Genomic DNA, 72,089 nt, shown 5'->3' on the forward strand with positions numbered 1-72,089 from the left:
AGAAAGGTTCTTTCCCCTTGTGGGAGAGTCTAGGACCAGATGGCATAATGTCAGAGTAAAGGGTCGCACATTTAAGGCAGACATGAGGAGGAATTCTTTCTCTGAAGGTAGTGAATCTGTGTAATTCTCGACCCCAGAGGGCTGTTGAGGCTGTGTCACTAAGTATATTCAAAGCTAAGATAGGCAGATTGTTTTTTATACCTGAAAGGAAATTGGGGGTTATGGGGAAAAGACAGAAAGATGGAGTGGAGGATTATCAGATCGGGCGTGACCATATGGAATGGTGGAGCAGACTCAAATAGCTGAACAGCCTATTTCTGTTTCTGTGTCGCATGGTCTTAAAGGTAAATTGATGTTTCGCCGTTCCTTCACTGACACTGGGTCAAAATCCTGGAATTCCCACCCTCTTGGCATTGTGGGTCAACACACAGCAGGCAGACTGCAGTGGTGCAAGAAAACAGCTCACCACCACCTTCTCAAGGGCAACTAGGGATAGGCTAAAATGCTGGCAGTCACAGCCCACAAATTAGTTAAAGAACTGCTATAACTGAAATCCATGAACGTTTTGCAACTTAAATATTAAGTGCTGCATATTGTTTGAGTTGCACAATGCAGTTGTTACTTTTTGAAACATTATGAGGGAGAATTTGAGATTTTGTAACACTGAGAGGCTTTTGATTTTAGGCAATTCTGCCTTACAACAATCTCTGATTGATCTACACACTGTTAAAAAGCTGAAAGTGTCAGGGAGGCAGAAAGGAACGTCCAGAGCCAGGAATACCTGTTTTCTTTGACCCATCCAGCATTCGGTAATATAAGCAGAGGTTACAGCTTCAGATATTATTTGTTCCCATGTGTTTATATTTTGAGTGTGTGTAAAGTTGGAGGTGTTACAATTACATTTCAGATGTTGTGATAAATAAATGATGTTTCTAACTAAAAAAAAGTTTCATGTACATCCTTTCACGTTGCACCTCTCACAGAGATGAAACACTATTTCTCTAAAGTTGTAATCAGCCAAGAGATGAGAAGAGGGAGGAATTACCCTACATTTCTCCCCATCTGTAAACTAAACACAATTATTCCAAAGGACTCCTATCATCCCCGACTTCCTAACTCATCCACAATAGCTTTACTTTTATTCTTCCATTAATTCCATTTGCACATCTCTTTCATTTGCATTGGTCTGTATTGGCTCCTTTTGTTCTTTCTGGGCACTTCTAAGCACCCTGAGTTCCACCAGTACCCCACTTGCATTCCTTTGCTTTTGTTTGCAAAGCAGGAGGGCTCATATTATCCATTGGAGCTTTGGTTGCAGTCTCTGACATTTTAGTGTATCATCACTTGATTCTATTGTGGCTGGTGGTCATCAGTGACATTTCAGCTGGATCAGCCAGTCAGAACTCCCCCTCCACCACCACCCCGCCATGCTCCTCTTCACTTTTCTCCCCTTATACATTTCCTCACTATCTCACTGACCAGACTCTCAACCATTGAAACAAGAATCAAAGAATTGAGGATGCTGGAAGTCTGAAACAAAAATAGAAATTGCTGGAAATCCTCAGCAGGTCTTGCAGCATCTGTGGAAAGAGAAACAACGTTAAGATTTCAGGTCCAGCAACCCTTCTTCAGGTTCCGAAACATGAACTCATGTTTATCTGCTGAAGTTCTCCAGCAATTTCTCTTTTAGTCTCAATCATCTAATCCCTCCATCCATCATTGTGTTTCCCTTTCGATGCATATTTCCATTTGTGATCCTTATTGATGTATATATTAAATAAGGCAGTTAGATGCACATTGTTGTTATTGGTGATAGTAGTATGGAAACTACTACTAGTTTTCAGAAAACTTTCTCTGTGAGAATCTACTTCAAATGGTAATGTTGCTGTAAGGCCATTTTTCAAGAGTTTCTTATTAATGGTGTCAGCCTCTCTGAGAAAACAGCATTCTGATTGCAAGAGATATTGTTTATTAAAGGAAAGAACAAAAATAATATTTTTAAAAATCAATTATACAGAACGGAAGAGCACGTAGAATTGCCTAAGTTCCAAAAAAATAAGATACAAAGATGGGTGATAGGCAAAGCTTATGTCCCCTGGGCTGTGTCTGTCATACCCTTTCAGTTTAAACAGAGAAACACAGAAAATAGCAGAAATTGAATATTCATCCCTTCCAGCGTACTCCACCATTCAATTTGATCACAGCTAAACATCCCACTCATTACCTGTTCCCACTTTGCCCCTATACTCTCTAGCCATGAGAACTCTATCTAACTCCCTGAAAACATTCAATGTTTTGATCAAAACCGCTTTGTTTAATAGAGAATTCCACAGGCTGACCATACTCTGGGTGAAGGAATTTCTCTTTATTCCCGTCTTAAATGGCCTACTCTGTATCTCTGGACTGTGACCCTGGTTCTGGACTCCCTAGTTGTCAGGAACATCCTTCCTGCATTTACCCAGGTAGCTTCTAATCTCTTCCAAGCCAATAATGAGGAAAGGTGCACCACAACATTGGTAGGAAAGCTGTGAAATCCCTGGAAAATAGCAAGAATATTGGAGATATACCATGGACATTCATGGACTACAACCCCTCAGCACCAAATCTTTATAACATACAGTGTAATCTGATTAAGTGTTTGAATAATTAGACCAATTAATTGCATGCTCCCTGCTCATTCCTCCAGCAAGGATATTAAACGACTGCAAAAGTTCTCCCCTTGCATTTTTTCTGAACCAGGTAATTGACAATCCCAATGATCAAACACACCAGAATTGCAACAACAATCGCAATCCAAATCACCTTCCATACACTACTGCCTTTTGGGTGCTCAACCAGAGGTGACGGTACAAAGACATAAACCTTGGCCACATTAGACATTTCAGATGACTGTTCCTGTTTATCGTAGGCGCAGAGAGCGAAGTAGAGCGTTGTCCCGTTTTGCAGTTCTGTGTTTTCGGGAACAAATGTGAATGTTTCCCTTGAGCCAAATGGACGTGGATTCAAGTTGGTGAGGTTAACCAGGGCAGCTGCTGTGAAGTTGTCCCGTAGCTGGAGGAGGTGGTCACTCATTCTCATCTCATAGCGGGACGCTATCAAAAGGAGAAATGAAAGAAGAGAGAGAAGAAATTAATGTGTTCACATCTAAACTAAACAAGGGTGACTTCCTAAACCGAGGTAAAGGGTGGAACCTGGCTTAAACAACAGGGTCTTGGTATGTGGTAGGAGAGCAGGCCACACTCTTAAGCTACTCAGGCATGTGACAGGCCTATGGTGAGCCTGGATTGGGGAATGGTTTTTAGGATGATGGGGTGCGGTGAGCTGGAAAAGATCCATCTACCAACAGCTCCCGTCCAATTCATCCTTGTCCCTCAGTGCCATTGGGGAACCATTGGCTGCTGCTGGCACTGCATACGCCTGAGGGCCAATGAAGGACCCAGGTAAGTGATGGCAGGAAGTGGGTTGCTGGATGTTGGGTTGTTGGGTGGGGGAGCTGAGGGATTCAACATCAAGCTGGGGGAGTGTGGGGTGCAATGGGAGGGGTGGCTGCCAGTGGACAGCACCCCCTCCATCATAACCCCTTAATGCTGTGTCATTTCAGTATCATTGAAATACAAAAATTCTCTAGAAAGCTCCAAGCATGTACGCTAGGCTTTGCTTCTTGTGCCCTCTGCAATGGGGTCCCTCCTCCACCACTGGATTAATACAGCAGCAGCAGAATGTAGTTGTAGATGGGTATTGCCCATTTAAGGGACTCAAACAGTAGCATACCATCCATGGGGAGCTTTACCATTCATGGGAAAACAGCAAATTGTTACATCACAACACAAACATCACAATTTATTGATCAAAGCAGAACACAAGCAGCCAATGTCACATACTAATTCCACCATTTCACCAAGACTTGACTTAGTTCCTCTCTTCTTCTGGTGAGTGCATTTCATCTGTATAGAATATCTCCACTGTTTATCAGCATTCACCAATAATCTGCTCAAATCAGTCCCACAAAGGAAATATCTATATAAGTAGGGTCAAATTTAAATGCAGATTATAGGGCTTAAAGCAGGATTCTTGGCAGTGTGGAGGAGCAGAGAGGCCTTGGGATCCATGTCCACAAATCTCTCAAAGTTGCCAACCAAGTTGATAGGGTTGTTAAGAAAGTGTATGGGGTATTGGTTTTCATTAGCAGGGAGAATGAGTTTAACAGCCTTGAGGTTATGCTGCAGTTCTATAAAGCCCTGGTTAGACCACACTTGGAATATTGTGTTCAGTTCTGTTCGCCTCATTATAGGAAGAATGTGGAAGCTTTAGAGAGAGTGCAAAGGAGATTTACCAGGATGCTGTCTGGACTGGAGGGCATGTCCTATGAAAAAAGGTTGAGGGATATAAGGTTTTTCTCATCAGAGCAAAGAACAATGAGAGGTGTTCAAGATGATGACAGGCATAGATAAAGTGGATAGTCAGAGATTTTTTCCCAGGGTGGATATGGCTACCACATGGGGACATAATTTTAAGGTGATTGGAGGAAAGTTTAGGAGAGATGTCAGAGGTAGGTTCTTCACACAGAGAGTGGTGGGTGCATGGAATGTACTGTCAGCAGTGGTAGTAGAGTCAGATATATTTAGGGACATTTAAATGACTTTTGGATAGGCAAATGGTTGATAGTAAAATGTAGGGTATATTGGTTAGTTTGATCTTAGCATTGGATAAAAGGTCAGCACATCAAGGGTCAAAGGGTCTGTAGTGTGCTGTATTGTTCTATGTTCTAAGCGGCCAATGTTTAACAACAATTACCTGCTCCCTCATCATAGTCCTCTCCTGGTGCAGTCCATTCCAATACAACTTTATTTTGAGCTAATGTTGCTTGAAGGTCTGTGATTTTACACGGTGGAATGTCAACATTGAGTGTCCCTTCGGTAACTGAAATGGATCCTCCTGACTTGACCCTGTTGAAATCTCCTATGTCAGCCTCAAGATCATCCACATTGACTGAAGGTTTTGGTGGACTTATTTGAATAATTCCTACGTGAAAAGGAAGACATTTATATCCTAATTAGACCGAGACCACAAAGTCTGAATTAGCACAAGTCCTTTTAGGATATCCTTCATGAAACATTAACTCTGTTTCTCTCTACGCAGATATGACCAGCGCAGCTGTATTTCACTTGCACCATCGCTTTTTATTCCAAAGATTCAACACCTTCTCACTGATGAAATTTGGCTTCATCTCAATCCGAAATGGTCAACAACACATCATCAATGATCCATACTTTTAGATTTCCTGAGCAGGGGAACTATGTCCCCAGCACTAATACTCTCAAGCAGCGTGATTTGATGAATAGTAATCCCCTTAACAATTAAGCTTACATTTTAAACATTCAACCCCTCATTCAGGCTCTGAGTGGCTTTGAGGCAGTTTCTGCACCCAAATGCCTGCAAGTAAACCTACCAGTGTTTGCAAGATAGCCTGCCCATATGGTGGGGTGTTCTGCCTACTTTTGGGTTAACACCAGTAGTGGTGGGGCATGGATTTTCCAGGCTGGAGGTAGGAAGATGGTAATAGTAAGCCCAATTGGCTCTCTCCCACCTGTGTAGATACCCTTCTGGCATTTTGGCTATTAAATTAAAAAACTGTTTAAAAGATATGCAACAATAGAAGGCAATATTATCACAGCAAGGCAGGAGTCAATAAACTATCAGTTGTATCTCCCCTCACCTCTTGTCCATCATAAGAGGTATGGACAGGGTGAATGCACCCAGTCTTTTTCCCAGAGTTGGGAAATCAAGGACTGGAGGGCATCAGTTAAGGTTAGAGGGGAAAGAATAAAAGGGAACGTGAGGGGCAACTTTTTTACACAGAGGTTGGTACCCATATGGAATAAGCTGCCAGTGGAAATGGTTACAGTGGGTACATTAACAACATTTAAAAGGCTTTTTAAAAATTTATTGGATGAGGGCATCACTGGCCAGGGCAGCACTTATTATCCATCCCTAATTTCGCAGAGGGCAGTTAAGAGTCAACCCCATTGCCGTTGGTCTGGAGTCACATGTAGGCCAGACAAGAATGGCAGCTCCCTTCCCTGAAAGACATTAGTGAACCAGATGGGGTTTTCCAACAATGGACAATGAATGCACAGTTGCCATTAGATCCTTACTTCCAGATTTTACTGAGCTTAGATTACATCATCTGAACATTAACTGAGTCTCTGGATGAACAATCCAATGATAAAACCACTGTGCCATTGCCTCCCCATGCCATTTGGCCAAATACATGGATTGGAAAGGAAAGGGCCAAGTGCAGGAAATTAGCTTGGATGGACATTTTGGTCGGCATGGATAGTTTGGGATGAAAGGCCTATCTCTGCGTTGTAGGACTCTATGACTCTGTAACATTTCACTTTTCTTGGGCTGTAAAGGCTGGGAGAACCTCCTGCAATGAATGCTACAAAACTTTAAGCATTATGTGAAGTACCTTTCCAATCATAGGTAGCATTCAAAGGGTATGGAGAGCTCACAACTCAATGGTTTACCACGACATAAAGCATACACCATTGCCATGGCACCCCTGCACATTCTGCTTTGCTGTTGCCAAATGTTATTACCATTTTCTGTGTATCCCGGTATGTAAAAGGAATGTCCTCCTGTTCGGATCGCTGTCTTTGTCTTCCCTTCCTTTCCCTGCACACGTACTTTAAAGTTGTATCTTCCATATCCAGAATACTTAGAGAAATATTTTGTGTAAATACCATCATTTTTGACAATGTCAGCACCTAAAGGCAAGGAAAGGGTAAGTAGCTGCAGACTGAGTGAAGCATGGAATAATTGACTGTATTTGGATTGGCACTGATATCACTGATGACAAGTGCAAAGTCAAATTGATCCGGGAATTCTAAGTTCAAATGCTTTGTGAATTGTTATAAATGTAACATATTGTTTTTTTTACATTGTTTATTGTTTAAAAAGAAACTTTGGGGGTTAAAAATTGATTTTGTGCTGCTTCTCAGGCACTGTGATTCATGAGCTGCTTATTCCGATTCTGGTGTAGATAGGAAACATTAACTTTCCGCTGCCATCACATGTACATGGTAGAAACTAATGTTCCCTGCGTTGCTGACTGCCATTGCGTTCAAGAGTGTACTGAGCAGGGAAAAGGTGCTGAAGCCAGCCTTCTGTGGTGGAGGTGCAGAGGAGGACAGACACCATGGATCTTGAGGGAATGGAGCCATGAGACCCTCAAGACCCATCCTCAGACAGGAGTAGGAGCAGGTGGCCAAGAAAGTCAATGCTTATTGTCTGAATCTGAAGAACAGGCAGCAGTTCTTTTTTTTAATATATTCACTGCTAGGATGTGGGTGTCACTAGCTAGGCCAGCATTTATTGCCTGTCCCTAGTTTCACATGAGAAGATGACGGTGAGCTGCCTTCTTCAATTACTCGACATCCATGTGCTGAAGATAGACCTGCAATGTCATTAGGGAGGGAATTCCAGGATTTTGACCCAGTGACAGTGAAGGAATGATGATATATTTCCAAGTCAGGATGATGAGTGGCTTGGAGGGGAACTTGCAGGAGGTGGTGTTCCCATGTATCTGCTGCCCTTGTCCTTCTTGATGGAAGTGACCATAGTTTGGAAGGTGCTGTCTCTTGGAAGGATCTTTGGTAAATATTTGCAATGTATCTTGTAGATAGTTCACACTGCTTTTATTAATTGCCAGTGGTGGAGGGAATGGATGTTTGTGGACAAGATGCCAATCAAGTAGGGATTGTTTTGTTCTGAATGGTGTTGAGTGTTGTTTAACATGGAGGAGCATTGAGCCATCAGTGGAGGGCTGGGGGTTGGGGGGTTGGTATGTAGCAAATCGGAAGGAGCTTTTCTTGCCCATGTTTTACCTGTGTCATGAGCACTGATGGGGTCCGGAGTCAATGTGCTTAATGCCCATATTCCCTGTGACCACTGCTGTTGAGCGCAGGAACAGTCAACAGGTCCATCAGAGGTTACTTTGCAATATATTCTATGCTCTCAAAGTTATAATTACATACATCTAAATTTCAGGTACTGACAGTTGTAAATATATATTCTACTTTATTGAGTCACATCATCAATCTTACTCAGGCCATTATCACAAAGTTGTTGTTCGATTGGAGGGCCAGTGGGTCGTTCAATAATAACTGTCACATTTGCGAACAGGACAGGTGAGAATCCTTGACTGACTTGTGCGTAAATTGTCCTATGATCCTTCAAATCCTTTTCACTGATGTGCACATGGACCGTCACCAGGGGAGTTTTCTCATCTGCTGCTCGGGATGTCACTGAGATAGTTATAACCTGTTCAATGCCAGAATTCCGGATACCATAATTCCAATGTCCTGTCTGGAATTCAAATATTTATTTTCAATGGCTGGATAAATAAGACCTCTTGCAAGATTTCAGAGCTTTCTCTAACTTTGTCTTTAGAATATCTGCTCAAATTTATCTGAGACAGTTTTTCTTTGAGTATAAATGATACAGGTTGATTTAATGGTGTGTTTATGCCGAGTAAAGGATTTTGTTGCCTCAATTGGAAACATCCAGACAAGGGGCATAACTCTAAGATTGGCAATTCTGGCCTATCAGAAAGATTTTGTGAAACTTGAAAGGGTTCAGGAAAATGTTGCCAGGGTTGGAGGGGTTGAGCTATAGGAACAGGCTGAATAGGATGGGGCCAATTTCCCTGGAGCATGGGAAGCTGAGGGGTGACCTTATAGAGGTCTATGAAATCATGAGGGCCATGGATTGGGTAAATAGATAAGGTCTTTTTCCTGGAGTGGGGAAGTCCAGAATAGAGGGCATAGGTTTAAGGTGAGAGGGGAAAAATGTAAAAGCAACCTAAGGTGCAACTTTTTCACTCAGAGAGCAGTGTGTAAGGAATGAGCTGCCAGAGGAAGTAATGTAGGCTGAATCAATTACAACATTTAAAAGGGTATATGAATAGGAAGGGTTTAGAGGGATATGGGCCAACCGTTGACAAAGGGGACGAGATTCGTTTAGGATATCTGGTTGGCATGGATGAGTTGGACTGAAGGGTCTGTTTCCGTGCTGTACATCTCTATGGCTCTATGACTCTGTTATGGATCAATTGTAAAGGGCTGGAGCTAGGAAGCACACAAGGACAAACTGAAATTTAGGATTTTGATTTGCTGCTTAAATATTAAATATATCCACATTGAGAACAATGACTATTGAAAGGCAAAAATGTCAAGGGGTTTGGTAGCAAACTGAGTACATCGATTTAAGATACAAATCAGCCATGGTCTCACTGAATGACAGAAGTCATTTAAGGGACTGACTTGTCTTTCTTACATGACATTGAGGCACCATTGATCAAACTGTGCAAACTCAGGAACAGAAGAAATAAGAACATCAATCCTACCCTGTCATTTGACCAGACCACGGATGATCTTCTACCTCAATGCCATTGATCTGCACTACCTCCATATCTCTTAATGTCTTCAACATCTGGAAATTTACCAATCTCTGTCTTTAGCATACCCTATAGCACTTTAGAGTGTTTAATACTCTTTACTTGAAAATGTGTCAGCAATATTGAGGTGAACTCAGGATTACCCTCGCTTATGATGCCTCCATGGGTTCCCAAGGCTCTCAATGACATTGAATGACCCTAATGCCCATGTCCTCACCAATGCATTGGCAGCTGTACCATGCAGGAGTGACATATTGTAACATAGTGATGAATTGTAACATAGCCATTTTGTTTCATTCCATTTGTACTGTGTACTCAACCAGCTAATGGCAGAGATCGTGTAAAAGACTGCTCTGTATAATGGACTTTTGTTGAAATAGAGGATGTATAATAGTAAACAAGCTGCTTTCTAATAACTCTACTGAAAAACATGATTAAAATGATACCATGTACACTGCAGACAATAAAGAATTGAAGGAGATGTTTTGATCCCTACCTGTGCAGTTCCAGGAATGCTCAGACGGGCCGTATGTGTTGTACTATCAATCTTAAAATCATTGCTGTTATACATCTTTCCACTGGGGTCATATACAAACATATTTGGTGTCTGCTTCTGCCATGTAATGACAAAAAATGTGTCATTCCCAACTGTCTTGTCGACGAAAACTGTTCCGTTCAACCAAGTGTCTTCTTCAACCTTCGTTCCAAAATTTTCAAGCTGGGACCAAAGAAATGGATCTATTGAATCTAACATTAAGTTAACACACGGATAATGAGAAAGCCACTATCTGAGGGAAAACTGACCTGAATTGACTGTTGACTAATATCACCATTTCCTGATACCATTGAAGAGAAGACATTGGTTAATCCATTTGCATCCACTTTATCAGTGGCTGCAAACTGTCGACCCCCTAGAGAATGCAGAGGGTAAGAAAGTTATAAACATGGATCAAATACATGGTCAATGGGCAATGCCAATTGAGACTGAAATGAAGAAGGAGGCATCAGGGCTTTCTGCAATGTGACAGGAACTGCCCAAATTGTTTGGAATAAAACTATTGAACATGTGTACATTGATATTCATCCTGTCAGATTAGCAGCTGTAATGAGCGTGGGGTTGAGAGAGAAAGAATTAAAATGCCAGTGGTAGGCACCATGTTCCCATTGCCTGCAATATTAGTAAGTAGCTTGGAGAATCAAGTATAGGAAAAAGTGTGGACTGCAAATGCTGGAGAGTCAGAGTCGAGAGTGTGGTGCTGGAAAAGCACAGCAGATCAGGCAGAATCCATGGAGCAGGAGGGTTGATGTTTCAGGCATAAGCCCTTCATCAGCTTATGCTTGAAATGTTGACTCTCCTGCTCTTCGGATGCTGCCTGACCAGCTGTGCTTTTCCAGTGTCACACATAATTTCCTGTTAGCTGTGCTTGTGGATACCACCAGGAATGAAGTACAACAACTTCCTGTCGGAGTCTGACCAGTAATTGGAATGCTCTCACTCGAAATTCCTTTGTCCAGTATTTTCACTGAGGGGTCACCCAATTCATTTTAAACCTGTTAACACTTCCACCACAATAAAAGTTGGGAACAGAACTCAAAACAACAAGGCTTGAAGTTGCATTTGTCTCCCAAGAATTCATGAGAAACTCTTTGTGTCCTTATTACCTGTCAATATTGACATCTGTTCCAGCTCTGCGGCTGCATCTGGTCCTAATGCTATCGTGTGGATAACTGCACCACTTTGTTCCACCTCCGAGAAACAACTGCTTATCCCACTGTCCTCCCCATCAGTCAGCAAAACAACTTCATCACCATTTGTAGCACCGTCATCATCACCAAGTACCTGCAAAGCCGTTAAATTATTGTCAACATGGGAAAACTGAAAATTAAATGAGTTACGAAAGTTTGCTAAAGCATTTCAGTTTCTACCTGAAAACCAGCCTGGACTCCTGCGCAGATATTTGTCCCTCCATTAGCTGTTGTAGGTAGCAATTGGACAAGTTGATTCCTCACACCTTCATTATCAATCACTTTCAAATGTGATTGAATAGTTGCAGCACTGTTAAAAGTGACAATTCCAACTTGAGATTTTGCTTCAATGATCTGAAGTAAGAATATCTCCGCTGCTTGTCGGAGTCTGTTAATACGATTCTCCTATCGAATTAAAAAAAGACAATGTAATATGCAGCTCACTGCCTTTTACCTGATTTATTTATAAATTAATTTTCATAAATCTTACTTTAAATGTAATTTAAAGTTAGTATTAAGCAGTCTGCTTTGCCCGAGATAGTTTCAAGGTTTTTTTTCTGTTGATTGTTTTGGCTGCATTAATTCAAGCAAATGTTTCCTTTTTACGCATGGGATGTGGGTGTCATTGGCAACAGCAGTATTTATTGCCCATCTCTAATTGCCTTTGAACTGAACGACTTGCTGGGCATGTCAAGGGTAGTTAAAGTCAACTACAGTCTCTGAGAATGGAGTTACATGTACGTCAGTGAACATTGACAGATTTCCTTCTCTCAAGGGTATAAGTGAATCCACTGCTTATTTATGACAATGATTGACATTTGACTGGCTCTTAAGTCCCTATTTTTTCATCAAATTTAAATTTCTTCCAAAGCAGGATTTTTTAAAGAATTCATTTTTGTGGGATGTTAGCGTTGTTGGCTGGGCTAGCATTTACTGCCCCTTCCCAGTTGCCTTTGAGAAGATGGTGATGGTGAGTTGCCTTCTTGAACCACTGTGGGTTAACCCACAGTGCCTTGAGTGAGGGAATTCCAGGATTTTGACCCAGTCACACTGAAGGAATTGCAATATATTTCCAAGTCAGGTGAGTGGCTTGGAGAGGAATTTGAAGGTGGTGCTATTTCCATATACCTGCTGCCATTATCCTTCCAAATGGAAGTGGGTGTGGGTTTGGAAGGTACTGTCTGAGGATCTTTGGTGAATTTTTGCAATGCATCTTGCTACTTCGCGTCAGTGGTGGAGGGAGTGGATGCTTATGGATGTAGTGGCAATCAAGCATCCTGTATTATCCCGAATGGTGTAGAGCTTCTTGAGTGTTGTTGGGGCTGCACTCTTCCAGGCAAGTGGGGAGTATTACATCACACTCCTGACTTGTGCCTTGTAGGTGATGGACAGGCTTTGGGCGGGGAGTGGGGGGGTGGCGAGGAGGGTGAGTTACTCATCACATATTCCTAGCTTCTGACCTGCTTTTATAGTCACTGTGTTTATATAGTAAGTCCAGTGAGTTTCTCATCAGTGGTAGCCCCTAGGATATTGTCAGTGGGGGATTCAGCAATGGTAACAACATTGAATGTCATGGGGAAATGTTTAGATTGTGTCTTATTGGTGTTGGTCACAGTCTGGCATTTGCGTGGTCCGAATGTTACTTGCCATTTGGCAGCCTAAGCCTGGACGTTGTTCAGATCTTGTTGCATTTCAACGTGGACTGCTTCTGTATCTGAAAAGTCGCAAATGGTGCTGAGCATATGGTGAACATTGTGCAATCATTGGCGAACATCCCCACCTTCTGACCTTATGATGGAAGCAAGACCATTGATGAAGCAACTGATGATGGTTGGGCCTGGGTCACCAATTTGAGGAACTCCTGGAGAGATGTCCTGGAGCTGAGACGACTGACTTCCAACAACACCAACAACCTTCCTATAAGCCAGGTATGACTTCAACTGCCACAGAGTTTGCCTCCATATTCCAGTTGATTTCAGTTTAATGAGAGCTTCTTGATGCCACACTAGTTCAAATACAGCTTTGATGTCAAAACTTGCCACTCTCACCTCACCCCTAGATTTCAGCTCTTTTGTCCATGTTTGAACCAAACCTGTAAGGAGGTCAGGAGCTGAGTGACACTGTTGGAACAGAAACTGGGCATCACTAAGCAGGTTATTGCTGAGCAAGTGCTGCTTGTTAGCACTATTGATGACCCTTTCTATCACTTGACTGATGATTGAGAGTAGACCGATGGGGCGGTAATTGGTGAGGTTGGAATTTGTCTTGCTTTTTATGTGCAGGACATAACTGGAATATTTTTCACATTGTTAGATCAATGCCAGTGTTAGAACTGTGCTAGAAGAGCTTGGCTAAGGGAGCGGCAAGTTCTGGAGCACTAGAATTCAGTACTATTGCAGGAATGTTGTCAGGGCCCATAGCATTTGAAGTATCCAGTGTCTCCAACCATTTTTTTCAAATCATGTGGAGTGAATGGAATTGGCTGAACACTGCTATCTGTGATGCTGGGGACCACTGGAGGAGGCTGAGATGGATGATCCACTCGACTCTCTCGCGGAAGCTTGCTTTAATCTTACCTTTTGCACTGATGTGTTGGGGTCTTACATCATTAAGGATGGGGATATTTGTGGAGCCTCCTCACCCAATGAGTTGTTTAATTGCCCACTACCATTAATGACTGGTTGTGGCAGGACTGCAGAGCTTTGGTCTGATCCATTGGCTGTGGGATTATTGAGCTCTGTCTATCACTTGTTGCTCAATGTTTATGGTATACAAGTAGTCCTGTTTGATAGTTTAACCAGGTTGACACCGCTTTATATGCCTGGGGCTGCTCCTGGCATGCCCTCCTGCAAACTCCACTGAACCAGAGTTTATCACCTGGCTTGACGGCAATGGTTCAGTTGGGGATACAGATTTATAGAGTCATATAGCTGTACAGCATGGAAATAGACCCATCCACCCAACTTGTCCATGCTGACCCAGATCATCCCAAATTAATCTAATCCCATTTGCCAGGATTTGGCCCACATCCCTCTAAACTCTTCTTTATTTATATGCCTGTCCAAATGTCTTTTTAATGTTGCAATTGTACAAGCCTTCTCCACTTCTTTTGGCAGCTCATTCCATACAGGCAGCATCCTCTGCATGAAAACGTTGCCCCTTAGGTCCCTTATAAATCTTTCCTCTCTTACCTTAAACCTATGTCCTCTAGTTTTGGATTCCACTACCCCAGGGAAAAGACTTTGGTTATTCACTCAATTTCTGCCCCTCATGATTTTATAAACTTTTATAAGATCACCTCTGACACTCTAGGGAAAGCAGCCCCAGTCTATTCAGCCTCTCCCTATAGCTCAAACCATCCAATCTTGGCAACATCCTTGTAAATATTTTTTTAACTCTTTCAAGTTTTACAACGTCCTTTCTTTAGCACAAATCCAGAATTGCACACAATATTCCAAAAGTGACCTAACCAACATCCTGTCCAGCTACAACATGACCCCCCATCAGCTACAATCAATATACTGACCAATAAAGGCAAGCATACCATACACCTTCTTCACTATCCCATCTACCTGTGACTGTCACACTCCAAGGTCTCTTTGTTCAATCACACTCCTCAGGACCTTACCATTAAATGTACAAATCCTGCCCTTATTTGCTTTTTCAAAATGCAGCACCTCACATTAATCTCAATTAAATTCCATCTTCCACTCCTTGGCTTGTTGGTCAGTCTGATCAAGATCCCATTGTACTCTGAGGTAACCTTCTTTGCTGTCCATTACACCTCCAATTTTGCAAACGTACTAATCATCCTCCTATGTTCACATTCAAATCATTTCTAGAAATGACAAGAAGCAGTAGATCCAGCACTGATCCTTGTGGCACACTTCTGGGCACAGGCCTCAAGTCTGAAATGCAACCCTATCGCACAACCCTCTGTCTTCAACCTCTGAGCCAGTTCTTTATCCAAATGGTTAGTCCTCCCTCTATTCTGAGCGATCTAACCTTGCTAACCAGTCTACCATGAGAAACCTTGTCAAACGTCTTACTGAAGTCCATATAGATTACATCCACTGCTCTGCCCTTATCAATCCTCTTCGATGCATCTTCAAAAAAACTCAATCAAGTTAGTGACAGATGATTTCCGCTGCACAAAGCCATGTTGACTATCCCTAATCATTCCTTGACTTTCCAAATACATGGAAATCCTGCCCGTCAGGATGCCCTCCAACAACTTGCTCACCACTGATGTTAGGCTCACCAGCTCACAGTTCCCTGGTATTTCCTTACCACTTATCTTAAATAGTGGCACCTTGTTAGCCATCCTCTAATTTTGTGGCACCTCACCTATGCCGAGCCATGAGGTTGCGAGTTGTGCTGGAGACAATTCTGCTGCTATTGATGGTAACAGTGCCTCATGAATCCCTCGTCATGAGTTGGTAGACCTGTCCAAAATCTAGGAGAAAGTAAGGTCTGCATTCCTGATGCATTCATTCCTGATGAAGAGCCTATGCCCTGTCAATTCTCCTGCTCCTCGGATGCTGCCTGACCTGCTGTGCTTTTCTAGCACCACACTCTCTGTCTGAAATCTGTCTCATGTTGCACAGTGTTAGTGCCATGCATCATGATGGAGGTTATTCTCAATGTGAAGTCGGGACTTTTGTCTCCACAAGGATCATGAAGTGCTCACTCTTACTGATTCAGTAATGAACAGATGCACCTGCAGCCAGCAGATTGGTAAAATTGAGGTCAAGTAATGGTTTTTCCCTCTTGTTGGATCCCTCATCACTGCTGCTGACACAATCTAGCAGCTATGTCCTTTAAGATCCGACCAGTTCAAATCAGTACTGCTGCTGCCAAGCCACTCTTGGTGGTGGACAGAGAAATCCCTCATCCAGAGTACATTTTGTATCCTTGCCATTCCCAATGCTTCCTCCAATTGTTGTTCAACATGTAGGAGTATCAACTCATTAGCTGATGGAGGGTGGTATGTGGTGATCAGCAGAAGGTTTCCTTGCCTATGTTTAATCTGAAGCCATGAGACCTCATGGGGTCCGGAGTCTATTTAGATTAGATTAGATTAGATTAGATTAGATTACATTACAGTGTGGAAACAGGCCCTTCGGCCCAACAAGTCCACACCGACCCGCCGAAGCGAAACCCACCCATACCCCTACATTTACCCCTTACCTAACACTAGGGGCAATTTAGCATGGCCAATTCACCTGACCCTGCACATCTTTGGACTGTGGGAGGAAACCGGAGCACCCGGAGGAAACCCACGCAGACACGGGGAGAACGTGTAAACTCCACACAGTCAGTCGCCTGAGGCGGGAATTGAACCCGGGTCTCAGGCGCTGTGAGGCAGCAGTGCTAACCACTGTGCCACCGTGCCGCCCAGTCTATGTTGAGAACTCCCAAGGCAACCCTTTCTGGACTGTTTACCCACTATGCCACCACCGCTGCTGGGTCTGTCCTGTCAGTGATACAGGACACATCCAGGGAGGAGGATGGTGATGTCTGGGACATAGTCTGTAAGGTATGATTCCATGAGCATGACTATGTCAGGCTGTTGCTTGATTAACCTTCGAGATACGTCTCTCAATTTGGCACTAGCCCCAGATGTTAGTGAGGAGGACTTTGTAGGGTCAGCTGGGTTGTTTCTGCCATTGTCCTTTCCAGTGCCTAGGTCGATGCTTGGTGATCCATTTGGTTTTGTTTCTTTAAGACTTTATAGTGATTGATACAACTGAATTGCTCAGCCATTTCAGAGCACAATTGAGATTCAACATACCTCTGTGTATGACATCCGCCGACATTTCCGCCACCTCCAAACAGACCCCACCACCAGGGATATATTTCCCTCCCCACCCCTTTCCACCTTCCGCAAAGACCGTTTCCTCCATGACTACCTGGTCAGGTCCACGCCCCCCTACAACCCACCCTCCCATTCTGGCACTTTCCCCTGCCACCACAGGAACTGTAAAACCTGCGCCCACACCTCCTCCCTCACCTCTATCGAAGGCCCTAAAGGAGCCTTTCACATCCATCAAAGTTTTACTTGCACATCCACTAATATCCCCCTCCCACTCTGCCGAGGACATGGAGGTCCTGGGCCTCCTTCACCGCCGCTCCCTCACCACCAGACGCCTGGAGGAAGAACGCCTCATCTTCCGCCTCGGAACACTTCAACCCCAGGGCATCAATGTGGACTTCAACAGCTTCCTCATTTTCCCCTTCCCCCACCTCATCCTAGTTTCAAACCTCCAGCTCAGCACTGTCCCTTGTCTTGTCCGGACTTGTCCGACCTGCCTAGCTCCTTTTCCACCTATCCACTCCACCCTCTCCTCCCTGACCTATCGCCTTCATCTCCTCCCCCACTGGCCTGTTGTGCTCTGTGCTGCTCTCTCCCCACCCCACCCTCCTCGAGCTTATCTCTCCACGCTTCAGGCTCGCTGCCTTTATTCCTGATGAAGGGCTTTTGCCCGAAACGTCGATTTTGAAGCTCCTCGAATGCTGCCTGAACTGCTGTGCTCTTCCAGCACCACTGATCCAGAATCTGGTTTCCAGCATCTGCAGTTATTGTTTATACCTCTGTGTGTCTGACCAGTGATGATGGTAGATTTGCTTGCCTGAAGGACATTAGTGAACCAGATGGGTTTTTCAGACAATTGACAATGGCTTCATGGTCATCAGGAGATTTTTAATTCCAGATTTTATTTGCGAGTGTTTGCCCTGGTCCCCAGAACATTTGTTGAGTTTTTTGCATTAATAGTCTAATGAAACAGGAGCCATGCCATTGCCTTCCCCTTTGAAGGCATGTCTCCAGACGTTAGCATGGTTTTCTACATTAACACCCTGACATTGCCATTGTACCAATGCCTGCTCTAAAATGCAGTGTTCTATCAAACTCCTGATATGTGCTTTGTAGATGACAGAGAGGATCTGGGAGTAAGGAGATGAGCTACCCGTTTCAGAATATCCAGCTTCTGACCTCCTCAAGCTTGCTGTGCAAAGCCCCACAACAGCCCAGACCTGTGTATAAGTTAATACTTCCTGTGAAATAAATTTTATGAAAGGTCTTACCGAGTCCATGCTCCCAGAGACATCAAGGACTAAGCACACCACACGGTGTTTGGCCTGTAGCAGTGTAAAGGTCGGTATCACTGAACCACTGTAGGGTGAGGGGTTGTTTCTGAAATCCTCCGACTCTCTGATTACATCCCAAGTGCTCCTGAAGTTGCACATTTTGTTTTGCATGTTCGGTGCGTCAGGATTGTGAGTTTTATCGTCACAGAATTCAGTCACCTGGATATTTTAGAAAAAAAGATGCAACAGGTTAAAGGGGCTTCAGATAGATTGGGGGTTGGGATGGATTAGTTTTACCTTCCATTCCCAGGAAGAATACTGTTGGAGACAGTCACCTGCCCATTGTGAAGACCACAGGATTGATATTGCATTGATTGCCTCGGATATCACACAGATGTCTAACAAGAAGGTATCCACAATGTAAGTTTACAACTACCCTCAGTGTTAAAAATGTATCCCTCATTTGCTGATAACATTACAATACCTGTTTTAAACAAGAAAAGGACATAACTGTGAATTGCTTCAATATTGAATGTTGCATCCTGCTCTTCTCCAGTCAATGCAGTTAATGTATCTGATATGCTAAAGACACCAAACTATACATTATCATCAATCTCACAGGCTCGGCTCAGTGTAGCTTGCAGGAGGAGGCTGGAAATGTGGAAAATCCTGCTCACTGCTGTCACTCCAATGAAGAGTATATACTTCCATCTGTAGTAGAAAAGGGAGAGTGTTGCTCAGGAATTGAGGGGATGACACTGTGCCTCAGTGATTAACACAGCTGTCTCATACACCAGAGACCTGAGTTCAATTTCAGCCTTGGGTAACTGACTGTGTGAAGTTTGCATGTTATCCATGTATCTGTGTGGGTTTTGTCCAGGTGCTCTGGTTTTCTCCCACAGTCCAGAGGTGCACAGGCTGTCACAGGGTTAGGGTGGGATGCACTATGGAGGGTTTTTGCAAACTCGATGGGCTGAATGGTGTCTTTCCACACTGTCAGGATTCTATGAAATTGCAGGTTTTCATCAAAGTGAAATTCTCCCAGAGCACTGCTGCCAGTACAAAGACTTCAGTTGGCTGGACAGCAGATTTATGACACAGAGGTGATAGCAATAATGTTCGATTCCTGCACTGGTTGATGTTTCCATGAAGGACTGTCCTTGTCAACCTTTACCCTCACCTGAGCTGTGGTGTCTGTCTGGGTAAGGCATCACACGTTGCCTCAATCCAATGGGAGAGCAGTCTTGGCCTGGTAGAACGATGGAGACTTCATTTTACTTTTATATTAATTATTACAGTATAGATATCTCTGGCAGGATCGAATTAACTATGACAGGGACATGGTGATTCACCTTCTTGAATCACAGCAGTGTCAATTGTCTGTACCCTTTGTAACATTAGGGGATTGCAGTGATTAGATTCCCTACAGTATGGAAACAGGTCATTTGGCCCAACACGTCCACACCAACCCTCCGAAGAGTAACCCACCCAGATCCATTCCCCTGCCCTATATTTACCTTTGACTAATGCACCTAACACTATGACCAATTTAGCATGGCTAATTCACCTGACCTGCACATCTTTGGATTGTGGGAGGAAACTGGAGCACCCAGAGGAAACCCATGCAGATGCGGGGAGAATGTGCAAACTCCGTACTCTGAGACTATCCAGACTCTAACCAGCTTGTCCAGAATTAACGTGGCTTGTTCAATTCTGTAGAAGAGCCATATTGGATTGAAGCATGAACTCCATTTCTCTTTACAGATGCTGCCAGACCTGCTGAATCTCTCCAACACTTTCTGTTTTATTTATATGGCTAGTCTTCAGGAACATTCAGGAATTCAGCAATGGTAAGGAAAGGAGAGGTGGTTAGATTCTCTCTTATTGGAAATGATCATTAACTTTGGGGAGTCAAAATGTGAGACTATCCAACAAGAGGAAAATACCACTGATGCTGGAAATCTGAAAAACATGACAATCTGAAGCAAGGAATGAAGTTAATATCTCAGTTCAATGAAATTTTATCAGAAGCATTCTGAGACTATCCAGCCTCTAACTAGCTTGTCCAGAATTAATGTGGCTTGATCAGTTCTGTAGAAGAGTCATATTTGATCAAAGCATTAACTCCATTTCTCTTTACAGATGCTGCCAGGCATTTGAATCACAAAAATATGACTTGCTACATTTCAGGCCAATCGTGGATGCGATCCAGGGTTAACTGTCTGCATTACAGACTGCATAGTTAGCTAAGGAATAATGAATTGAGTGGAACACAGTACAATCATCCTCACTTCTGTCTTTATGGCTAAAGGAAGGTTATTGATGGGCAGCGAAGGATAATTGGTCCAAGAATACTATTCTGAGGAGATCTTGCAGGGGTGATCTGGGAAACAAGAGTGTGAGCAATATTAGAGAAACGTTACTCCCAGCAACTTTACTTACACTTGACAGTGCCTGGATGAACATTATTGATGAGGATACAATCTGGTTTATATCTGGATGAAATTTACAATCCCCTTTCGGCAGTCCTGACTTGGGATCTGTCTCACACGCTGAAAAGGAGCTGTTTTTGTGTTCAGCAGACCGTCCTCTAATCTCTTTTGAACATCTGGAGTAAAAATGATCCAAGATAATTCCTTGATTCCAAGTAACATTTCGACAATGCGAGATCACTGAATAAGGTTTAAACTTACAACATTTTGTCCATGCCATTACCATCTTTCACCCATCATTTCCATGCTGACTCAGAAAGGTTATAAACAACCACTTTCCTTAGGAAATCAATTCTTCCTTTTCACACTTAGTCCTTTAAAACTTTTTCCACCTCAATTCAAAGGCCCCTCAGTTCCCCCTTTGCAAGGAAAAGAACCCTAGTCTATCCAATCTTTACTCATTCTTCATTCTGCAGCCCTATTATCATTGGACTGTTTATCCAAGGATCCAAATAATGTTCTGTGGACCTGGGTTCAAATTCTGTCATGGCAGATGGTGGATTTTCAACTCAGTTAGAAAAAGTCTAATGCTGGCCATGAATGTACTGTCAGAAAAACCCCACCTGGTTCACTAATGCCCTTAGGGAAGGAAACTGCCATCCTCACTTTGTCTAATCAACATGTGACTCCAGACCCACAGCAATAAGGTTGAATCTTCACTGTCCTCTGGGCAATTAAGGATGGACAATAAATGCCAGTGACACCCACACTCCATGAATGAATTTAAAAACTCTCCTTTGTACCCCTTTTAGTGCATACCATACAGTTACCAGAACCATTTTGATACGTCCCACTGAGGTAACACACTGGAAACCAAGCTCCACTGTTACCAGAGTCATCTCAAAAGTTAAAGTTCAAGATTTTAAAAAGTAGTCAAAATTCCCCAATCTGCCTGTCTTTTAGATCCAGATTGACAAAAAGCATGGACCAGATATTTGAATTTAAAATGTAAGCCACCAATTTAAGAATTGCAACTTATTGCAAATAAATAGATTCAAACTACAGATAAACAATATAATTATTTGAACATAACTGTACCTATTAAAATTCTAACCTACTTATAAAATTCCCACCACACATACATACACAGATAGACACAAAGAAAACGGTATTATGGGTGGAGGGCAAGCCTAGGAAGGCCCACAGGCTTTGCTCAGGTGATCATTTTGCTGATCAGAACACTGCTTCTTTGTCTTCCTCCCCTTGGCATTTTCACAAATTTACTGTTTCACGTTTACAAAGTTCTCTTCCTTTTTAATTAAAAGTCACAGCTTACAGCGATTAATGAGGGGCAGTGAACTGGCTATCTTCAGGCTTGAGATGCTTTTTCCTGCAGATCAAAAATACAGCTCCTTTCCTCCCAGAGTACTGATTGTGTCTGACCAGAACATTCTCGTCCCTAAGTTGTGCAGCTATCTGGGAACTAGTCACATTGGTGTGGACAGGCAGATGGCCTTTATCATCAATACCTGGTCACTCATCCATGCAACAATCAGCTGAATCTTCACTCATACACAGCACCCCCCAGCTCAAGATCATCTGTAATTAGACTTGCCCTGCCACATGCACAAATGGTTGAGTAAATATTCCTTATAATGAGTGTCAGGTAATTTGCTTTAAGTACGCACAGCAATCCCTTCGATAATTTTGGTTTTTAAGCCAATCATTTTTCCATTTTCAATCACAATCAAAAATACGGAAAAATAAAAAGATGTGTTCTTTACTGTATACAATATATCAGCTGTTATCTAACTAGTATTTTGTGTGCTTCCAGCATAAACGTCTCTGCTGTCATAGTCCATGCTTGTGTTAATAAAGGAATGCCTCCTAAATCACCATATCCAACTGTACTTTTTTTATCTCATTGGAGTATGCGCTCTAATGCTACCCTTTTCTCCTACACTACTTAGTAATCTGCTAGTTAAATCTTCTTGTTTTCACCATGCTCAGCCCTGTAAATGCATTAGCTCTCTGCTCTCGGGATTGAATTTAATTTGTCACTTTTCAACCCACCTGATTAATCCATTTATATTTCCTGCTGTCTGCAGTTTTCTTGTTTGGCATTAAACATGTGGCCTTATTTTGATACCAAGTAGAAATATCTTAATAATAACCATTACATTTAAGTCTGAATCTTTTTTATATATTATACATATATCATCATATGTAGGAGACCCAGTACACACCATTGAAAACAGGCTTCCAGTCCCAAAGATATCCTTAGATCTTTATTCTTCATTACCTACCATAGAGCTAATTTTGCTTTCAACATTTTACTTGTTCGGAAATCCCACATACACTTTTAGTTTTCTAACAAGTCTTTCACGTGAGATTTTGCAAAAAGCCTTGCAAAAAGCCCATGGAGACCACAGCAAATGCTCCATAAACCCTCCATGTTAATTGTTCAACAATTGAACCAAGTTCATGAGACTCAGCCTTCCCTGAACAAATACCACCTGACCATCCTTGATTAATATGTGCCTTTTTAAATGATGATTTATGCTGTTCCTTGGAATGTGTTTCAATAATTTTCTCACCAACAAGATGAGACCCATTCAATTTGAAAAGCTAAGGCTGAAATTCCTTTAGTCGAGATTGTCATAGGGCATAATCTGAGAACTAGAACAAGACCATTCAGCAAAGATCTAAGGATATCTTTGGGACTGGAAGCCTGTTTTCAATGGTGTGTACTGGGTCTCCTACATATGATGATATATGTATAATATATAAAAAAGATTCAGACTTAAATGTAATGGTTATTATTAAGATATTTCTACTTGGTATCAAAATAAGGCCACATGTTTAATGCCAAACAAGAAAACTGCAGACAGCAGGAAATATAAATGGATTAATCAGGTGGGTTGAAAAGTGACAAATTAAATTCAATCCCGAGAGAACAAGACCATTCAGGAAGCATTTCTACACACAAAGGGTGGTGGATATTTGGAACTCTCTTCTGCAAACAGCAGTGCAAGCTGTATCAGTTGATAATTTAAAATTTGAGATTGTTAATTTTATATTAAACAAAGGTATCAACGGAGTTAGGCCAAAGGCAGGTATATGGAGTTAGGCCACCAATCAGTCATGATCTCATTGAATGGTGGAATAAGCTCAAGGGGCTGAATGGGTTTTTCCTGTTTCAATGTTTCTATGTTCCTATATTAGGTACATAGGCAGGTTTTTATCACTTTTGATGACAGATACACTGGTCTGATCCTGCTCATAACATTTACAAACTGTCTGGCAACTTGCTGATTTACATCTTATGGAACAGGTTACAAGAACAAGAAGTTATCCTATAGGCATTGTGAGCTATCTAGAAAACACAGGAGACATTTTTCAGTGAGCAGAATACTACAATCAGTGTTGTCCTACCTCGTTACTTCACTGGTTCCATTAAATAAATAGAAGGGCACCAGTTCATTATATTCATCGAAAACTCCCCACTGAAGATGAGCCCATTCATGAACAAATACTCTATCTGTAGAAACAAGAGCACTTTTTGTTAAAATAATGCAACCAATGTTACATTGTCTACAAAAAATAAATGAAATTGTCCTTCTGAAAGTTTGAACTTTGGCATTGTCCATTCATGGGGACACAATACACCCGGATGGCATCAAATTATTTTGTGACTTCACAAATCAATGTTTTGTTCCTCTGTGTTAGTGGTGCAGTGTTTCTGAGCATGGGATAGAATTGGTTCTCAGAGGATTCAGCTGAAATGTTCAGTGTTCCATTGTCTTGGGGAGAAAGGAGCTAAATAAAAAGGATATTGTCCTTTTTGTAGCATTTCTTTTAATTACTTCACCAAGATTCAATAAGCAAATTTTGTTTTTAAAAGCACCTTATGAATCAGCAATCACAATAAACTGGCGAGAAATTATATACCTCAAATACGGGAAATTTATTGTATTATCATAATCTCTGTGATGACCAAATGGTCAGTTGAGGGTTTGAGTGAGGGTTTTCATGGGAAAAGCTCTCTGCCGGGAAATTTTATTTAAGGCAAAGGTGCAGATAATAAAAGGATTTTTGTAATCCCAATTTTGCCTTTGTCATACCTCGTTGTCATAACAACTCTAGTGTTCATTTTTTCTGAAAGCTTGTGATTTCAAATAAACCTGTTGGACTATAACCTAGTGTTGTGTGACTTCTGACTTTGTCCACCCCAGTCCAACACTGGCACCCCCACCTCATGAGCATCAGCTAGGATCATGTTCACCAACTAAGCAGTCTTAATTTGATGCTTAAAGCATATGCTACTCCGTTCTAACTTAGTTCAGATAATTTACCTTTCGGTCCATAAAATGAAACCAGACTGCTGTCCAGTATGAAGTTTGGTGTGAAGTGAATGTACCGTCCCTTCTCTCCACATCCACCATACTGCAGGGTGTATGGTTCATCTCCATATTTATGGTATGGTTCCGCAATGATCACATCAGCCTAGGAAAAGTCAAATGGATACGACCGTGTAAGAATCTGTTGGTATCTGATATCGTTTGTCATAACTTTGGCTTGTATTATACAAATCTGAACTAAACTTTAACATCTAAAAGTATCATTGACAGTACGATCACAGCTCTTACCTAAGACTAACCTTCTCACTGACATTCAGTTTGGTTCCGCTAGGCCAACTCAGTTCCTAACCTCATTACAGCCTCTGTCCAAACATGGACAAAAGAGCTGAACTCCAGAGAGGAAGTGAAGTTGACTGCTCTTGACATAGAGATTAGTTCTGACCAATCGTATCTTTAAAATTCACTCGCGGGATATGGGTGCCACTGGCTGGCCAGCATTTATTCACTGTCCTTAGGTGCCCTTGAACTAAGTGACTTGTTATGCCATTTCAGAGGGCAGGTGAGGGTCAACCACATTGCTTTGGGGGTCTCGAGTCATATATTGGCCAGACCAGGTAAGGATGGCAGTTTTCCTTACTTTTCCTTTCCAGACAATCAACAATGGCTTCATGGTAATCAGTAGATTCTTAATTCCAATTTAAAAACAGCTAAACTCCATCATCTATCATAGCAGGATTTGAACCTGGGTCCCTTGAACATTAGCTAAGGTTCTGGATTACTAGCCCCACAATAATACCACAAGGCCATTGCTTCCCCATCAACTGGCCTCAAGGAGATTTAGTAGAACTAAGGTCAATGGGAATCAGGGTCAAACACTCCATTGTTTGGAGTTATACTTGGCAAAAAGGAGAAAGTGAGGACTGCAGATGCTGGAGATCAGAGCTGAAAAATGTGTTGCTGGAAAAGTGCAGCAGGTCAGGCAGCATCAAAGGAGCAGGAGAATCAATGTTTCGGGCAGAAAGGAAGATGGCTGTGATTGTTGATTGTCAATCATCTCAGCTCCAGGGTATCACCTCAGGAATTCCCAAGGGCAGTGACCTGAGCCCAACTATCTTCAGTTGCTTGATAAATGGCCTTCCTCCATCATCAGGGGTGATATTCACTGATGATTGCACAATGTTCAGCACCAGTCATAATTCCTCTGATACTGAAGTGTTCTATGTTCAAATGTCATGAGATCTGGACAATGTTCGGTGTTGGACCAATAAAGCGGTAAGTAACATTGATGTCAAATGATTGCCAGGCAATGACCATGCCCAACAATAGAGAATCCAAACATTGCTCTTTGACATTCAATGCTGAATCCCCAACTATGAACATCTTTTGAAGGGGGTAGCTGAACTGGACGAGCTATTCAAATATTGTTGTTCAAGAGTAGGTCTGAGACAGGGGGGCTATGCAAGAAGTAACTCATCTCTTGACTAGTTAGGATTTGGAGGTGCCAGTGTTAAAAATCACACAACACCAGGTTGCAGTCCATCAGGTTTATTCGGAAGCGTTAGCTTTTGGAGCAGTTCTCCTTCATCAGGTGATTGTGGGGTATAAGGTTGTACGACACAGAATTTATAGCAAAAGAATTTTGTGTGATGCCACCGATATGATATATTGAAAAAATCTGGATTGTTTCTTGACCAGTAATGGAAACATCTCTTGACTCATGATAGAATACTCCCCACTTGCCTGGATGAGTTCAACTCCACCAGCATTCAAGAAGCTTGACACTATCCAGGACAAAGCCTTCCACCATCTTTAATATTCACTGTCTTCGTCATTGATGCACAATGGCAACAGTGTGTACCATCTATAAGATACACTATAGTAACTCACCAGGGCTCCTGCAACAGCATCTTTCATACCTGCAACCTCTACAATTTAGAAGGACAAGAATAACACTACCTACAAGTCTTCCTTTATGCCACCCACCATCCTGATTTGGATCTGTATCTCTGTTCCTTCATTGTCGCTGTGTCAAAATCCTGGAAGCTCCTTCCTAACAGCACTGTGCGTGCACCTACCCAGCATCGACTGCAATGCAGTGCACCACCATCTTCTCTAGGGAAATTAGGGGTGGTTAATAAATTCTGGCTTCGTCAGCAATGCCTACTTCCTGCAAAGGAACTGTCATAAAATCTGAGCTATCATGGTTGTGTTAGTTACATGAGTTAGTATGCAGTCATTTGCACTATTGTGTTATTAGTACTGCTGGATATGATTCATAGTCTAAGAGTCTGATAACTTGGCACAGTAAAGGAACAGCCTGTGTATTTTTAATCCCTTCTCTGCCTCGATATTCCCATGGAACAGATACATTCCTGTGCTGGCCCTGAAAATGACCACACCTGTGTTGTCACACACTACACATTTAGAAAAGGATGTGCAGCTAATGTAAACTTAAAAAAACATTATAATCATCGAATGATTAGAGCACAAAAGGAGGCCATTCAGCCTGTCATATCTCTGCTAGCCCTCTGAAAGCATAATTCACTTCCTGGGTCTGCCTACATCAGATGGGCTGCAGCGGTTCAAGACAGTAGAATTAGTCTAGTTCCAGTTCCCTTCAGAAGTAATTATTGAACCTGTTTATTCAAACCTCTCAGGCATCATAACTACCAAAAAATACATTATTCTTTCTCTTCTAGATCACAGCGGGTAAGCTAACCTGACATGACCTCTTCCTTTTAGCCATAACATACCGTACTATAAGTAGTAGTAAGCTGAAGCCTTTCAGTCAACAACTGCTTGTTTCATTCACTGTAAAATCACCACCTGGAGTTGAGGGATCGAGCAGATAATGCGGCTGTCTTGTGGGAGTTTAAGACATCCAAGTTAAAAAATGTCTGTGCACTACACAGACAGTGACTTGCTTTTCAGAGTAACAACTTGCGTTTATATTTATTTTGTAAAGTTTATTCATGGCATGTAGGCACTGCTGGCTACTTTAGCACTTATTGCTTTCTCCTTGACCTGAATGGGCTTATTGATGCCTGTTAAGAGGTCAGTTCAGAGTTTACCACTGAAGATGACAATTAAGAGTTTCCCACATTACAGTGGATCTGAAATTACACGTAGACCAGACCAGGTAAGGGTGATATCAGTGAACGAGAAGGGTTTTGAACAATATTTGACATTTCAGATTTGTTACGATTGGATTTGGAACAAGCTAGACCTTGAATTCTATATTACCAGGCCACTGCCTTCACACATACTTTGAAATTACAACTTTAATGAAGGGGAACATCTCCAGATGCTGCCCAGGAATGTTATTAATCCAAATATGACACAGAGCCAAATGAGATGATCAGGCAGAGAGGTTTAGGGAGAAAATTCCAGAGTTTGTGAACGTTGGCAGCTGAAGGCATAGCTGCAAATGATGAAGTGATTAAAATTGCAGATGCTCAAGAAACCAGACTTGGGCAAGCATTGAAATTTTGACAATTTACGGGGCTGGAGTTGAGAAGAGCTAGACTTTTTGGAGGGATTTAAAAAGAAGGACAGCCTATTTAGCCTCTCCCTATAGCTCAAATGCTCCAACCCTGGCAACATCTGAATAGGCTGGGGGCTGTTTTCCCTGGAGCGTCGGAGACTGAGGGCTGACCTTTTAGAGGTTTACAAAATCATGAGGAACATGGATAGTATAAATAGACAAAGTCTTTTTCCCTGGAGTAGGGGAGTCCTGAACTAGAGGGCATAGAGATGAGAGGGGAAAGATATAAAAGGGATCTAAGGAGTAACCTTTCCATGCAGAGGGTGGTACCTGTATGGAATGAGCTGCCAGAGGAAGTGGTGGAGGCTGGTACAATTACAACATTCAACAGGCATCTGGATGGGTATATGAATAGGAAGGGTTTAGAAGGATATCGGCCAAATGCTGGAAAATGAGTTAGGTTAGGATTCTGGTTGGCATGGATGAGTTGGACCAAAGGGTCTGTTTCAGTACTGTATATCTTTATGACTATGACTATAACTGGAAATTTGAAATGCATGGCCTATGTTTTCTCTTAATAGTGGTTTCTTGTATCATGTGTGGTATCTATGAGGAGTGAAATCATGAAATGCACTCCCAATTAGCGTGTCTCTGTATGGTAGCTTGATTTCATAAAGTGATCCCTTTAGTTATTACATTAAATGTTTTAGGGGGAAGAGGGTTGTAGGATTTGAAGGGCACAAATACTATTTAATAATTGTTGTGAAGATTAATGGCCGTTATAAGTCAAAAGATTCAGCTAGGATTGGAGGGATATCATAAAATAATTCATATTCATATATTGCATTGTGCAGTTCATGTGGCCAAAACTTCGAACCATTTTTACCCTTGACCAAACAACTAAAGATTGAACTGTTCTCCTTTGACCACTAATGAATTTATGGTTATTTTCCCATCATATGTACATGGACTATTCATACTTTTTTGGACAGTTCATTGTTTTTAATAGGATCATATCCTTCCTGGTTTTTGACCATCGAATCTGACCCAGTGAAAACAGTAGCATAGAATGTAGGGCACAGAAAGAGACAATTGGATTCCATTTGTCTACTTCTTTTTATTCATTCATTCATTCACAGGATGTGGGCATTATTGGTTAGGGCAGCACTTAGTACCCAGAGGCCAGTTAAGACTCAATCACATTACTGTGGGTCTGGAGTCACATGTAGGAAAGACCAGGTATGGATGGCAGCTTCCTTCCCTAATGGGCATGAGTGAACGAAATGAGTTTTCTCAATAATTGGGGTCAACATTAGGTGTCTAATTCCAGAATTTTTAAAAGTTGAATTCAAATTCCCTCATCAGCTATAGTCCAAAGATGTGCAGGCTAGGTGGATTGGCCTTGTTACATTACATTACCTATCGTGTCCAGAGATGTGTAGGTGGATTAGCCATGGGGAATGTGAGGTTCCAAGGATGGGATGAGTCTAGATAAGATCTTCTTCAGAGGGCTGAATGGCCTGCTTCCTTGCTATAGGGCTTCTATGACATTACCGTAATGTAGCGAGCTTTTGAACCCAAGTTTTTCAAACATTCCCTCGCTCTCTGGATTAAGAATCAAACAATTAAAATGCTAAGCCATCACCTCCTTATACCTGTACTCATGCTCCACATAAACCTCCTTTATTTAACCCTACTAGCATGATCATCTATTCGTTTTTAGCTTATTTGTTTACCAAGCTTCCCCTTAAATGGATAACAAAATTCACCTCACCCATCCCAGTGATGGTGAGTTTCACATGTCAGGTGGAAGTAACGCACTTGAACTGATTTAATTCTAAGATTGACCACCCTTAATGGAGTCCTCTTGTCATTGGTGTTAGATTTGCTGATTTTTGCTTTTTGATTTTTTGTTCAGTTACTGTGTAATATCTAACACTCAAGCTATTACCCTCACAGTTCCACATTCTCCCTATTCTTTGGGTAACACACTTCCCCTGCAATCTTTACAGTGTATATTACTGACTGTATTTTATTTGTAACACTTGGTTATGGATTTCCCTCCACAAGTTAAAATGCTAATAGAGTCATTGAGTCATAGAGGTATAAAGGGACAGAAACAGACCATCAGTACAGCTCATCCTGCCAACTAGATATCCAATATAAATATAGTCCCATTTGCCAGAACTTGGGCTATATTCCTCTAAACCCTTCCTATTCATATACCCATCCAGATGCCTTTTAAATGTTGCAATTGTACCAACCTCCACCATTTCCTCTGATAGCTCATTCTATACATGCACCACACTCTGCATGAAGAAGTCGTATCTTAGATCCCATTTAAATCTCTCCCCTGTCACATTAAGCCTATGCTTTCTAGGTTTAGACTCCTCCACTCTTGTCTATTTACCCTATCTGTGCCCCCCATGATTTTATAAATCTCTATAAGGTCACCCTTCAGCCTCCGACGCAACAAGAAAAATAGCTCCAGTCTATTCAGCCTCTCTCTATAGCTCAAATCCTCCATCCATGGCAACATCTTGTAAGTCTTTTCTGAATCTTGTCTAGCTTCACAACATCCTTCCTATAGCAGGGTGAACAGAATTGCACACAGCACTCCAAAAGTAGCCTAACCAATGCCCTGTACAGCTGCAATATAACCTCCCAACTTCAACACTCAATGCACTGGCCAGTAAAGGCTAGCATACCAAATACTTTCTTCATTACTCCATTTTCAAGGAACTATGAACCTGCACTCCAAGGACTTTTTGTTGAGCAACACTCCCTAGGATCTTGCCATTTAGCGGAGAGGGCTGCTCATTTTGTCTTTCCAAAATGCAGCACCACACATTTATCTAAATTAAATTCCAGCTGCCACTCCTCAGCCCATTGGCCCATCTTCGCTTTCCACTACACCTCCAATTTTAATGTCATCTGCAAACTTATTAACTATATCTCCTATGTTCACATCCAAATCATTCATACAAATGACAAAACGTAGTGGACACAGCACTAATCCTTGTGGCACATCACTGGTCACAGGCCTCCAGTCTGAAAAGCACTTCTCCATCACCACCCTCTGACTCTTGGAAACAACTTTTAAACATCTACACTGTCAAGGCCCCTCAGAATGTTGTATGTTTCAATAAGAACACACCCATCGTTCTTCTGATCTCTAACCTGTTCTGATCAGTCAGCCCCTTCACCCCAGGAACCTCCCTGGTGAATCTCTTTTGAACTGTGTACAATGCTTATACATCCATGTCAGGCAAGGACCATCTCCAACAAGAAAGAATCTAAACATTGCCCCTTGATATTACAGCCACTGAATCACCTACTATCAATATCCTAGGGTGACCATTTGTCAGAAACTGAACTGGATTATCTATATAAATACTGTGGCTACAAAAGCAAGTCAGTGGCTCAGAATCCGGCAGTCAGTAAGTCCTGACTCCCCCAAAGCCTGTCCACCATCTACAAGCAACAATTCAGGAGAGTGATGCAATGCTCTGAATTTGCCTGGATGGGTGCATCTCTAACAATACTCAAGACACCATCCAGTACAAACCAGTCTGCTTTATTGGCACCAGACCATTCCTTCCACCACCAACAGTGTGTACTATCTAAATGATGCATTGCAGAAGTTCACCAATCGTCCTTAGACAGTTCCTCCAATCCTGAACAACTACGATCCTGAAGGAGAAGGACAGCTGATGTAGGGGAGCACCATCACCTAGAAGTTTCCCTCCAAGCTACTCACCATTCTGACTTGGAAATACATTGCCATACCTTCAATGTCACTGGATCAAATCTCAAAATTCCCTCCCAAATGGCATTGTGGTTCTACTGAACACACATGGACTGCAGCAGTTCAAGGAGACGACTCACCACTAACTTCTCATGAGCAGCTATGGAACGCCAATCACACTGCTGTGGGTGTGGAATGGGTGTGGAGTCACTTGTTGGCCAGGCCAGGTAAGGAGACAGTTTCCATCACTGAAGCTAGAATACAAGAGCAGTGATGTACTGCTGAATCTGCATAAGGCTCTGGTCAGACCGAATTTGAAACACAGAACACCAAGCATTACAACACAGTACAGGCCCTGTGGCTCTCAATGTTCCACCGACTTGTGAAACCAATCTGAAGTCCATCTAACCTACACTATTCTAGCTTCATCCATATGTCTATCCATTGACCATTTAAATGCCCTTAAATTGGCAAGTCTACTACTGTTGCAGGCAGTGCGTTCCATGCCTCTAGTACTCTCTGAGTAAAGAAACTACCTCTGACATCTGTCCTATATCTATCATCCCTCAACTTAAATCTGTCATGGTGGGATTGGAAGCCATGTTCCAGAACATTACTGCATCTCCAGATTAATACTATAGCAATAATATCACAAAGTCATCATCTACACAATACAAATGCCGTGTGCTTCAGATAAAAAGCCATCAGTTTTATATCCTTATTAATTATTCTTGATCTATTTTGTGATGTATTCTTCTGCATATATTTTCTATCCTTTCCTGTCACACTTTGATTATTGTTCACTTGTTAACTACCCGTAACCTTTGCCTTGTTTTGATTTTAAAACTGCCCTTCAAATCTACACTCCCTACAGTAATTAGTTCAATGCTCTGTCTTCCGCTAGTTGCACACTTTGCTGGGATCCTAATCCCAGGGTTAGGGACTGGCAATAAATGCTGGCCTAGCCAGTGACACCCACATCCCACAAGTGAATGAATAAACAATAATTACTTGAGAATTTCTTTCTTTATTTTGGAATGCTTCTTGGTTTTGCATATGGAGTTTATAGATTTGGAGATACTGGTGTTGGACTGGGGTGGACAAAGTTAAAAATCACACAACACCAGGTTATAGTCCAACAGGTTTATTTGGGAACCCTAGCTTTTGGAGTGCTGCTCCTTCATCAGTTATAGAGTTGATTTCACCATGCATGTGAGAGAGGAAAGATTTAAAAGGGATCAAAGGGGCAACTTTTTCAAAGAGAGGGTGGTGTGTGTATGGAATGAGCTGCCAGAGGAAGTGGTAGAGGCTGATACAATTACCACATTGAAACATCATCTGCATGGGTCTATGAATAGGAAGGGTTTAGAGAGATGTGGGCCAAATGCTGGCAAATGGGACTAGATTTATTTAGGATATCTGGTCGGCATGGACGAATTGGACCGAAAGGTCTGTTGCCATTCTGTAAAACTCTATGACTCTATCTGAACAAGGAACCTGAGCTGACAATTGCATGGATGCATGAAGGGAACAGTGTGGTGTTAGATATGGTATTTTATAAAATGGCACATTCTAAACCATCTGCATTACACCAATATCTGCATCATTTGTGCTACCGGTGCACTCAGACTGTATCCCTTCCAGATCTCTCCACTCATGTGGCCCTCCAACAACACCCTCCCCACCCCAGCTTCCTGCCACTATTCCTAAACACCAGAACTACTTTGCAGTCTTCCAAAATCTCAACAGGCTCATTTGCTTTCCAGGATCACACAACTCTTTCATCTGCATTGGTTAATCATTTTGGTTTAGGCTTTCCCAAATTGGCACAAGAGAATCTCAGACTGAAGAAAGGGAAAAACAGTAATGCCATGTAAATAATCATCGATTTGAGGTGTACACGACAAAGCTGACCACTACTTTAAATCTAACATTCTGGTAAAGTTATCATGTTCTGAACAGCCAATGTATTCTTTTTAGACTAGAATGGGCAGGATTGTGAGACTCAATTCCCAAAGCCCCAGTGTTAACTTTAAGAATGCAGTGTCTTGGAAAGGAAAATTATTTTGTTCATCTATTTATTGCAAAGTATAGTCCCAGTTTTACTTCACATGGATAGTATTCCTTGTGAGCTGTTCAGCCATAGATAATTCGGGATGGGACCATTCGCCACAGCAGATTCACCACCGCCGATTAGCCACTGCCCTTTGACCACCGAAGACACTTAGCCACCACCCATTGGCCACTGAAGGCGATTCGCCACTGCAAGTAAGTCATATATTTTGAATATTGGTGGTATATAAAATTGTCGTGATATTGGTTCAGGTAGTGTTTGTGTTGTTTCAGTAACAACTTATTTTCATTACAGGAGAGTTTTTTTTAAGCTTGTATTTCTGGAACAGGAATTTTTAGTATGGAAACAGAAATTATTAGTAAACGTTGAAATAAGAAGTTTTACCACAATGGTTTTATATATATATTTGATAAACTATCCAAGAGTGATTCAAGTATTAAGTTTTGGCGATGTGAACAAAGGGGCCGATGTAATGGACAGATCCACACCAACAGTGGCACTGTGATAAAAACAATTAATGGACACACACATTCTCCTTCCGCGGCATTTGTGTTCAAGTTGCGAAAGTGAAAACATGTTTAAAACGTCGTGCAGAAGAACCGCAGGAAGTACCTAGTGTCCTTATTAACGAATGTGTAGCTGATGTCCCTCAGTCAGTCCTAGCATCTTTACCGACGACAAGCAGCATGAAGAAAATAATTCGCGAAAAAGAAATGATATTAGTTTAGCGCCACCAAACCCTACTGATCTTCAGCATTTGGTGATTCCAATTAGACACAAAATATATAAGCCAGACAATGGAGAAGAAGAAAAATTTATTTTGGTGGATAGTGGTCAAGGAAATAATCGTATAATCATATTTGTTAGGGAATCTTGGATACATCATTTAGCAGAATCCACGTGGTTTGTGGATGGTACATTCAACATAGCCCCTATTTTATTCTCTCAGGTATATTGTATTTTAGCAAAAAGACTTGATGGGGTTCATCCAATATTGTATATACTTCTACCAAATAAGCAGCATTCAATGTATGTATGCATGTTTGAAATGGTGAAGTCCTTGGTACCTAATCCCAGACCACAGTATATCCATTGTGACTTTGAGCAGGAACCTATCAGTGCTATGAGAGAATGTTTTCCTGAAGTTAGAATTAGGGGCTGTTTCTTTCATTTGGCGCAAAGTATCTATAGACATATTGCTGCAGTTGGAGCAACTCATCAGCACAACACCGATCCTGATTATGCTTTAAAAGCACAAATGATAATTGCTTTGGCTTTTGTGCCACTTAGTGACCTTGATAACTACGTAGAAGCACTCGCAGATTTTTTACCTCAAGAACTACAACCAATACTAGACTGGTTTGAATTTAATTATATTGGACTCTACAATAGACGTGGCAGTAGCCGAAGGGCACCTTTGTTTCCCCATGATATGTGATCAGTCTATGAAACAACAATAAACGATGAAGATCACACAAATAATCACGCTGAAGCCGCTCATCGGAGAATTGCTTTTGAACTCAGAGCTCACCACCCAACCTTATGCATTGGAACGTTAATGAAAGTGCAAAAGGGCGTGATTTATGTATGGAACAGCTGATAGCGGGTTACCCACCACAAATAAAGCTAAAAACGTTTCGAGATGCAGACAATAGAATAAAAAAAAATTGTTCTTGATTACGGCGAAAGAGATTGTTTGGAATATCTTAGAGGAATAGTGCATAACTATCCAATGAACTGCTCAAGAAAATCTTTCTCAAATCTCAGATTCTGTGAAAATTGCCTCAGAGTTGCTGCTGCTGCATCAGCAGTGTAAAATAAAAGCCACTTAATTGTAGATGGGCTTTGTGAGGCCCCAGTGGCTGAACAGATGGAGATTACCACTGATCGTTACTCTTCACTACTCAGTCCTTACCTTCTCATAGGATTCAGTTGTCCGTCTCCGAACTGTATGGGAACCAGCTGGCCATGTTATGGGTAACAGGATTTTCACATCTGCGAAATAAACTCGCTCTTTGGTCGCTCGGTGAAGGTAGGAGGAGGCTGCAGTCACTATTTCCTGTAAAACACAAACCCAGTTTTAATATCAAAACCGCTCCATTCATTCATCAAATGGTGAGAGGGAAACAAATACAATAAAAAAAACACAAAGAACCATGGATGCTGAAAATCCGAAACAAAATCAGAAATTCCCAGAAAGACTAAGCAGGTTTGGCAGCATGTGTACAGAGAAAGCCGAGTTAATGTTTCGGGTCCACTGAACCTTCATCAGAACTGAGGAGCAGAAATTCTTCAAGGTAGGTATACATGGAAGAGACGTGGCAGTGAGTTCAGGACCAAAGAAAAAATATATAATATATTCCTTTAAACCCCTCTTCTTGGCAAACCCTGAATTCTAAGCATGAATTTTAACAGTAAAGATCATACAATGAAACAAAATAATTAATTCACCGCAGGCAGCCCTCAATAACTCACCTGAATATTTTGAATCAGCTGTTCATTATGTTGAATGTTTGGGTTAATGGCAATAACGATGTCTCGATATCCATTATTCTCCAGCTTTATTCCGGTACACTTTAGAATAGAACTACACAGAAGATAGCTGAGAACCAAGACAAAGGCTTTTTGGAATCTCATTACTGCTGTGTTCAGATTGGAGCTTGTCAAATTCAAATAATGGTGTCTGCTGTCATAACATATAAATTAAGGCTTTTCTGCACTGACACATGAAAGGTGGTGTCTACTGAAATCCAATAGATTTCGACTGCTGTAAGAATGTCAGCAGCTGTTAAAAAACACCCAGTAATTTTCTTTGTACACCTCAGCTTTAGCAGTGGGAGTCACATTATACTTGTGAGTTGTTCACTGCCTGTTCTCATTGGCATCCAGAAAGATTTAAGAGGGAATTGGCAGCTTTTCCTGTGCTGATGGCAAGATAATGAGTCTTTTTTCACAGAGTTGAGCAAGGATTGTAAATAAATCAGGTGCAACAATTCTGAGATGAGTGACATGGAATTTCTGCCTCAAGCTGTTTCTCACCCGAGATGGTGAAGACCCATTTAGAATCCTCTACTAATATCATTCCTAAACACTATAAGCTGAATCTTATAATATTTTGACTGTGCCAATTTTGACGAGTTCTGGGGAAGGTTTCTCTCTGCAAGACCAAGCGTACTTCCTTCGCTATCATCCCAAACTCACCTCAGTAGCTTCCTCCCCTGTCCTTGTGCACCATTCTTTATTTTCCTACTTTCCTTTTCGATCCTCTCCCATCCACACTTTCTGTAATGCTTGAGGAACCCTGCAATAAACCTCTATTTTTTTCCCTAAACCTAAACTTTGTGTCTCTCAGCAATTAGGGTTCTCCAGCCTGGCTCAAACCTTTGGTTTTTATGGGGATCTAGCTGCCCTCTACTCGTGCTATTTCTTCCGTGAATTCCTCCTCCTGCTCTGACACTGTTTTATCTGCAAGTAACTGCTCCCAGTCAACTTGGATTGAATCGTATATTAGTGAATTGATTCCTCCCCAAGTTAAGAGCTTAGGTTATACCCTTATTCTTTTCCATAGCTATCATCAATCTACTCATTTAGTTACATCTTGCGTATCTAGCCTATACTTCCTTTCTCTTTGCACAATTACATGCTTTGACCCTAAATCTGATGCTCTTTCTTTAGTTAAACATGGATGGTAGAGCCTGGCCTGGGAAATTTTTCTTTACAATAGAAATATATGCATTCTCGGTATTCTGGACTGTCCCTTTAAATAAGGAGGTGATGTCCTAGTGGCGTTATCACTGGAATGTTAATCCAGTGACTCTGGTACTGTTCTGGGAATCTGGGTTCAAATCCCACCGCAATGGAATTCGAATTCAATAAAAATCTAGAATTAAGAATCTAATGATGACCCTGAATTCATTGTTGATCATTGGAAAAACTCACTTTGTTCACAAATGTCATTTTGGGAAAGAATTGCCATCCTTACATGTGACTGTAGACCCACAGCAATGTGGTTGACATTTAATTGCCCTCCAGAATGATTAATAACTGTTGGCCTAGCCAATGCCTTGTCCCATGAATGAATAAAAAAAAACCTGCCACTGATCTCTCCTCTAGCCAAGAATTTCAGTTCACTTCAATGAGCTCATGCTTTCATGCCCATTTTGAGGAGATAACAAGCAGGCTAGACAAAAGGGGAACAAGAGAATGTAATATTTTTGTATTTCTTAAGACATTCAGTAAGGTACCATGCATAAGGTTTCTTAATAAGATAAGAACTCATTGTGTTTGGGGTGATAGATTAGCATGGAAAGAGGATATGCCAACCAATAGTAGACACAGTTGTTTGAGCCCCTTAGGACTATCACCAATGGGTTACAAATGAATCTGTAGCAGGGCCTGGGAACCTTTTCTGGTTTTTAGTTGAATTATGTATTCTTCCTTTGTTTGGTTGAACTGCTGATGAAATGTGTCCTTTTATTCTATGCCAATATCATTTGTAGCTGGCAGCTGTGTTTGCACTGTGTCTGTTTTCTGGGTTTGAGCTTTACTTTGCCAACATACCCCATATCCAGCATTCCTTGTTGTTGGTCAGGTTGGCAAATTACTTGTCTTTTAGCAGCTATGAGGCTGTGACAACACAGAGCTGAGATAAAGGGGTATTTTCAGGATGACAATCTCTAATGGTGTGCCACAGGGATCAGGGCTGGGGCCACAATTATCTACAATGGCCTAGATTTTCTGATGTGAGTCAGAGCAGTTGCTATTCCAGGGTAGATGGATGTTGTGCAATCCCTGTTGGAGAAGACTCAGAAGGAATTCCCTGGGAAATTGAAAATTTCACTGAACAATCCCGCTGTGGTTGAAATCCTCTGAAAGACTCCATTGAAGTCAGAAAATTTGGAAGATTCTGATGAAATTAAGTAAGTTGTTACTCAGGTACATTAGGCTATTAAATCCATAGTCCAACTCCTGAGTAACTATTCAACCGATCTCATACTTACCTCACGCAACTCCAAGGAGAAAGTGAGGACTGCAAATGGTGGAGATCGGAGTCAAAACATGTGGTTGTGGAAAAGCACAGCTGACCAGGCAGCATCCAAGGAGCAGGAGAAATGTATTTTGAGCATAAACTCATCATTAGGAAAGCTCTTCCCAGTGAAGAGATAATGCTCGAAACATCGACTTTCCTGCTCCTTGGATGTTGCCTGACCAGCTGTACTTTTACAGCACTACACTTTTGACTCACACAGCTCCAACTAAATCTCTCCCATACCACACATTCCCATACCCTGGGCAAAAACTTGCTACATGGATTATAATGTGAGAAAATGTAAGGTGTGCACTTTGGCTGGAAAAATAGAGGAGCTGACTATTATTTAAATGGCCAAAGACTGCAGAAGGCTGTAGCATAGAGAGATTTGGGAGTTCTCACGCATGGAAGCATGAAAAGCTAGCATAGAAATGCATCAGTTAGTAGGGAAGGCAAATGGATTGTGGGTCTTAATCCAAAGGGAAAGGACTATGAAAGTAGGGAGGGTCTTGCTTAAACCTACAAACATTAACTAAATGCCACTTGGATTACTGTGGACAGTTTTTGTCCCCTTATCGAAGGAGGCAGTCCAGAGAAAATTAACTTGGTTGATCCAGAATATGATGGGATAGGCTTCTGAGGAGAGGTTGAGTATGTTGGGCTTTATAGTGACTTTAGTTTAGAAGAATGAGAGGAGACCCTGTTGAAATATGTGATATTATTAGTGGCCTTGACAGGGTAAATGAAGAGAGGTTGTTTTTTTCTTGTGGGAGAGTCTAGGACCGTAGGGCATAACCTCAGAATAAGGAGTCATCCATTTCAGACAGAGATGAGGAGGAATTTCTTCTCTCAGAGGGTAGCGAATCTGTGAATTGCAAAAATAAAACCAGATTTTACGATCTTTCATTGTAATATAGTAGATCTCAAAGGGACTTGACAGGGTGGATGATAAAAATGATGTTTCTCATTGAAGGGGAAATCAGAAGTAAGAAAAATCAGCAGTCTCCCATTTGAATTATAGATGAGAGGATTATAGTTTTTTTTCTCTGAGTGTGTTGAGGAACTATCACTGCCAGAGAACAGCAGAGGTGGGATTATTGAATACATGTGATGCGGAGGGAAATAAATGTCCTAGGAATCAAAGGTTACTGGGGTATAGGCAGGAATTCGTGGTTGTTGCTGTAATGAGATCAGTTATAGCCTTATTGAATGGCAGAGTAGACTAAAGTGGCTGAAGAGAAGAGCTTGAAAATCTTTGTCTTCTGAGACACAGCTGAATATTTTTGAGACACAGCTGAATAGATTTGTGTTAGATGGGGGTTAAATGATTAGCGCAGATAGATGGGAAGTTGAAACACTAACATGTCAGACATGATTTTATTGAATGGGACAACAGGCACAAAGGGCCAAATGGCCCACTTCTGCTTGTATTTGATATATTAGGATGTTAATAAATGAGGAAGGACATTTTGTCGGAACACTCCTGACCCTGAGCCCTCTTGTATGAGGTGAAACAGGGTCATCATTGGATGTGCAAGAATATCTTCTAGATTTTGAGATTTGATTGGAAATTCAGGATTTTCAGTTTGCTTTCAAGGCATAAAGTTAATTATTGTCATTATCACCTTGATTCATCTTTGCGTAATAATATGAAAGTCTAATGTAAGCAATTCAAAGCTGAATACTTTGCAAAATTTTGCTCGATTGATGTTGACTGAAAATGGAAGACAGTTTTCACAAAAGTTCTCGGCTCCCAAGTCTGGGCACGACCAAAGTAAAATTACTTTCATTTTCTTCGAAACTGGTAGTATCTTGCATATTACTAATCAAAAGGTGGGAAAACACATCCTGTTCTACTGGGCAAATACCAGAATTTTCAATAATTAAGTTTAATTGGATTAGTCATCATAAAATTTGTTCGTTACATCTAAAGATTTTTTTTTTCAAAGCAATAACAAAGACAACTGTATTGTCCAAACAATAATCTTCAGTCATCTAAATTCTAAACAGTTGGCTAAACAGTGCATTTTAGTTCGACAAAGATTAATCAGTGGCTATGCCACAAAATGAGCCTAGTAACAGGCATTTGTAATCAACTTAAACAGGGTTGTGATGGACACACCTCTAGAGCAGATAGGGCTTGAATCTGGACCTCTTGAGTCAGAGGATGGTAGTTAACCAGATTGCAACAGACTTATCATAGAACCTTACGGCATTGGAGAAGGTCCGTCATGCCTGTGCCCATGCTCTGTGAGAGCAACTAATCTCATTCCACAATGATTGAGAGTAGCCCTGTATGTTTCTCTCATGTCAGGTAATAATCCAATTCTCTTTGGAAGCAAAGATTGAATCCGCCTCCACCACACTCTCAGGCAGATCACCCCAGACCCATGAAATGTAAAATGCTCTTTTCATCATCAGATCTTTTGTCAAAAACTTTAGAACATAGGACAGTACAGCACAGGGACAGGCATTTTGGCCCATCTGGCCCGCCTGGGAAGGTGATTCTGACCGTTTAAAACACTTACCTCAGGCGTCGGGGCCTCCATTTGCCGAGGGGTGCAAGGGAGGAGCAAAGGATGCTGGGAAGATTTTAAGTGGGTGAGCTCTAAACCCGAGACCCTACACCATAGGGCTTCCCTCCCACCCACTTCCTCTAACCTTACTAAGAGTCTGTAAACTAGGTAAGTTTTCAGGTTACTCTTTTTTTTCTTCTCTTCCTTTGTTTAGTGCTGAGTGGGCGTTCAGCATAGTGGAATATGGATGTTAGGGCAGTTGCATATTCCTCCTGCAGAATGTGGCAGGTGAGAGACACTTCACATGTCTCTACCGACTACATCTGCGGGAATTGCACCCAACTCCAGCTCCTCGAAAACCGAATTTGGATCATCCAGGAGGCTGAGGGGGAAATTGAGACGATGTACAGGGAGGTGGTCACTCCCCAGACACAGGATAAGGACAGCTGGGTTACTGTCAGGGGGAGGGAAGGGAACCGACAGTCAGAGCAGGGATCCACTGTGGCCGTTCCCCTCAACAATAAGTATACCGTTTTTGATACTGCTGGTGGGGACAGCCTACCAGGGGAAAGCCATATTTGTCAGGGCACTGACACTGAGCCTGGCACTGTGGCTCAGAAGGAAAGTGAGGAAAATAGAAAAGCGCTAGTGGTAGGGGACTCGATAGTTAGACAGATTGACAGGAGATTTTGTGGTCAGGAACAGGACTCCCAGAAGGTATGCTGCCTCCCTGGTGCAAGGGTCCGGGATATCACCGATCGGGTTTAAAAGATTCTGAAGGGGGAGGGTGAGCAGCCAGAAATCATGGTGCATATTGGCACCAATGATATAGCCAGGATAGGGATCGAGGATCTGAAAAGTGACTTCAGGGAGTTAGGTTGGAAGCTGAAGAATAGGATGAGTAGAGTAGTGTTCTCAGGTTTGCTACCGTGGCTACGAGATAGTGAGGTGAGGAACAGTCAGCGAATGCAGCTTAACACATGGCTGCGAGGCTGGTGCAGAGGGAGGGCTTCAGATACCTAGACCATTGGGATACCTTCTGGGAAGGTATGACCTGTACCTGAAGGACAAAGGGATCAGTTAAAGTGAGTCTGCTTTAATGCAAGGAGTGTCTGAAATAAGAGTGATGAACTTAGAGCATGGATCAGTACTTGGGGCTACGATGTTGTGGCCATAACGGAGATGTGGGTTTCACAGGGGCAGGAATGGTTGCTTGGATGTTCCAGGGTTTAGAACGTTTAAAAAGAACTTGGAGGGGGGGGGCAATGGAAAAGGAGGAGGTGGTATAGCATTGCTAATCAAAGAGTGCATCACAGCTACAGAAATGAAGGTTGTTGAGGAAGGTTTGCCTACTGAGTCAGTATGGGTGGAAGTTAGGAACAGTAAGGTCACAGCCACTGCATTGGGGTTTTTCTACAGACCACCTAATAGCAGTGGAGAGATTGAAAATCTCATAAGCGGGCAGTTTCTGGAAAAAATGCAGAAGTAGCAGGGTTGTTGTTATGGGCATTTTCAACTTTCCTATTATCGACTGGAACCTCCTTAGTGCAGATGGTTTGGATGGCGCCATTTTTGTCAGGTGTGTTCAGGAAGGTTTCCTTACTCAGTGTGTAGACAGATCGATGAGGGGAGGGGCCATTTTGGACTTGGTGCTTGGCAACGAGCCAGGACAGGTGTCAGATCTCACGGTGGGAGAACACTTTGGTGAAAGTGATCACAACTGCCTCACATTTAGCATAGCCTTGGAGAGTGAAAGGAGCAGTTACCAAGGGAAGATATTTTATTGGGGAAAAGGAAATTATGACGCTATCAGTTGGGAAGTACAGACTGGGAGCAATTGTTCCACAGAAAGGGCACAGCAGACATGTGGAGATTATTTAAGGAGCAATTGTTGCAAGCAATGCACATATTTGTTCCACTCAGACAGGTAAGAAGGGGTAAGATTAAGGGACCTTGGATGACGAGAACAGAGGAATTTCTCATCGAAAGGAAGAAGGCAGCTTACGTAGGGTGGAGGAAGCAAGGATCTAGCACAGCTTTAGAAGATTACACGCTTGCTAGAAAGGAGCTCAGAAATGGACTGAGGAGAGCCAGGAGGGGGTACAAGAAAGGCTTGACAAGAAGGATTAGGGAGAACCCAAAGGCATTTTACTCATACGTGAGGAATAAGAGAATGATCAGGGAGAAGGTAGGGCCAATCAGGGATAGCGGAGGGAACATGTGCGTAAAGTCTGAGCAGATAGGGGGAGCCTTAAATGAGTTTTTTGCTTTGGTTTTCACCAAGGAAAGGGACCTTGTGTAAGTGAAAACTTTGAGGAGCTGGGATACAGATTGATGAAGTTGATGTGCTGGAAATTTTGGAAAATATTAAGATTGATAAGTCTCCAGGGCCAGACCAGATTTATCCTAGGCTGCTCTGGGAAGCGAGAAAGAAGTTTGCTAAGCCGCTGGCGAGGATATTTGCCTCCTCACTCTCCACAGGAGTCATACGAGAGATTGGAAGGAGGCGAATATTGTTCCTCTTTTCAAGAAGGGTAATAGAGAAATCCCTGGCAATTACAGACCAGTCAGTCTTATGTCTGTGGTCGGTAAAGTTTTGGAAAGAATTCTGAGGGCTAGGATTTATGACTATTTGGCAAAGCATAGCATGATTAAAAGCAGCCAGCATGGCTTTGTGAGGGGCAGGACATGCCTCACAAATCTTATTGAGTCCTTTCAGGAGGTGATGAGACAGGTTGACGATGGTCGAGCAGTGGATGTGGTGTATATGGATTTCAGCAAGGCATTTGATATGGTTTCCCATGGCAGGCTCATTCATAAAGTCAGGAAGTATGGGATACAGAGAGATTTGACTATCTGGATTCAGAATTGGCTGGCTGACAGAAGGCAGAGAGTGGTTGTAGATGGAAAGTATTCTGCCTGGAGGTCAGTGTTGAGTGAGATCCCGCAGGCCTCTGTTATTGGGCCTCTGCTCTTTGTAGTTTTTATAAATTACTTGGATGGGAGGTTGAGGGGTGGATTAGTAAATTTGCCGTGTTTTGGCTCTCATTAACAGGGGGATTGAGTTTAAGTGCAGCGAGGTTTTGCTGCAGCTCTACAAGTCCCTGGTGAGACCACACTTGGAATATTGTGTGCATGTCTGGTCGCCCTACTATAGGAAAGATACAGAGGCTTTGGAGAGGGTGCAAAGAAGTTTTACCAGAATGCTGCCTGGACTGGAAGATTTGCCTTATGAAGAAAGGTTGAATAAGCTGGGACTTTTCTCTCTGGAGAAAAGGAGAAAGAGAGGTGACCTGATCGAGATGTACAAAATAATGTGAGGAATAGATCGAATCAATAACCAGAGACTTTTCCCCAGGGTAGGATTAGCTGGTATGAGAAGTCATAGTTTGAAGATATTAGGAGGAAAGTATAAAGAGACATTAGAGGTAGGTTCTTTACGCAGAGAGTTGTGAATGCATGGAATGCATTGCCAGCTGTGGTAGTGGAAGCAGAGTCATTGGGGACATTTAAGCGACTGCTGGACATGCACATGGATAGCAGTGAGCTGAGGGTTGCATAGGTTAAGTTACTATTTTTGACATTAGGATTAAACCTCGGCACAACATCGTGGGCCAAAGGGCCTGTTCTGTGCTGTACTTTTCTATGTTCTATATTCTATGTCTGTACTGACAATCATGCAAGTCTGAATTATCTCAAATGTCTGCAAATGGTGCGAATCCCTCTATTCCTGCCTGTGTCTGTCTAATGCCTCTTAACCATTGCTATTGTATCAGCGTCTGCCACGTCCACTGCCAGCACATTCCAGGCACCTTAAGTTGGTACCTTCTGGTTCTAGATCCTCATGTGTTCAAATGCCTCATGATTTTGAATACCTCAATCAAATCACTCCTTAATCCTCTCTTCTCCCCAAGTGACATGCCCAGCCTTTCTGACCTATTCATTTAACTGATGTTCTTCATCCCTGGCATAATTCTTGGAAAGCATTTCTCACCCTTCAGGTCCTTCCTAAAGTCAGAATTGGATGCAATATTCCAGTTGACACTAAAGCTAATATTTTATAAGTCATCACCACTACTTCCTTGCTTCAGTGCTCCTTAATTCAAATTACAAAGCTCAGAATCGCATATGCCTTTTTAACTGTTTTCTCAATATGGCATCTTCAATGATTTTGCACTTTAGAATTGACTCATCTTTTTTATATTGCTTCTTCCCATTCTTCTCACCAAAACATATTGCTCTATCCAGATTTAAATTATCATGTATGTGTCTGTTCATTCGACCAGCCTATGACCGCCTAAAGTCAATCAGTTACCTCTTCATGGTTTACAAAATGTTCAAACTTTCTGTCACCCACGACTTTTAAAATTGTGCTCACATTTAGACAGTTATGTGGATCAAGGAAAGCAATGTTCTTAATACCAACATATATAATCCAGTAACCAATGTTATGTATTTATGTCAGTACATTGGACTTTAAGAGTCTTACCACATGACTTAATGATGATATTATTGAGTGTTTTAGAGGGAATTGCTCAGTCTAGCTTGTAAACGTGTAGAGGAAACATCTCTGTAATGAAGCTCTTGTTTGTTTTAAATGCTGTGGCCTCCTGGGTCTTCTTGAAGTGTAACAAAGAAGTGTTGGTGGCCAAAATAAAAGTAGATTGTGCTGGAGAAACTCAGCAGATTTGGTGACATCTATGTAGAGAAATAATGACATTTTCCACTATGACTCTTTTTTTAGAACTATGCACCAATTTCATTACATTACAGTGTGGAAACAGGCCCTTCGGCCCAACAAGTCCACACCGACCCGCCACACACCCATACCCCTACATTTACCCCTTACATAACACTATGGGCAATTTAGCATGGCCAATTCACCTGACCTGCACATCTTTGGACTGTGGGAGGAAACCGGAGCACCCGGAGGAAACCCACGCAGACATGGGGAGAACGTGCAAACTCCACACAGTCGCCTGAGGCGGGAATTGAACCCGGATCTCCGGCGCTGTGAGGCAGCAGTGCTAACCACTGTGCCACTGTGCCACCCACAAAGAGGACATATTTGGGCTCAAAGCATTAACTCTATCTCTGTCTTCACAGATGCTGCCAGACTTGCTGAGTTTCTCCAGCACTTTCTGCTTTTATTTCAGAAGGCCCGCATTATCCTTTTACTTAAATGTTTACAATGACTCTCTGTTTCCTGTCATTCAGCCAACTTCATATTTAATTTTCCATTGTTCTTTTTATACCATGTGCTTTAATTTTGCTGATAATTCCAATATTTGGTTTATCAAGTCTCTTTTGGAGGCCCATGTATACTATATCAGCCACATTACCCTTCTCACCTCTCTCTGGTGCATCATTCCTTTTACTACTCAGAGCATTGAGTATAGGAGTTGAGAGGCCATGTTGTACACAGCATTGGTTAGGCCAGTTTTGGAATATCGTGTGCATTTCTGGTCTCCTTCCTAACAAAAGGATGTTTTGAAACTTAAAAGGGTTCAGAAAAGATTTACAAGGATTTTGCCAGGGTTGAAGGATTTGAGCTACAGGGAGAGGTTGAATAGGCTGGAACATTTTTCCCTGGAGCTTCGGAGGCTGAAGCGTGACCTTACCGAGGTTTATAAAATCATGAGGAGCTGGTTAGGGTAAATAGACAAGGTTTTTTTTCACCTGAGGTGGAGGAGTCCAGAAATAGAGGGCATAGGTTTAAGATGACAGAGGAACCTCAGGTGCAACATTTTTACCCAGAAGTTGGTCGTGTATGGAATGAGCTGCCAGATGAAGTGGTGGAGGCTGGTACAATTATAACATTTAAAAGGCATCTGGATAGGTATATGAATAGGAAAAGTTTAGAGGGATGTGGGCCAAGTGCTGGCAAATGGGACGAGATGAGTTTAGGATACCTGGTCAACATGGACAAGTTGGACTGAAGGGTTGTTTCCATGCTGTACATCTCTATGACTGTATGACAATCAAGTTTTCTATTGACAAATCCAAGCTGACTCTTCTTAATTAAGACAGGTTTTTCAAAATGACTCTTAATCTTGTTTTGCATTGGCATTTCGAAACATTTGTCCACTATTGAGGCTAAATTGGAATAAAAACTGCTGGAGATCACAGTGGGTCAGGCAGCACCAGTGGAGAGAGACAGAGCAAGCTAACATTTCAAGTCCAGATGAAAGTGAGGACTGCAGATGCTGGAGATTAGAGTCAAGAGTGTGGTGCTGGAAAAACATAACCAGTCAGGTAGCATCTGAGGATCAGGAAAATCGATGTTTCGGGCAAAAGCCCTTAAAAGGAATGAGGCTGGATGACTTTTCCAGCACCAATCTAATCTAGACTTTTCATCAGAGCTCATCTAGACTCATCTAGACGTGGGCGGCACGGTGGCACAGTGGTTAGCACTGCTGCCTCGCAGCGCCAGAGACCCGGGTTCAATTCCCGCCTCAGGCGACTGACTGTGTGGAGTTTGCACATTCTCCCCGTGTCTGCGTGGGTTTCCTCCGGGTGCTCCGGTTTCCTCCCACAGTCCAAAGATGTGCAGGTCAGGTGAATTGGCCATGTTAAATTGTCCGTAGTGTTAGGTAAGGGGTAAATGTAGGGGTATGGGTGGGTTGCGCTTCGGCGGGTCGGTGTGGACTTGTTGGGCCGAAGGGCCTGTTTCCACACTGTAAAGTAATCTAATCTAAAAAATGTTAGCTTGCTCTTTCTCCAAGAATGCTGCCTGACCGGCTGTGATCGCCAGCATTTGTTGTTTCAGGACAGATTCCAGCATCTCCAATAATTTGCTCCTATACTGAGGTCAAACTGACTGGTATGTAGTTGGTGGGTTTTTTTTACACAAGGGTGCAAACTTTGTAATTTTCCAGTCCTCTGACACTTGCTCTGCAACATAGGCAGATTTGAAGATTATGAGTACATACAGGATACATCCATATTCCCTTAGAGAAATCTTTCAACTCTTGAAGACTTATCATCTTCCCATAAAAAAAATCTTTCTGCTTCATGGTGTTGAAGATCTAAGATAGTGTAGGATAAACGATCTGGTATTGGTCTGCGAAACAAAGGACTGATAATGAACCACATCTGTTTAACATAATTGTTGTGAAACTTGAAAGCATTCAGAAAAGATTTACAAGGAAGTTGCCAGATTTGGATGGTTTGGGCTGTAGGGAGAAGCTAAACAGGCTGGGGTTGTTTTCTCTTGAGCACTGGGGGCTGAGTAGGTGACGTTAGAGAAGTTTATAAAATCATGAGGGACATGGATAGTATGAATTGCCAAGGCCTTTTTCCCAGGGTAGGAAATCCAAATGTAGAGGGCATAGGTTTAGGTTGAGAGGGGCAAGGTTTAAAAGAGACCTAACTTTTTCAAGCAGAGAGTGGGTCCATGTATGGAATTAGCTGCCTGAGGGGATGGTGAAGCTGGTACAATTATAACATTTAAAAGGCATCTGGATGGGTATTTGAATAGAGAGGTTTTAGAGGGATATGGGCCAAATGCTGGCAAATGGGACTAGATTAATTTAAGTAATTTAGTCAGCTGGATATAATTGGACTGAAGGGTCTGTTTCCATTCTGTACAGTCTGACTCTATGATTCTGTCTGTAACAAAGAAAGAGAGGAGAGAGACATGATAAATCTACTTGTTGTAGCTGAAATAACTTATGCTGACAGGATATAAGAAAGTCATCAAATCATAGATAACCAGAGCACATAACCAGTCCATAGAGTCTTGCCCAGTTTTGGGTTAGCAGGGTTACTGACAATAATTATCTAGGTATAGACCAGCAGCCCTGGAGCCATTGCCATCTCTAAACCCCTGCATTGCCAGTATGGAGTTGTCCTTAACCATCAATGGAATGGTAATGCAGACCATTGTCACTAATAACTGGTCACCAGGCCAGAGACCAATCAGCTACTTGTTGCTAGCCAAAACTCAATTTAGGCTGGCACAGTGGCTCAGTGGTTAGCACTGCTGCCTCAACAGTGCCAGGGTCCCAGGTTCAATTCCAGCCCTCGGGTGACTGTCCGTGTGGATTTTGCACATTCTTTGTGTGGGTGTGCTCCGGTTTCCTCCCACAGTCCAAAGATGTGCAGGTCAGGTGAATTGGCCATGCTAAATTCCACACTGTAAGAAATCTAATCTAAAGTATTTTGTCTGTACCTTACTGCATTATTGCTGGAATCTGCAGCTGTACACATATTATTTCCAATGAGGGTCAGGTTTTAAGACTCTCTTTCAAAAACATGCATTAACCCTTCAATGATCCTTTGTTTTAAAACCTTGATTTTTCCATTTCACTCCACAATTAAAAATACTGAAAAATAAAAACACAGTCTCTGTGCATCCTGAGCCCCTCCCATCGTGGCCCCACACTAACCTTAAAAATGACTATTCCATTCAGTGGCGGACATCAGAACACTCACAGAGCAGCTGTACAGGTGATTGGCTGCATGGCCAAGGCATTGGAAGGGGCACAGGTTCTCTGTTGATCAAAGCTGGTATTCACCTCTTTTATAGTCACTCGTGAAAACCTCTGCTTCCTGGAGATACCTGTATGGAATTTGCAAGAATCAGTTACATGCTGAACATTGTTGGTGAACAGCATTAAACCCCAAACATCATTATACTGCATGACCTTTCACACGGACAATGAAATGATCTCAAATACCAAGAAGGTGCACTTTGTAAGTGTATGACTCATGAATTTGCCTTTTCAATGGCCTCCCGTGTAAAACGAATGAAGTGATGACCTTGCATTTCCCCATAAAACTGACAGTTACACTAACCGTAATCTAGTCTAACCCCAACACTAACTCTACCCTATGCCTTAACCTTAACCCATTGTCCCAGGCATTTTTTTTCCATTGCAGGTCCCCTCTAGGAATCAGTACATCAGGGAGCAGAGCTCACTGTGAATGCATTCAGCTCTGGTCTCAGCCTGTTTGCCAGGTAATTCCCAATGTACCATAGAACATAGAACATAGAAAGGCAAAGCACAGAACAAGCCCTTTGGCCCATGATGTTGTGCTGAAATTTAATCCTAATGTAAAATATAGTAACTTAACCTACGCACCCGTCAACTCACTGCTATCCATGTGCATGTCCAGCAGTTGCTTAAATGTCCCCAATAACTCTGCTTCCACCACCACAGCTGGCATCACATTCCATGCATTCACAACTCTCTGCATAAAGAATCTACCTCTGATGTCTCCTTTATACTTTCCTCCTAATATCTTCAAACTATGACTTCTCATACCAGCCAATCCTGCCCTGGGAAAAAGTCTCTAGCTATCTATTCCTCACATTATTTTGTACACCTCGATCAGGTCTCCTCTCTTCCTCCTTCTCTCCAGAGAGAAAAGTCCCAGCTTATTCAACATCTCTTCATAAGGCAAGCCCTCCAGTCCAGGCAGCTTCCTGGTAAACCTTCTTTGCACCCTCTCCAAAGCCTCTATATCTTTCCTATAGGAGGGCGACCAGAACTGGACACAATATTCCAAGTGTGGTCTCACCAGGGACTTGTAGAGCTGCAGCAAAGCCTCACAGCACTTAAACTCGATCCCCCTGTTAATGAAAGCCAAAACACCATATGCTTTCTTAACAACCCTATCCACTTGGGTGGCAACTTTGAGGGATCTATGCACTTGCACACCCAGATCCCTCTGTTCCTCCACACTGCTAAGAATCCCGTCTTTAATTCAGCATTCGAGTTCAACCTTCGCATTTATCCAGGTTGAACTCCATCTGCCATTTCTCAGCCCAGCTCTGCATCCTGTCTATGTTGCACTGCAGCCTGCAGTAGCCCTCTATACTATCAATGACACCTCCAACCTTTGTGTCATCTACAAATTTACTAACCTACCCCTCAACCTCCTCATCCAAGTCATTTATAAAAACTACAAAGAGCAGAGGCCCAAGAACAGGGCCCTGCAGGACCCCACTCAACACTCAACCCTCCACCCCAATCCAATAAATGTAGACTCTCACCACACACACACCTCCACCTTCAGACTCTGATCCTCAGCATTCTAATGCCCAATGTTGTCTTGTATGTTATCCCCATGGAGAACCTGGTGGTGGTCACTGGCAAGTCCACCCCTCCGTCATTTTCCTTGTCTGCCTATTCTTTACTGCATGCCCCCCTTACACCTTGAATGACATCTGACATCACCATCCTTGTCTCCACCTCAACTGTGCTTCTGCCTCCATTGTGTTTCAGAGCCCTTTTCTTCCCCAACTCTTCCAAACATGCGCACCCGAAGGACTGACTGCTATCCAACCCCTGGCCTGATTTTGATGGACAGCCACAAGTAATGGCTGACAAGAACTTTGACCACTCTTCACAGCTCCACAAATAACACTTCACGATTCCCTCCGACTGCCTGCAATGGCTGTACCAGACTGAGAAAGTCCCATTCCCCAAGCTGCAGTCAGATAGTGCCCCTGACCATGACCACCCCAAGCAGACAACTGACCAAGACCAAAGATCTTGGACTGGATAAAAACTCTGCTCTTTACTGACTTGACCAGGACCCACTGACAGACAGCAGTAACCCTCCCCCCTTGACTTCTCAAAGGACCATTCCCTGCACCTGTCCATTTGGTTGAAGCACGTGTCGTGCGTTTGCCATGCAGGCAGCTAGTACATGCTATAGATGTGAGATTGACCTATCACTGTTCTTAAAGGAAGAGGTCCAACCCCTGGAAAGGCATGATATTGCTCACCTCTTCACTATCTGTAATACTTGACTCATTTTGATTTTAAAACTGCCCTTCAAATGTACACTCTCTGCAGTAATTAGTTCAAAGCTCTGTCTTCCCCTAGTTGTACATTTTGCTGGGATCCTAATCTCAGCATTGTGGGTCCACTGACAGCAGGTGGACTGCAGCAGTTCAAGAGATCAGCTCACCCCCCATCTTCTTAAGATAGGGAGAGGCAATAAATGCTGGCCCAGCCAGTGACACCCACATCACATGAGTGAATGAATAAACAATAATTACTTTAGAATTTCTTTTCCTTCTTTATTTTAGAATAGGCTAGATGTTCTTCTTGACTTTGCATATGGAATTTGTAGAGTTGATTTCTCCATGCGTGTGAGAGGGGAAAGAGTTAAAAGGATCAAAGGGGCAACTTTTTCCTGCAGAGGGTGGTGTGTGTATGGAGTGAGCTGCTAGTGGAAGTGGTAGAGGCTGATACATTTACAACACATAAAAGGCATCCAGATGAATAGGAAGGGTTTAGAGAGATGTGGGACAAATGCTGGTAAATGGGACTAGATGTATTTAGGATATCTGGTCAGCATGGACAAGTTAGACCGAAGGGTCTGTTGCCATGCAGTACAACTCTATGACTCATGACTCCATGCATTGGAATTGTTTACCATTTTTAAGGGAGCTATTTAAATTAAAGCTGCCATGTTTGTCATTTATAATCTTTCACTGCAGAAATCATGTTTATTGACACTTCTTGCCTTTAGGTGAAGTCCAGATGATAAACTTTGATGGTGAGATGACCAATCATCTATGCGATTGTGACACGAATGTCACTTAAAGCATTGTTCATGCTGAAGCCGGGTGTTATGTTTACCATGGGCACCAAATATGGACAAAGTGTTAACAAAAGGAATCATTCAGAGCAAGCTTAGTTCCCAGGAAAGTTACAAATAATGGCCAGGAATAAAATATTAGTGAAATGCAATGGTGGCAGAGAAATTGATGGAGTTTAAGGGTGAAAAGTCACCAGAGTTGAAAATCTGCATCCCAGACTACTAAAGGGATTGGCCCTGGATATAATGGATACATTGGTACTCATGCTCCAAATTTCTGCAGATTCTGGAGCGGTTTCTACGTTTGGAGGGTGGGGAATGTAACCCCACTATGTCTACCAGAACAGGGGGTTGTGCACCAGCTCAAAAGCTACTTGGACCCAATCATCAAAACATAGAACTCGGAGCAGCACTCCGAAAGTCAGTGCTTCCAAATAAACCAGTTGGACTATAACCTGGTCTTGGGTGTTTCTTAACTTTGTCCACTTCAGTCCAACACCGGCATCGCCACATCAAGAGGAGGTAATTCAGTCTCTCAAGCCTGCTCCACTATTTAATACAATGATGGTTGATTTAATCACAGTCTCAACTCTATTTTCCTGCCTGTGCCCCAGAGTCCCCTTTAAACTGTTAATAACTATAAATCTGTCCATCTCCTCCCTCAATATATTCAGTGTCCTGGCATCCACCCCAACCTGGGGTAGTAAATTCCACAGATTCATGACTCTTCCAGAGAAGTAATTCCTCATTTCTGTTTTAAACCTACCTCCTTTTCACCTAACACTATGTCCTCTCATTCTAGATTGCCCCACAAGGGTAAACATCCTCTCTGAGGAGAAAGTGAGGTCTGCAGATGCTGGAGATCAAAGTTGAAACTTTATTGCTGGAACAGCACAGCAGGTCAGGCAGCATCCAGGGAACAGGAGATTCGACGTTTCGGGCACAGGCCGAAGAAGGGCCTGTGCCCGAAACATCGAATCTCCTGTTCCCTGGATGCTGCCTGACCTGCTGTGCTGTTCCAGCAATAAAGTTTCAACTAAACATCCTCTCTACCTTGACTTAATCAATCCTTGTTATATACCTGCCACATCTGCTAGGTTGTGGGCAAACCTCATCCTCCACATCTGAATCCCATGCTGGCTTTTGAGGAAACATTCAGCAAGGTGTTCGTGAACAGTCTGGCGTCCTGCCCAAAGCAAAGGGGACTGTGAGGCATGTTCTTACCACGAAAGATATGGAGACCTGTTTTCCAGATTCCAATGAAAACCAAATCCACTTTAACAATGGTGAGGGAATTGGCCCAATTTTTCAACAGGTCTGGTCTACCCATTGAGATCAAGTTGGATGCAAGTTCCAATTGCAGGGAGTTATGGGTAACCTGGCATCACCCAGTGATCAGCCTATCAAACAAAGTTTACAGAGGGCACTGAAATGGTACCACTAGACCCGATATAAATGAAATGAAAAAGGAAGTGGTGGAGAAGCTCAGCAGGTCCTAGGCAGAAAGAAATAGGGTTGGTGTTTTGAATCCAATATGATTCTTCTATGAAACTGAAAGGAGCTGAAAAATGTTGGTTTATATGTTGTGGACAGAAGGCAACTGGAACAGATTGTGATGATGTCCAGAGCAATAGATAAAGGCAGTGATAATGGTGGGAAAGGAGTAGTAGAAATGTAAAGTAGGGTGAACTAGGTCCCTTACTTTTCATGATATTTTTGTGTGCATGTATGTATATATAATATATAATAGATTATTGGCCTATAATCAATGCTTGCCTTATAATTAATTATTTAATTGTATTATTTGTCATTTATATTTGTTATTAATTGCATGCTATGTTAAAATCTAACAATAGAAATGACATTAAGCTGTTCCCAGAAGCTTGCCGAACAGCTCACTCCTTTCCCTGTCATGGAACATGAGCCAACTCCCATCAGCTCCAAAGCATCCAGCTCAGCCTCTGACAGATCAGGGGTGTGAGGGAAGGCTGTTCGAACACCTTTCTGAAAAGAACTTGGCTGGCCTGCAAAGTCATCAGTGGCTGGTCAGAACACGTTGTTCAAAGTTTTTTTAGAGGATTCTCTGGAGATCTGCATCCAGAATGTTTAAAGCGCTCCTCTTAATCCATTCTTATCATCATTAGGTGACAGCTCTGCTGCATCTAACATTTTGTTTCACAGACTAACCTCATTACATTGAGCTGGACAGATGATTCCCTCTATTTCTGCTGATGTTCTTGCCATCAGCACTAGTAATTATTAACTTCCTTTCATCCAGTGAAATACCCTCCCTCCACCTTTTGTGGTTACTAATGACCTTTGGTATAAGTTAACTGACAGCCACGCACATCTCTTTTAAACAGACAATATAAGTGCTTCCAATGGGGGCACATGCACTGCTGTCAGAGTTGGTCCCTCGGGTTACTTGAACTGTCCACAAGTTCCTGCAGAAATCATTTTAAACTGTGGGGGTTAAAACTGCATCATTTCATGTAAAGTTAACATTCACATTGTTACAGGTTTCTTCAAATAAACGTTCCAAACAGAATTGAACTCAGAGAGCTTCTCACACACTCAGTCAGGCCCACAGCCCATCTGGGACTTAGAATTGAATTGTACAGAAGGAGGGCATTCTGAAACCTGCAGCCTGTACCATATCCAAGATGCATTGCAGCATCCAGTGCCAAGGTTTCTTCAACAGCACTTTCTAAATTCAAGGCCACTACCGTCTAGAAAGACAAGATGCATGGGTACACCATCAGTCCCCTATTTCAGACTTGGAACTATACAGCAACCTCACTGGGGCTGGGCCAAGAACCTCCCTTACAGCACTGTGGTTCTACCTTCAGAACAGAGAATGCAGCAGATCAAGAAGGCAACTCATCCCCACCTTCAAGGACAATTAGGGATCAGCAATCAATGATAGCTTTGTTGGCAATATCCATGCCCCAGAAATGAATAGAAAAAGACACCATCTGATGTTTATTCACCTATTGTTGAATTTTGTCCTATTCCAGAATCCGCAACTGAAGATATTTTCATAGTAAACCAGGTTACACCTGGCTAATGAGTCTGTTTCTGTCAAATCACGATTGGAAAGGATGAGAGCTGAAAAGCTACTATAGACTGAGAAAAGTCACAGTGAAACTTTAGTCATCATTCTTTTAGTTTACTTAACTAATTCTATTGGTGATACTGGAAGGATGTTATGAAACTTGAAAATGTTCAGAAATGATTTACAAATATGTTGGCAAGGTTGAAGGGTTTGAGCTATAGGGAGAGGCTGAATAGGCTGGGACTGCTTTCCCTGGAGCGTTGGAGGCTGAGGGGAGACCGTATAAAGGTTTATATAATCATGAGGGGCATGGACAGGGTAAATAGGCAAAGTCTTTTCCCTAGAGTGAGGGAGTCCAGAACAAGAGAAAATTTCTGTTTTCCGTGCACATGAGCAATTTTCAAACTACATAAGTTGAGAATTAAGTTCCATCAAAATAATCCCAAACTGTTGTTTTGCAATATTTCCTCCAAAAATATTGTGGTCCATAAACAGTTTCTTCCACACTGTTGGTGACGATGTAAGATTCAACATGTTATGCAGACATTAAGATTTTCTCCACTGTAGAATTTTCTTGCTGATATGCAGTAAATTGCTTTGTAATGCATCTTGGATATGGTAGAGGCTGCAGGCTTGAGAATGCCCTCCTTCTGTACAATACGATTCTATGTCCCAGATGGGCTGTGGGCCTGACTGAGTGTGTGAGAAGCTCTCTGAGTGCAATTTTGCTTGGAGGTTTTGATTGAAGAAAGTTGTAACAGTGAGACATTAACTTTATATGAACTGATGCAGTTTTAACCCCTGGCTGGTTTAACAGGCTGGTAAAAACAATGACTGCAGATGCTGGAAACCAGATTCTGGATCAGTGGTGCTGGAAGAGCACAGCAATTCAGGCAGCATCCGACAAGCAGCAAAATCGACGTTTCGGGCAAAAGCCCTTCATCAGGAATAAAGGCAGAGAGCCTGAAGCATGGAGAGATAAGCTAGAGGAGTGTGGGTGGGGAGAAAGTGGTTTAACAGGCTGGTTAATCCCCACCTTGCTCCCTCGCAATAAACAAGTCCCCACAATGCAGGTATCAGCAACCAGTTTGAAAGGCCCCTCATAATTGTGTGTGGCTTAAACTGCTGTGGTTGGCAACAGTGATTTCACATTTCCAAAAGCACTCTGTTACTCTAGCATCATTCAGATTTTCTACATTTCTTTAACAAATTTGGAACTCACTTGTGATAAACTCCACTCATGCCAACATCACACAAAATTTCAGGCTTTGTCCGATGTACATGAAGATCCAAAACAGCCCACACTCTCAGCTCTGTTAGTGCCACTTGAACTTACCCATAGTTTAGCCTAAATAAGTTACTTTTGCTTTGGCAGAATTCAATCTGAACCAAATAGACATTTTGTGACCAACCAATCTGTTTGGTCAAGGAGTGTAATTTTAGCCCAGCCTGGGCTAAAAACAGCCAAATCGTTGGTATAAACAACACAGTTACATCATCCTTTAATGCCTTTCTTGGCTAATGTGCTGCTGGTGCATTTCTCATTCCAAGCAGTATGACTTTATTTTGATAATGCTGCCTGAATTGCTGTGCTCTTCCAGCACTACTGATCCAGAATCTGGTTTCCAGCATCTGCAGTCATTGTTTTTACCTCATTTATTTTGATAAAGTCCATTCACATTTTTTTTTTGGCTCATTCAGTCAACAGAATTTACCAATATCCCTTTAAGCAAGTAGGTTTTTTGAGTCAAATTACGCATGTCCAATTTGCTCAATGCAGTCTTTCAATCTTGGAAGTAATAAGTAGACTTTTGTTACCACATTAATTGAGATATTCAATACAGAATCTTTGTGATACATCCAGTTTTGGCATCATAACAATAGGTAAAACCCAAATAGGAAAATTCAGTTCAACGCTTCCGCTGACTTGAACTTAATCACATTACTCGCCTGAGTTAATCAGTCCAGATTGAGTTGCAATGTTATTTTCTAACTAATACATTCCCCACATTACCATCATGAACAGCAAAGCCATTTTCCTGACCTATTCCCACAATTTTGTTTATAATTTTGTGAGTCACCTTGATAGTTTTCTGGAAGATAAAGGATGATGCTGTCCAACCCCTGAAGTAACTCCATATTTTCCAACTTGATTGTTGGAGGATCAAACTTATAATTTCTGATTCATTTTCTAAATGTTGTAATATTTTTACTTCACTCTCCACTTACACCTGGGCAGGACCATGACTGACTAGTAGCAAGTAACTGCCAGTGATGTTGGGACAGGTATAAACTGGAATGGCAGAGTGGTGGAACCTATGCAGGGTGGCATTGGAAAGAGAAACAAAGATTGCGATAAAAGAAAGAACAGAAAAATACAAAATTGTTAAGCTGTTTTGTTTAACTCTTTCAATTCTGAATCCATTCATTACATTTTTATCAAAGAAGATAGGTTAAACATGTCAGCCCCTTTCTCTTTACCTTCATCAGTTTTACCTAACCTTTTGAAAGTTGTATCCAATAACAATTTCAGGGGAACAGGAGTAGGTCATTCAGCTCATCAAGCCTGCTCTCCCATTTAATTCAATCATGGCTGATCAAATACCTCAATTCCCTTGACCCTGTTCTTCAGAGGGTCAGTGTGGAATTGATGGGCTGAATAGCCTGCTTCAACACTGTAGTGATTATATGATTCTGTATCTGCTCACGGTAAAAAGTAAACACATAATAATGACTGTAAGAAAATGTCCAGCCTAATTAAGATAACAGTCGAAGAGTATGGTGCTGGAAAAGCACAGCCGGTCAGGCAGCATCTGAGGAGCAGAAGAATCAACGTTTTGAGCATAAGATCTTCATCAGCTCCTCAAGCCTTTTTACTCCTCAGATGCTGCCTGACCTGCTGTGCTTTTCCAGCACCACACTCTCGACTGTTATCTTAATTAGGCTGGACATTTTCTAACAGTAATTATTGTGTGTTTACTTTTTACCCCGCAGTGTTCACTTTCTCCCAGATTAAGATAACATCTGGGTTAGCCTTCCAAAAATACTTTTTCTTTAAAACGAGTTCCATCTGGATAATCAATATAACTTCTGTGCTGTGTTTTTATTGCAACAGAACTTAAAATTGTTAATGTAGACATCCTAAGGTTAGCTAGAAGATTATGCACAAGAATGTGCTGGATTCGACTGAAATTATTTAAATGAATCAGGAGTCAGCATTTTCACTTTGAGGTTGGACAACAGAAGCCACGATTTTCCCACCATGTCCCCAAATGGCCCCCAGGGGCAAACAATCACCCTGTTGGACTGGAGACAGGTGCCATCTGAAATTTGGGGTCATGGGTATACTCTTGAACATGACTTTGGAATTGAAAGCATTTCCTTGTGAGAAAGCAGTAAAAAGGAAGCGTGTGTGACAGTACTTCAGAAATATAAGAAAAACAAACAGAAAAAGCAGCCAGATCATTGATAAGGAATGGGAAGAGGATTCTTTGAATAAATTGTTCTTTGGCTACATCCACATCCAGAAAGCAAGGGAGCGTCTATGTGTCTCTGTGTGGAGGTCTGGACCACTAGATGTCATTCTCCACATGAATGTACAATCTCTGCTGCAGTAAAGATGGCTGCTTTTAGATTAGATTAGATTAGATTAGATTACTTACAGTGTGGAAACAGGCCCTTCGGCCCAACAAGTCCTCACCGCCCCGCCGAAGCGCAACCCACCCATACCCCTACATTTACCCCTTACCTAACACTACGGGCAATTTAGCATGGCCAATTCACCTGACTTGCACATCTTTGGACTGTGGGAGGAAACCACCGTGCCGCCCACCTTTATTTCTTTCTCTTTATTCATTTTTTTTGTGGGTGTCGCTGGTTGGCCAGCATTAATTGCCCATCCCTACTGGCCCTTAAGAAGGTGGTGGTGAGCCGCCTTCTTGAACTGCTGCTGTGGGTTGATCCACTATGCCCTTAGAGAGGGAATTCCAGGAATTTGACTCAGCGACAGTGAAGGAACAATGATATACTTCCAAGTCAGGATGGTGAGTGGTTTGCTGGGGAACTTGAAGGTGGTGGTGTTCCTATGAATCTACTGCCCTTGTTTTTCCAAATGGATGTGGTCATGGGTATGGCAAATGCTGTCTGAAGATCTTTGTTGGATTTCTGCAACGTATCTTTTCGTACGGTAGTACACACTGCTGCTACTGAACATCAGTGGTGGGGAGTAGTGGATGCTTGTGGAAGTGATGCAAATCAAATGGGACGCTTTGCCTTGGATGGTGTCAAGGTTCTTGAGTATTGTTGGAGCTGCACTCATCGAGATAAGTGGGGGCGACCGTCACACTCCTGACTTGTGTCTAGTAGATGGTGAAGAGGCTCTGGGGAGTCAGGAGGTGAGTTACTCACCGCAGTATTCCTAGCTTCTGACCTGCTCTTATAACCACTCTGCTTATGTGGTGAGTCCAGTTGTGTTTCTGGTCAATGATAGTGGGGGATTCAGTGATGGTAACACCATTGAATGCCAAGTGGCAATGGTTACATTATCTGTTATTGGTCATAGCCTGGCATTTGTATGGAACGAATCTTACTTGACACTTGTCAGCCTAAGCCTGGATATTGTTCAGATTTTGTTTCATTTGAACATGGACTGCTTCAGTATCTGAGGAGTCGTGAATGGTGCTGAACATTGTGTAATCATGGGAAAACATCCCCACTTCTGATCTTGTGATGGAAGCAAGACAATTGATGAAGCAGCTGAAGATTGTTGGACTGAGGACACTATACCAAGGAACTCCTGTAGAGATGTCCTGGAGCTGAGAGGACTGACCTCCAACAACTACAACCATCTTCAGATATGACTCCAACCAGCAGAGAGTTTGCCCCCTGATACCTACTGATTCCAGTTTTGCTAAGGCTCCTTGAAACCACACTCGGTCATGTACAGCTTTGTTGTTATGAACTATCACTGTCCCCTCCCTTCTAGAATTCAACTCTTTTGTCCATGTGTGAACTAAGGCTGAGAGGAGGTCAGGAGCTGAGTGGCCCTGGCAGAACCCAAACTAGGCATCACTGAGCAGGCTGTTGCTGAGTAGGTGCTGCTCAATAGCACTGTTGATGACACTTCCATTATTTTGCTGATGATTGAGAGTAAATTGTTGGAGATGCAATTGACTAGGATGGATTTGTTCTGCTTTTTTTGAGTATAAAACATACCCGGGCAATTTTCCATCTTGTTGGGTAGATGCCGGTGCTGTAGCTGTACTGGAACAGCTTGGCTAGGGGAGCAGCACGTTCTGGAGCAAAGTCTTCAGTACTATTTCCAGAATGTAGTCAGGTCCCATAGCCTTTGCAGTATCCAGTGTCTCCAACCATTCCTTGCTATCATGTGGAGTGAATCAAATTGGCTGAAGACTGGTATCTGTGATCCTGGAGACCACTGGACGAGGCTGAGATGGATCATCCACTCAGCACGTCTGGCTGAAGATTGTTGCAAGAGCTTCGGCCTTGTCTTATACACTATTGTGAACATAGAGTTGGAATTGAAAGCATTTCTTTGTGACAAAGCAGTAAAGATGAAGTACATGAGATGCTTAAACTCAGGTGACCTTTCTGTGATTTCCACACTGTCCATTTCACTATTTACAGCTATGGGTATCATGTGGTGTGTTATTACCTAAATTATGTCTGCCTTTTTAGTTATTCTGGACAATGTCACCTCCAGTTTACCTGCCAATCAATCAACATGGTTTTTTAATTTCCCTTAAGGACTGTTTGAGCCAACTCTACCACTTACAGGAAATGCTTTGTCATGTCCAGTGCAATGTCTTATGTGCAGTGCAGAACCTGGTGTTCTTCTTCCCTTCTGTTGCATTAATACCATTTCTAAATCCTCATTGCTTCGATTTCTAATCTAAACCCAGACCCATGAGAGCCCAAACTTTGTTACAAGTCAATGGCTATCACTTTGGAAATAGAATCCTACTATTCCCAGAGACATCACAAAAGTTAAATTGCGCACAATTTCCCAATGTACCTGATTTACAGATCCAGGTTGACAGAAAATTTGGACCAGGTTTATTTACTGAACAAAAATTACTATTTACTACAAGTAATTAGACTGTAGCTACTTAAACAGTTATAGACTGCCTGCATATAACACGCACATGCGTGCGCGTGCACACACACACACACACACAAGAACGCATGTGGACAGTGGGAAGATAGTTCACTCGACTTTGTTCATAATTCCTGTTGAATTGTTTTTTTGTTGAAATTGATTCCTGGCATTTCTTTTCTAACTACTTCCACAGTTTGAAAAGGCACAGGGTGCCTTTTTGCTTGGGAAATGTTTCTAATTTATCAGTCCTCCGTAATGTAAAAATAGATGTGTTGATCATTTGGTTACATGGTCAATACTGTTTCTAGATAACGCACCCATCTTTCGAAGAACCAGCTGGGGACAATGCAGCCTCAATATAAACTGGAGACATGAGATATCACCAGGAAGGAAGGAATATCACCAAAAATAATCAGTCAATCCAAGCAGTGAGAAGGGGCTTAATTTGTCCAGAACTGCAAAGATTTGTCTCCATAGAAACTTAACCACAACTCTTTGAGGAACCCAGAAACTTTCAAGCATCAGTTTTATTTTTCAAGAATGTAAGAGAAAGCTGACCAGACATTTTGCCTGCTGATGTCATGTGATTGGTTGTCAGGTAACGACGAGCTTGGGTCTGAGAACAAGATACAAAGACGGGTTTTGACTTGAACCAGCACATGAGCTGTCTCTCTGTTCTCTTCAGTCAAAACTACCTTTAAACCTGAAGAAAAGCAGTTAATTTCTTCTTCACCAATTGGAGTAAGCTGTGATATAATTGGTAAATTAAAGACACATGATCATATTACCCAATCATATCATTAAATGCTCACATGTCCCAGCTGCAAGTTCATGTGTAAGATTATAGAAAAATCTGTATACATAATCTCTATCCTCCCCACCCCCGGTCCCGACCCCTGACAAACTGAACTTGACCATTTGATTGTACAGCAAGTTTACAGACAGATTCAGAAGCAAAGTCAATGGGTAGCTTGGTTTCTACAGCCTAATTAACTATCCTAGCATTACATTTATTCTTGTGTGTAAGCTGTCAATACACATAAAGCAAAGTGAAATAAATAAATAAAGGAACAGTATATTGCAATAATATTTAATATAGGAAACATTTATATTGGGGCGGCACGTGGCTCAGTGGTTAGCACTGCTGCCTCACAGTGCTAGGGACCTGGGTTCGATTTCCTCCTCGGGCAACTACCTGTGTGGAGTTTGCACATTCTCCCATGTCTGCGTGGGTTTCCTCTGGGTGTTCTGGTTTCCTCCCACAATCCAAAGATGTGCAGGTTAGACGACTTGGCCATACTAAGTTGCCCATGGTTTTAGGTGCATTAGTCATGATTAAATATAGGGTAGGGGAATGAGTCTGGGTGGGTTACTCTTCGAAGGTTCGGTGTGGACTTGTTGGGCTGAAGGGCCTGTTTCCATACTGTAGGTAATCTAATCTAATCTCAAAATTGTCCAGTTACTTCAATTTAAATAGCATAAATCTGCCATGTTTCATATCAGCAAAAGTATTCTGGAAAGAGAAAACCTAAAACTTCACTTCAATTGTGTTTCATCTGCTTTCCAAAACCAGATGCTGCAACATTTTCTTATCAACTGAATGGCGGTGCAGGCTCGAAGGGCTGAATGGCCTACTCCTGCACCTATTGTCTATTGTCTATGTTTTCCCTTGATATTTCACCCGATCTTCCACTGACTCTGTAAAGTGAAAAGTTACTGTGTGCAGCAGCATTAAAAAAGTTGAAGACCTCTTTCACTTCTCATGTTGTTTTTAGTTATTCCCAAGGTTTCTTTACTCCAGTTTAGTTTTCTTTATGCCCTTATGTTATGACACAGGATGAACCCCCCTGCTTAATTTAAACCAGCAACACAGAAAAGATTTATCCTGTGCAGTAATCTGTGAAAATTCGAGAGGCCAAGAATTATTTAAAGTAAAAATTAACAACTTTATTTATTAAAGTAGAATTGAGAATGATTAACTCTCAATTATTTACAACTCCTTCTCCTAACCTATCTTTTATCTTCCCCTTCCATAATACTAGTCCGATAACACAGCTCCCCCCACCCCACCCAAATGAAGACTTAACAAAAATTCAAATTTTCAAAACCAGCCAGTTGTCAAGTCTTCCATTTGGATCTTCTTGTGTCTTCTTTTCTTCTTCTTAGAGATTATGCTTCACAGGTCACAGATCGGCAAAGGTACCTTTAAGAGCTACTTTTCAGGCAGTCTTTACATGCTGGTAGAGTGGCAGTTCTCCTCCCAACTGTTCAATTTTCCCCAGTCTTGTACCCCCACAGTATCGGATTGTGGAATTGGCTTTTAAGATTGTCAATATACTAAATTTGAGTTTGATTGGAATTTGATATTTTTGGGGGTATAATTTAAACTGATTGGCCTAATTCGAACCTGTTTTTGTCTCCAGGCAACCAGGTACATTAACTGCTGGACCACATGATACATTGTATCTTGTTGAGAACACTTGGTGCTGGCAGGTAGTTCTGCTAGCTTTTAACTTTCTTAAAGGTAGATTGTACCCACATCTTCATAACACTTAGCAGTTTACTCCAATGATACTGCAGCTGGTGACTTCAGTGGGGTCAATTATATATTTGTGAGGGAAAATAGTTGCTAAAAGGACTGTCATTGATGTTTAGAGCCTTTCATGCCTTTGTCCATAATATTCCACATCTGACAGCTTATTGACTTGGAAACCCAAGCAGACATGGAGAGAATGTACAAACTCCCATACAGATAGTCACTCAAGGGTGGAATTGAATCTGGGTCCCTAGTCCTGTGAGGCAGCAGTGCTAATCAGTGAACTAATGTGACACCCCCTTCTCTGAACCTCTTTCAATGCATTAGCACACTTCTATAAGTACAGTGACGAGTACTGTTCACAATACTCCAGATACAATCTCATCAATGCTCTGTAACGCCTCCCTACATTTGCATTCAATTCCCATTGAAATGAAACATTATATTCGATGAGCTTTCCTAATGACTTGCTTTAACCTGCATGGAAACTTCTGTAATGATTGCACTGGGAAATTCAGATTCTGCTGCATCTCAGAGGTCTGCGAAATCTCACAATCCTTCTGTTTTCTCCTTGTAGCATAACATGTATGAGTGGGTTGATTAAAAATATTGACAATCATTTCTGACTGCTTTTCCTTAGCACTATTAGTCTGTTTTATTGAGGTTGCTAATCAATAAAACAACCATTCCCGCTTTTCAGCCATCCTATCTTTCCAAAAGACCTAAATGGACATTTAATTCCCAGTTCTGGCCAGTTAGTAGTCATGTTTCAATAATGGCCATTGTTTCATATTGCATGTGAACTGGATTTAGAACATAGAATACAGAACTTTACAGCGCAGTACAGGTCCTCAGCCCTCGATGTTGTGCCAACTTGCAAAATTAATCTGATGCCCATCTAACCTACCCCGTTCCATTATTATCCACATGCATGTCCAATGCCCGCTTAAATGCCCTCAATGTAAGTGAGTCCACTACTGTTGTAGGCAGAAGAAACTATCCTTAATATCTGTCCTAAATTTATCACCCCTCAATGTAAAGTTATGTCCCCTTGTGCGAGCCATCACTATCCGAGGAAAAAGGCTCTCACTGTCCACCCTACGATTATCTTATATCTCTCGATTAAGTCACCTCTCAATCTTCTTCTATCCAACAAAAACAGCCTAAAGTCCCTGAGCCTTTCCTCATAAGACTTTCCTTCCATAGCAGGCAACATCCGAGTAAATCTCCTCCAAACACTTTCCAAAGCTTCCACATCCTTCCTATAGTGCAGTGACCAGAACTGCATGCAATACTCCACGTGCGGCCTTACCAGTGTTTTGTACAGCTGAAGCAAGTGGCTCCAAAATTCAATCCCCCTACCAATAAACGGCAACAAATCATACGCCTTCTGAACAACCCTCTGTCCCTCTGTCCCTCTGTAACCCACCACATCATTCGGCACTATCCACAGCTCTGCCTACCTTTGTGTCATCTGCAAATTTACTAACCCATCCTTCTTCGCTTACCTCCAAATCATTTATAAAAATGACAAACAGCACTGGTCCCAAAATAGATCCTTGCAGCACACCACTGGTAACTGAGCTCCAGGATGAGCATTTCCCATCAACCACCACCCTCTGTCTTCTTTCAGCTAGCCAATTTCTGATCCAGACTGTTAAATCATCTTCAATCCCGAAATTCTTTATTTTGTGCAACAGCCTACCATGTGGAACCTTACTGAAGTCCATATACACCACATCAACTGCCTTACCTTCATCCATCTGTTTTGTCACCTTCTCAAAGAACTCAGTGAAGCATGGCCTACCCTTCACAAAACCATGTTGACTATCCTTAATCAAGCTATTCCTTTCCAGCTGATTATAAATCTTATCACTTATAACCTTTTCCAATACCTTACCCACAACCAAAGTAAGGCTCACTTGCCTATAATTACCAGGGTTGTCCTGACTCACCTTCTTAAACAAGGGAACAACAATTGCTATCCTCCAGTCTTCTGGCAGTACTCCTGTCGACAATAATAACACAAAGATCAAAGCCAAAGGCTCTGAAATCCCCACCCTGGCTTCCCAGAGAATCCAAGGATAACTCCCATCCAGCCCAGGATTCTTATCTATTTTCGGATCTTCCAAAATTGCTAAAAATCCCTCTTTGTCAACCTCAATCCCATCCAATCTTGTAGCCTGTATCTCCTTAGTCTCACTAACATTGCCCTTTTCAAATGTGAATACTGATGAAAAGAATTCACTAAGCACTTCCCCTATGTCCTCAGATTGCACACACAGCTTTCCACTACTATCTTTGATTGGCCCTAATCTTACTCTCGTCATTCTTTTATTCCTGAGATACCTATCGAAGGCCGTAGGGTTTTCCTTGATCCTGTCCACCAATACCTTCTCATGTCCCCTCCTGGATCTTCTTAGCTCTCTCTTTAGACCTTTTCTGGCTAACTTGTAATTCTCAAACCCCTAACTGAGCCTTCACACCTCATCCTCACATAACCATCTTCTTCCTCTTGACAAGAGCTTCAACTTCTTTAGTAAACCACGGCTCCTGCGCTCAACAACTACCTCCCTGCCTGATAGGTATATACTTATCAAGGACCTGTAGTAGCTGTTCCTTGAATAAGCTCCACAGTTCAAGAGTGTCCATCCCCTACCATTTCCTTCCCCATCCTGTGCATCCTAAATCTTGCCTAATCACATCGTAATTGGCTTTTCCCCCAGTTATACCTGTTTCCCTGCAGTATATACTTATCCCTGCCCATTAATATTGTAAACATAACCAAATTATGGTCACTGTCGCCAAAGTGCTCACCTACTTCCAAATCTAACACCTGGCTGGGTTCATTCCCCAATACCAAATCCAATATGGCATCGTCCCTTGTTGTTAGCCTGTCTACATAAGCCTTCCTCTGAGGCCATTTAAACCTCAAAGGCCATCATTCTAAGGTAATCACTCGGAAATCCAATGGGGAGCTCTTCTATTGCAGTGGTAGCATCCCGCCTCTGAGCCACGAGCCTTAGAATCAAGGGCCACGAGAAGTGTACAAAATACCTGAATAGGTTGATTAAAATAGTCAACAGGCAATTTATCCAAAGGATAGTGTGAGTGTGGAACTCTTTACCACAGACAGTAACTACAGTGAGTTGTATCAATGGTTAAAGGTGGGGGGAGGGTTGCAGGTAAGCACATGAGGAGATGAGGAGCAAAGTGATTAAGTTAGATGGTGAGAGATGGAAGGAGTTCAAGTGGGCAAACAACCACATGGACTGGTTATACTCTTCCTGTGTTGCATTTTCTTTGCAATGCGATGTAATCCTTATGTACAGTGTGTAAAAATATGAAATCATTACGCTATTTTCAGCCAAATGAGATTGACACATCATTAGGAAGCTTTTTTGTCAAATGGTTGATTTGACATGCTATAAAAATATATTCCCTGTTTATGCAGTGTAAAAGATTTTTGCCACACTTTAAGATGTCTCTAATGCAAACCGAATCCCATTCTAGTCAGTCAACAAAGGCATGTAAATTACACGCTGTTCATCCAGAATTGAGTTGAATTGAATTTATTGTCACGTGCACCAAGGCACAGTGAAAACCTTTGTCTTGTGAGCAATATAGGCAAATCACAGAGTTAAGTAGCATAGATTGTAAATAATAGGTAATCAGTGGCAAAAACAGAAACACAGGTACAGGCGAATGTTACGAGATTGTGAGTCCATTCAGTAGGGTAGAAACTGTTGCGAAACCGGCTGGTGCATGTGTTCAGGTTTCTGTACCTTCTCCCCGATGGCAGAGGTTGGAGAAAAAACATTGCCAGGGTGGGATGGATCTTTGAGAATTCTGGTGGCCTTTCCTTGACAGCGGGCCTGGTAGATGGATTCTATAAACGGGAGGTTAGCCTTTGGGATTGTCCAGGCCTAGTTCACCACTCTGTTTAATCGTCTCCGATCTTGAATGGTACAAGGGTATTCACCGTCATGCCAAATTTCCTCAGCTGCCTGAGAAAGAAGAGACGTTGTTGAGCCTTTGTAACCAGTGCGTCCACGTGAAGAGTCCAAGAAAGCTTGTTGTGGATGACCACTCCCAGGAGCTGAACACTCTCCACTCGTTCCATCTCTGTGCTGTTAATGTATAGGAGGGGCATGAGTAACATCCCGCCAAACGTCAATAATGAGTTCCTTGGTTTTGCCAGTATTGAGAGCTAGGATGTTCTCAGTGCACCATTTTTTCAGGTCTTCCACCTCCCGTCTGTAGTCTGTTTTGTCACCATCTGAGATTCGACCAACTGTGGTGGTGTCATCAGCAATTTATAACTCTCAAGCTCCCTAACATCATCCTCACATAAGCCTTCTTGTGAACTTGTAAATGGTATTTGGTGACCCAGTCATGGGTGTACAGTGAGTACAGTAGGGGGCTGAGTACGCACCCTTGAGGTGCTCCAGTGTTGAGTATTAGTGATGATGAAATATTGTCCCCAATCTTCACGGATTGTGGCCTGTGGATCAGGAAACTAGGAATCCAGTTGCAGAGAGTAGGGCTTAGTCTGAGATCACTAAGTTTAGTAATCAGTCTCGAGGGGATAATAGTGCTGAAGGCTGAACTGTAGTCAATGTGTAGGATTCTTATGTAGCTGTTCTTGGTGCAAGATGTTTTAGGGAGGAGTGAAGGACAAGTGATCTGGCATTTGACGTGGATCTGTTGATCCGTTAGGCAAATTAGAGTGGGTCAAGTGTAGTGGGTAGGCTGGAGTTGATTAATGCCATGACCAGCCTTTCAAAGCATTACATGACCACCAATGTTGGGCCACTGGGCAGTAGTCATTGTGACATGTTGCATGAGCCTCCTTAGGCACAGGGATGATGTTGGTCCTCTTGAAACAGACAGGGACAGTGACCTGCTGCAGGGAGAGGTTGAAGATGTTCAAGAAGACCTCTGCCAGTTGATCTGCGCATGCTCTGAGTGCACGGCCTGGTACTCTGTCTAGTCCCATCACTTTCCTTGCATTCACACAAAGGAAAACTGATCTGACCTATGATGCAGTGACTGCTGGGGCAGGTTCGTCATAACTTCTCAGAATAGGTGTTACCTCTCTGCTGAAATTCAGCCCAAGTGAGCATAGAAGGTGTTGACATGATCTGAGAGGGATCTTGCACTGCTATCTGCTATCATCTGCTATCTTGCACTGTTCTTTTTAGAACCTGCGATGTCATTCAATCCTTGCCATAGTCACCAGGTGTCTGTCTGGGTTTTTGGTTTGGATCGGTATTGTCCTTTGCTGTCTTCATGACTCTGCGAAGGTCAGACTTGGATTCCTTGTATTTGAGTGGGTCTCCTGATCTGAAGGTCTCATGCTTGGTTTTTATCTGGATCTGTATGTCCTGATTCATTCAGGGTTTCCTGTTGGGGAATACCCGGATTGAATTCCTTGGCATGCAGTCCTCCACACACTTGCTGATAAAGTCTGTGACGGTGGTGACATACTCATCCAAGGTACCTGCAGACTGTTTGAAAATGGCCAAATTAGCCTATTCCAGACAGCACCAGAGTTGATCCTTTGCTTTCTCCAACCAGCACAGGACTCATATCCACGAGAGGGTCTCTTGCTTGAGCTTTTACCTGTAAGCCAGGAGAAGAAACAAGGCATTGCGGTCAGAGTTCCTGAAATGAGGGCGGGAGATCGCCTTGTAAGGAGATCTCAATTATCTGTAGGAATAATAGGGTGGTTATAGTAAGGGATTTTAACTTGCCAAACATAGACAGGGATTGCCATAGTGTTAAGGATTTAGATGGAGAGGAAGTGTGTGCAAGAAAATTTCCTGATTCAGTATGTGGATGTACCAACTAGAGAAGGTGCAATACTTGTCGAAAGTGTGGTGCTGGAAAAGCACAGCAGATCAGGCAGCATCCAAGGAGCAGGAGAGACAACGTTTCGGAATCGTCGACTTTCTGCTCCTCAGACGCTGCCTGACCTACTGTGCTTTTCTAGCGCCACACTCTCGACTCTAATCTCCAGCATCTGCAGTCCTCACTTTTGCAAAGGTGCAAAACTTGACCTACTTTTGAGAAATAAGGTAGGGCAGGTGACTGAGCTGTCAGTGGGGAGCACTTTGGGGCCAGCAACCACAGTTCTATTCATTTTAAAATAGTGATGGAAAAGAACAGGCATGATCTAAAAGTTAAAGTTCTAAATTGCAGGAAGGTCAATTTTGACGGTATTAGGCAAGATTTTTCAAAAGTTGATTTGGGGTGGATGTTCACAGGACAAGGAAAATGGGAAGCCTTCAAAAATGAGATAACATGAGTCCAGAGACAGTATATTGGGGTGAAAGGGAAGGCTGGTATGTGTAGGCAATGCTAGATGACTAAAGAAATTGTGGTTTTGGTTAAGAAAAAGAAAGAAGCAAATATCAGGTATCAGACAGGAGAGATTGGATGAATCCATAGAAGAGTATAAAGGCAGTAGGAGTATAACTAAGAGAGAAATCAGGAGGCAAAAAGGGGACATGAGGTAACTTTGGCAAATAGGGATAAGGAGAATCTAAGGGATTTTATAAGTACATTAAAGGCAACAGAGTAACTAGGGAGACATGAGGACTCCTCAAACATCAGCAAGACGGCCTATTAATGGAACAGCAGGAGACGGGGGAGATACTAAAGGAGTATTTTCCATCAGTGTTTACTGTGGAGAAGGACATAGATGATGTAGAAAGTGGGTAAATAAATGGTGGCATCTTCAAAAATGTCCATATAACAGAGGAAGAGATGCTGGATGTCTTGAAATGCATAAAGGTGGATAAACCTGGACCTTATCAGGTGTCCCCTAGAACTCCATGAGAAGCTGGGGAAGTGACTGCTGGGCCCCTTGCTGAGATA

At 42.3% G+C, this 72,089-nt stretch overlaps 1 protein-coding gene across 2 annotated transcripts; it reads right to left on the reverse strand.

The window, feature by feature from the left end:
- Positions 1-2,383: 2,383 nt before the first annotated feature.
- LOC122554742 (calcium-activated chloride channel regulator 3A-1-like) lies at positions 2,384-37,257 on the reverse strand. 2 transcript variants are annotated; one of them, XM_043700119.1, is made up of 14 exons: positions 36,870-37,257; positions 36,310-36,453; positions 25,083-25,233; positions 24,163-24,268; positions 20,738-20,903; positions 18,293-18,514; positions 11,387-11,611; positions 11,123-11,300; positions 10,265-10,371; positions 9,957-10,073; positions 8,109-8,370; positions 6,603-6,770; positions 4,795-5,022; positions 2,384-3,092 (listed from the first exon to the last, which is right to left on the reverse strand). In XM_043700119.1, exons 1-14 carry the CDS (start codon positions 37,029-37,031, stop codon positions 2,695-2,697), a joined length of 2,634 nt encoding a protein of 877 aa, XP_043556054.1. In that variant the 5' UTR covers positions 37,032-37,257; the 3' UTR covers positions 2,384-2,694. The 2 variants fall into 2 exon arrangements, with proteins under 2 accessions (XP_043556054.1, XP_043556055.1); XM_043700120.1 differs by having other exon boundaries at positions 9,957-10,178; positions 36,870-37,256.
- Positions 37,258-72,089: the final 34,832 nt, after the last annotated feature.

This window comes from Chiloscyllium plagiosum, chromosome 11 (genome assembly GCF_004010195.1).
Source record: "Chiloscyllium plagiosum isolate BGI_BamShark_2017 chromosome 11, ASM401019v2, whole genome shotgun sequence".
Lineage (NCBI taxonomy): Eukaryota > Metazoa > Chordata > Chondrichthyes > Orectolobiformes > Hemiscylliidae > Chiloscyllium > Chiloscyllium plagiosum.

Coding starts and splice junctions, on each gene's coding strand:
- LOC122554742 (XM_043700120.1), bottom strand. CDS start 37,031: ATGAGATTCCAAAAAGCCTTTGTCTTGGTTCTCAGCTATCTTCTGTGT. Junction 11,301..11,386: donor GAGTCCAGGCTGGTTTTCAG/GTAGAAACTGAA, acceptor ACGGCTTTGCAG/GTACTTGGTGATGATGACGG. Junction 5,023..6,602: donor ACCGGGATACACAGAAAATG/GTAATAACATTT, acceptor CTTTTCACGTAG/GAATTATTCAAATAAGTCCA.